Source organism: Rhipicephalus sanguineus, chromosome 4 (genome assembly GCF_013339695.2).
Source record: "Rhipicephalus sanguineus isolate Rsan-2018 chromosome 4, BIME_Rsan_1.4, whole genome shotgun sequence".
Taxonomy (NCBI): Eukaryota; Metazoa; Arthropoda; class Arachnida; order Ixodida; family Ixodidae; genus Rhipicephalus; species Rhipicephalus sanguineus.
Genome location: NC_051179.1, coordinates 63253425 through 63312433, shown reverse-complemented (window position 1 = coordinate 63312433; position 59009 = coordinate 63253425). Strand labels below are relative to the sequence as shown.

General features: G+C 46.6%; 1 protein-coding gene across 1 annotated transcript; it reads right to left on the bottom strand.

The window, feature by feature from the left end:
* Nucleotides 1–15402: 15402 nt before the first annotated feature.
* LOC119390110 (small integral membrane protein 14) lies at nt 15403–30944 on the bottom strand. The gene is made up of 5 exons (XM_037657658.2): nt 30766–30944; nt 23333–23474; nt 22176–22224; nt 18053–18189; nt 15403–16072 (listed from the first exon to the last, which is right to left on the bottom strand). Exons 2-5 carry the CDS (start codon nt 23402–23404, stop codon nt 16034–16036), a joined length of 297 nt encoding a protein of 98 aa, XP_037513586.1. The 5' UTR covers nt 23405–23474; nt 30766–30944; the 3' UTR covers nt 15403–16033.
* Nucleotides 30945–59009: the final 28065 nt, after the last annotated feature.

The window sequence follows — 59009 nt, the reverse complement described above, 5'->3', positions numbered from 1 at the left end:
CGTGTTGATGCGCAAAGGCGCAGCAAGGGCTTGAGGTTTCGTTTTATCCGCTCAGTCGGGTTGGCTGTGGGTGATACGTGGTTGTCTTGCGGTGCTTAATGCCAAAGGCAGCACACGCATCCACAAACACCTTGGCCGTGAAGTAGGACGCATTGTCCGTGATCAACTCCGCCGGAAAGCAAAGCGGGTAAAGACCTCGGTCAACTGTCCCCAGATTGCGCGTGCCGTTAGCTTCCGAAGGGGAAACAGTTCGACCCACTTCGTGAAGTGATCTGTGACAGCCAGGAGAAAAAACATGGCCTCTCCGGCTTCTTGGGAAAGGTCCATAATGTCACAGGCCGCGACTTGCCAGGGTGTTGGCTGTCGATCGGCTGCATGAGCCCGGGGGGCTTGCCACCACGAGGCTTCACGCATTGGCACACGCGGCATGAGCGGGCGTAGTGAAGGGCATCACGCTTCATGCCAGGCCAGGTAGCAGAGCGGCACAACTTTTGAAAAGTCTTAAGGCCACTCGCATGTCCGGCCAACCGCGAGTCGTGGAAATAGCCGAGGGTGGCTTTCCTTAGACTGCGGGGTATCACCACCTTGAAAGACTCCTGGGGAGCTTCTTCAGATGGGACATAGCGCAGGAGAACGCCATCAGCATCAAGCAGATACGAGTCCAACGTGCCCGCAGCAATAGTCTGCGTCCGGCACTCGGCGCCGACAGCAATACCAGCTGCCCTTTGCGCCCGGCGGCTTGACCGCCCCGCTCCCTTGGGAGCTCAGCTCTTTGAGCCCGTCAACAATTTGCTGACAAAACGGATCGTCCTGCTGTGCCTTAAGTAGGTCCTCTCTGCTGAAGACGATACCGGCGGACGTGACAGGGTCTACCAGGTATGCGTCCTCACCCGAGGCGGTCGACTCGAAAGCCACTGCGCCGTCGGGGTTCGCGCCGTTCGACCCATTGGAGCCAGGGGCCCTGAGTCTACTCGGTGCGAGTGCTCTTGGGAGTGGCGGACACAAGTGTCAGACGCCAGAACGGGGGCACGCGACAAGGCGTCGGCCACGACGTTCGAACTCCCTTTCCGGTAGCGCACAACAAAGTTGTACCGCTGCAAGGTCAACGCCCAGCGCGCGAGGCGGCCGAGGGCTCGCGCAAGCGCTTAAGCCAGGTGAGTGCCATGTGGTCCGTCTCCACCACGAATGGCACGCCGTCGACGTAGCAGTCGAACTTCCGGAGAGCAAAGACTATAGCGAGACATTCCCGTTCAGTCACGCTGTAGTTGCGCTCGGCGGCGTTAAGTGACCGGCTCGCAAAGGCGACTGGCCGGAGGACGCCGTCGTGCTCCTGAAGCAGTACCGCTCCGAGACCCAGGTCGCTCGCGTCCGCTTGGACAACGAACTCCCTGTTGAGGTCGGGCAGCTTCAGATCGGCTGTGGCCACTAGAGCTTGAGATAGAGCCTTGAAGGCTCGCTCTTGCTCGGCCCCCAGCTCCATCGTGCCGACTTTTTCAACAGTGCGGTCAAGGGCGCTTGGAGGTCCGCGCAGTTTGGGATGAACTGCGGTAGTAGTTCACCATGCCCAAAAAGCGCCTCAGGCCTGAATGTTCGCCGGCGTCGGGTACTCCACAATGGCGTACCTTCTCCTCGCACGGCAGAACGCGACCGCTCTCGATGGTAAAGCCCAATAGTGAAATGCGAGTCTCAGCTATTTGAGCTTCTTCGGGTTCAAGGTCAACCCGGCGGCACGCAACCTCTCGAGGACATCCTCCAAGTGGCGGAGGTGCTCCTCGAACGTTCGAGAGAAGATGACGATGTCGTCGAGGTACGCCATGGCGTGTTGCCATTTAGCGTCCCCGAGAACGCGGTCTATCAGTCTCTGGACGTAGCTGCAGCTCCAGAACAGCCAAACGGCATGCGGGTAAACTCGTACAAACCTCTGTGGAGGTGAACGCAGTTTTCTCCGCGTCAGCCGGCTCCATCTGAACCTGCAGGTAACCGCGGCTAGCATCCAAGGTGCTGAAGTAGCAGCACCGCCTAGCGCAGCCACGATCGAGTCAACGTTAGGCATAGGATAAGCATCCTTCCTCGTGACCTCGTTCAGCCGGCGGTAGTCCACACAGAGCCGGTGAGAGCCGTCTCTTTTGGGACCATTACCACCGGTGAACGGACTGTTTGAGCGTTGGACAACTCCGGTCTCAATCAACTCATCCAATGCCTGGTCAATTGCTTTCCTCTTTGCCGCACTGACGGGGCGAGGATTGCATTTCCACGGTTGTGCGTCGCCTGTGTCAATCCGGTGCCTCACCAGAGAGGTGCAACCCGGGCGTTCCGTGAACATGTCACTGAAACGTGTCAACAGCGACGACAGGCGTGCCTTCTCATGTGTCGACAAGCTGTCCGGCAAAGGCGGCAGCGAGCGATCCGAGCTGCTGCTTACCGGGGTGGTCACCGGCGCAGCCGAGACCTCGTCAACCACGGTAGCGCTATGCTCGAGAGAAAGCGGTAGGCACGGACCGTTTTCCGCCGCGCCGGCCAAAGGGCCAGTCTTGGCGTCGGAGTGAGAGACACGGGCCGAGGGGCCACGCTTTGTCTCCTCTCCTCCTGCTCTCTCGTGGCGTCGGCGACTTACGGGCAGCCGAGACCACGGGAGGTGTAGCGAATGGCCGTAGGGCGCCGGAAGGGCCGTCCCTGTAGCCTCCGCTCGCGACGTCTATCACGATACCGTGTGCGCGAGAAAGTCGCGACCAAGAATCACGGGCACGGAAAGACCCGGAGATGCACGAAGCGCTGTCGGCGCGCGCGATTCTCCCAGCGCACAACCAACCGCGCAGCGCCGCACGAGGTGGCGGTACCGCTGGCGAGATGGAAGGCAGTGTCGCAAGCTCGAATGCGGACAGAGCGGTCGCGCAAATGAGCCATAACCTCTTCGCCGAACAGCGAGATCGAAGCCCCGCTATCCAGCAACGCCGCAAACTCTCGACCAGCGATCGTAAGGGCGATGAACGGCGCCGGCGTGGCTGGAAAGTCATGCTCCATCGCGACACGCCATCGGTGCCAGAAGGTTGGGTTACACCCCCTGCTCTCGTACTGCTGTAGCCGCCGGCGACGGGGGAGCTCACCGACGGCTCACCCCGTTTTCCCGACGGGCGAGCAGGCCCTTGCGTCGGGTGGGCGCGTTTGCACGATCGCGCGGGTGTGGCCACGCTCATGACAACGGTAGCAGACGACGCCTTTTCCCCCATCAGTGAGGGATTTTGGCGACCCTTGAGAGCTAGGAGGCCTCCGCTGGCCTCCGTTCGCTAGCCGCAGTGTGGGCTCCGCGATCGGATCTCTTCTCGTGCGTTGGGGCACGGGGTTCCGTTCTCGTTCGCCCTGCGAGTGCAAAGGGGCACGCCCGGCGTACGAGTACGGTCCGAGCGCGCGGTCCGAAACGTCCGGCGCGTCTCGTTGCTCTCTCACGGCCGAGGCCACCTCGTGATTAGGGGGATTACGGGGTGACGAGTCACCACCAGCCCACGCACAACGAGGCGAGAAGCGGACGGCGGCGGCGGCGGGCGGTAGCTCTCGCCGCCAGTATGTCGCCCTGAATACGCTTCGCATCGGATGCCAGCTCGTTTAGGTCACGATAACGGGCGCTCCGAAGGTAAGCGGCGAAGGTTGGATGAGCCTGACGTATGACTCGCTCCACCTTCTCGGCGTCTGATGCCGTAGGATCGGCAAGGAGGTAGAGCTCCTGCAAAGCCCGGACGTACTCGAGAAGAGATTCGTCGGGATGCTATGTGCGAAGCTCTAGCTCGCGACGCATGCGGCGCTCGTAGTCGGGAGGAAGGAATTCGCTACGGAAGAGCGCCCTAAACTCCTCCATCGAACGAGCTTGGTGGCCGACAAGTCGGTACCACCGCGCCGCTTGGGCTGTCAGCGATACAGGCAATACGCTACCGAGCATAACGCTGTCGCTCAGCCCCATCGCCCGCTGATAGCGGTGCAGCGCCTCGAGGTACTCTGTGGCACTCATGCGGTCCGAATAACCGCTGTACTCAGGCAGAGGTACCCTTAAGCTACTCGGTACGCTTGGCTGAGGGGACTCGGGGTCTCCCTTTACAGCACAAGGCTGCGAGCGCGCCGCTTCCAACAGGACGTTTAGGAGCTGCGCCGCAGTTGCGTGCAGCGGCGATTGCTCCGAGGCGGGCGCGGCCGTAACAGGTGCGCGCGCCTGTTCCCCAACATGCGCGTCCGACCGAAAAGGGCCAGTACACGGCATGGAGGAGGGTAGGGTTTGCGCTCCGACTGGTGCTTGAGGCCTCACGCGACTGGCAAACGGGTCGACAGCGGAGCACGGTGGCCCACATCCGTCGAAAACGTCGCCTACGCGAGTCTCCGGCCAGCGAGCGTCGGTGAACGCGGCGACGTTGTCGGTTAAGCGAGCAGGCTCGCGAACGACACCGTCAACCCTTTGCGCTCGCGACCACGGCGGGTCAGGAAGCGCGTTCCCGCCAACACCTGAGTGCCCCGGTAGGAAGGATCGGGTGCGGCGATTTGAGCTGTCAACCGTGCTGCTGACGGGGAAAGGCCAGCGAGCGGAGACTGCGCCCGGGACGGGCCCGTAAGCGCGTGAGTCTCGAACAGCTGATACAGCCCGTTACTGGCTTGCCTAGGACTGTGGTCCTCGTTCAAGCGGCTCGCATCACTGTAGGGGGCCCCGAAAAAGGGATCTCTCCCAGTGAACGAAAGCAGAGGGTCGCCGAGAGGGCCGTACCCCGTGCTGTCGCAGCCGTCCGCCTCGAACGAGATCAAGTCCGTCGCCACAGGATCGAACAGGAACGAGCGCCTCGAGGGGGTCTGCTCAAGCCATGCCGAAACCAAGTTGGGCGCCAGTTATGTGGAGATAGGTTTGCACTAGGCTTACCTACGAGCGCGAACCGTGCAGGGACGCGACGTTCTCCACTGCCGCTGCGTGCGACGACGCTGCGGCCGGGTTCGTCGTTTTCTCCGACACGGCGCAGAAACCACGCACGAGGCAGGGTAACAACAACAACGGGTTTATTAACCCAAGATGCAGCACAGTACGACACTCACAGGCTTGCAGGCCGTAAGGGGAACTCCGCAAGACCGATCGAGTACGCTTGCCAGCGGCGCTAAGACTACCACACAAGGGCAGCGGTCGAGCACACGAACGAGAAGCCGCCTGCTAGAGCAGCGCGTCAACCTCTCGTGCTAGCCTGAGAGCATCTGACGCGGGCGGGCAAGCCCACGCCAGATAGAAGCGAGCTCAAGGGGGAAGGGGGTTGTCACTGGCGGCCAATGAGGAACGGCGTTGCACAGTGACGTAAGCTAGCTTGGCGGCGTGAGCATGTGAGCATGTCGAGGCATGCCCGGACGCGTGCCCACGCGCCGGGAGGCTGACGCATGGCTTGCACCAGACAAAGAAGCCTGGCGCTGCCGCCGCGGTTAGAGTGTCGCCCGCCGATAACGGCGGTTCCCGGCGCTCGAGCCGCGCGGGGCCAACACGCGCGCTAGCTGGGGAACGAGGCGCCAAAGGGAAGGGCGCGCTCGATTCCCACAAGCGTGAGGGACTAGGCTCGAATCCCAGTGCTGCGATGTACAGAAATTTCTTTTTTTGTCGGTAGGACGCATTCATGTGGTTCAGATTCATTGGTGCTAAGAAAGCGTTAGTGCTAGTTCAATGGTTAAGGCGCTCGCCTTTGGCGCGTGATGGACTAGATTCGAATCCCAATGCTGTGACGAAAGCTTTTTTTTCTTCGTCAGTAGGACGCATTTATATCGTTCAGATGCATTCGAGCCAAGGAAGCGGTGCTTAGCTCAATGGTTAAGGCGCTCACCTTCGGAGCGATGTTGACTAGGTTCGAATCCCAGTGCTGTGAAAGAAGTCTTCCGTTTTCTTCATCGGTAGGACACATTCACATGATTAGATGCATTGGGGCCAAGAAAGCCTTGATGCTTAGCTCAATGCATGGCCGTACCAGGCATCTTTTAGGGGCGAAGCTCCTTATCCGCCTCGTGCATCGGTGGCGCCACCGCTCGGCTCAGGCGGTTGTACCCTCTCACAAACCCCCATAGGATCCCATGCATTTTCAATGAAGTTACGATTCCGTTGCGCAAAAACAAACTAGCGCCATCTCTCGACAATACACCACACCGACGACGTAACACGTCCTCTTGCTTCCACCGACTGGCCATGCTCCAAGCTAACTCCTCTCTCCACTTTCTTTTATTTCTTTCGGTGGCCGTGAGAGGGTGAGAGCGCGCGCTCTGCCAGGAGGCGTTGGCTCTGCACTGTGCAGTAGCGCACCCGACAAGACACAAGACCGGCTGGGCTCGTCGCTTTCGTCGCGTCTTCCTTGAACGTTGCAACGTTAATATTGTGTTAAGGCGGTGGCCACACGTCGGACGATAAGCCCTGATTTCGTTCAGCTGCCATCTCATCAACAGCAATGTTTCAGACGCCTCAGCTGTGTACTTTTGTCCGTTGGTTGCTGGACAAGATGGCCTCCTGCAAGACCGCGTTTTTCCAAGTCAGCTGTGTGTGTAGTTCTCGGCGTCGTAGCAGTTTGAACGCGAGGACGTCAACTGGTGCTACATCGTGGGAACAGCCGAAGTGACTGCAAACTTGACGACATTGTGCCAGAATATTCTAGCGTACTGTACGCGCACGATTGTGCTACACATAAAATACCGCGCTTGGCCTCGCGCGTCAACCTGGTACGCCTGTGTGCAAAAGTGTGTTGTTATCGTTGTTGCGTCGGTTAATATTGAATTGCAATTGGAATACCGTTTTTGCAAAAGTAAGTGAAGCTGTAAGTAGTTGCCCTTCTATATGCTCGCTACTCCACGAACATTACTTCCAGAATCGCATTTTATGTTGAGCTGCACGTACCAAAGGAGAATCTAGCATACGAGATACATTACACGCGTGCGCATTTCCTGTATAAATCTGAGTAATGCCACGCGTGCGCATTTCCTATATACGTCTGAGTAATGCCATGCTCAATTTAAAGCGCATGTGTTAGAGGATTGTGGCTTCAATGGTGAAAGTGATTAGATATTCCGAAATATGTAATTGCAATTCAGTTAGAACTTTCTCATATGTTAACGTGGTCTGTGAACAAAAAAAAAAACGCTGTGTGAATGTTTGTTGGTCATTTGCTAAAGTACTTTCCCCCATTATTATGCAGCTGTGTGACGGCTGTTAAAACGTCGAGCAAGTTAGATTTTGGTTTTCTTGGCTAGTTGAGTGCTACGAGTGTTGGGCGAAGATAAAAACGCGTGTCTTATGTTAAGCAGGCATACATCCGTAATAGTCATTGTTGTTGTACTGTTTGGGGTGTTCAATAAAACAAGAATGCTGTTTTGTACTGCAACAGTTTTTATTTCATCTGTGTTAACAGATCACGCAAACAACAGGAGAGGAGAGGGCGATACATATCACGTACTGTACGGGAGATCCGTTTACGCCGGACAACGGAGACGTGACAAGGTTAGACTAAGAGGAGCTACGCCCCTAAAACGGAGGGGGCGTGCACACATGAAGGCTCCCTAAAGACAATGTGCTGCGACAGTACGTGATATGTATCGCCCTCTCCTCTCCTACGGTCCCCCCCCCCCCCCCCGTGCAGGTATTTTAGTATCACCCGAAAAGTTAAAGCATGAAAAAATTTCGGGGGGTGTCAGAACCCCCTCAACACCCCCCCCCTCCTAGTTACGGCCCGGGCTCAATTGTTAAGGCGCTCGCCTTCAGAGCGTGAGGGACTGCGTTCGAATCCAAGTGCTGCGATGTACGGTTTTTTTTCTTTGTCGGTAGGACGCATTCATGAGGTTTAGATTCACTGGCGCTAAGAAAGCGTTGGCGCTAGCTCAATGGTTAAGGCGTTCGCCTTTAGAGCGTGAGGGACGGTTCGAATCTCAGTGCTGCGATGCAGTGTTCTTTGTCGGTAGGACGCATTCATGTGGTTCAGATTCACTGAGGCTGCGGAAGCGTTGGTGCTAGCTCAATGGTTAAGGCGCTCGCCTTTGACGCGTGAGGGACTGAGTTCGAATCCCTGTGCTGCGATGCAGTGTTTTTTTTTTCTTAGGACGCATTCATGTGGTTTAGATTCACTGGGGCTACGGAAGCGTTGGTGCTAGCTCAATGGTTAAGGCGTTCGCCTTTAGAGCGTGAGGGACTGGGTTCGAATCCCAGTGGCAGTGTTTTTTTTTTTTCTTTGTCGGTAGGATGCATTCATGGGGTTCAGATTCACTGGGGCTAAGAAAGCGTCGGCGCTAGCTCAGTGGTTAAGGGCTTAAGGCTCTCGCCTTTCACGCGGTAGGGACTAGGCTGGAATCCCAGTGCTGTGATGAAAGCTTTTTTTCTTCTTCAGTAGGATGCATTCATACGGTTCCGATGCATTCGGTCCAAGAAAGCGTTGCTGCTTAGCTCAACGGTTAAGGCGCTCGCCTTCGGAGCTATAGTGACTAGGTTCGAATACCAGTGCTGTGATGAAAGTCTTTCTGTTACTTCGTTGAGACTTATCGTGGGTGATAAGGACCCAGGGTCGTACCCAGAATTTTTTTCCGGGGGGGGGGGGGGTGTACAACGGCTAACTTTTGCAATGATGGGCGCTGTGTAGGCGTGTAAATATTTTAGTATCGCCCGAAAAGTTAAAGCATGAAAAAGTTTCGGGGAGTGGGGTGGGTCAGAACCCCCTCAACTCCCCCGTCCCCTATAGTTATGGCCCGTGAGGGCCTCAACTTTTTCGACTCCTTCAGGGCATCTATTGCGGGGAAGCCAACGCATCAGGGGAACCTTGAGCTCGGAAAGAAAACTTCGTTGGCGATCGCTGCAAAGTGTGACGTCAGACAAAAGTTGAGCGCTTATCGTGGGTGATAAGGGCCTCAACTTTTTCGACTCCTTCAGGGCATCTATTGCGGGGAAGCCAACGCATCAGGGAAACCTTGAGCTCGGAAAGAAAGCTTCGTTGGCCATCGCTGCAAAGTGTGACGTCAGACAAAAGTTGAGCCTTATCGTGGGTGATAAGGGCCTCAACTTCTTCGACTTTTTAGTCACGTAAAACTAAACACACGCACACAAAGAAATAAATGTGGAAAAGAAAAATGCACCGTGGTGCCGGATTTTCAACCTACGGCGTTATGCTCAGAAGCAGGGCATCCTGTCCACTGGACAAATACCGGCGCCTGCCGGAGGTGAGTGTATCTGAACAATATGAATGTGTTGTATTGGCGATGCAAAGAGATTATAAGATCACTTTTAAATGCGCAAGCGTTTTTATGCCGAATCAACGACAAATTTGTGCTTGTCCGTCCGTCTCGATGTCACATAGAGCGAATGATTGTAAATAAAAAAAATTTTTCTTGGCGGTGTCGGGAGTCGAGCCTAGCCCTTCCGTTTTGAAGGCGAGCATCTTAAACGTTAAGCTACACACCAACACTTGTAGAGTGCGCATGCATCTAAGCCATTAACTGCGTTGTACCGGCGATACAAAAAAAAATAATAAAAGGATAACACTTTCTGCATCGTCTCAAGGAGAAAACTGCGAGTCGACACGATCATCAGTATAAAGAAATTTATGAAACAATGAAGAGCTCGTTTAATTCCGGTGTCGGCGTCGTCAGCTGTGAGCGAGAAATCGGGAAAGACGGGGGAAAAAAGATGATAGAAAAAATTTCGGTCTTGAGCGTGATAATTGAACTCAGGCCTTCTGAGAGGAGGCGTTCTACCACAAAGCCACGCCATAATTTGAAACTGATTTGGAAAAACACTATATGAATGCCATGTTGTGGGAGGACTCCTTGACACATGTAACATTGCGTGGTAGAAGCACAGAATCGAATCGCGCCAGACGTCGAAAGATGCGAATTGCGCAACGAGTGGGAGTTTTAAAAGCCCACCCATTACAAAGCGCTCATATGTATAATTAATCATTATCATCAACAGCGTCAACAATTACTCATAGCATCCATCCACAAGTCGCGAAATCCTGGCGATGGTTATTTGCAGGTCGCAGATTCGGTCCCTGCCGGCGGCATGTTGTCTTTTTGTCCAGTTTAATTTCTGCACAGATATATCATAAACTACAAATAACGTCCCCTATACTTTCCAAGGATTGATTGTCTGCTGCTACTCATTAACGCGCTGTGCCTAACTAAGAAAACAAGTCATTAAATTTACCTTCTTTCGTTGTCCTTGAAGAGTTATATATATGTGAACTCAGACTCACAAAAAAAAAACAAAAAAAAAACACTAGGGCTTTTTTTCTTCTTAGTACGATGCCGCGCCACATTAGCATATAGGGATTCTGGCCCGTAAAGCCCCAGAAATTGTTATAATTATGGAAAGATAGTAATAATTGTTGGGGTTTTACGTCCCGAAACCACGATAAGATATAATGGGACGTCATAGTGGAGGGCTCCGGTAATCTAAATTTGACTATCTGGTGTTGTTAGCCCATTTAGATCTCAGTTCACGGGCCTCTTGCATTCCGCCTCCATCAAATTCGACCCGTGACCTTCGATCGGGTCAGCAGTCGAGCACCGTGGCGGGTACCATGGAAAGGCCGAAAGCAGTTAGTGCCTGGAAGGAGATGTAGCATTTGCGACAGGAGATAAACGTGCCAGGCCAAACCGTGGCCAAACCTACGCTTTGTGCGTCTTGTGTTATTGTACGACCGACGCGAGTGCATGGGCCGGCGCTGCACTCTGGTTTCTGGAACTGGCGTTGCCCATAGATAGCTTTATCGCAGCACTTATGGCTCGGGAGAGAGAGGCAGAGGGAGAAAATCTGCGGCCCATTTACTGCGTAAAATTGGTCATACATCGAAGCTGTCTATGCATCATGATCATCTTGCGGCATTCCTTGCAGTGACCCTTGCTGCCCTCGGTAGTACCAGCAATCTTTGATTGCCCTGTTACCTCGGCGTCGCGAGCTCGCATTTCGGAGTCTCCGCTGGCACTTGGCCTCCGCTTCGCGAGCTCGCAACACTGCATCTTCGCGACACGGCGACGTCTATATACAAATGGCTAGCGAGCTCATGTGATGTCGTGAATCCGCGGCAAGATTTGAAATGCGCGCGCTTGCACCCGATTGGTATGAGCGAGATCACGTGACGTATCATAACAGACTTGTTAGGAATTTTCGGCGGACGCCGACTACTACGGCACAGGCTGGCCTAAGACAGCTACGCTATAAAAAGATCCCGCTGTTCCTCCTGGGTAGAGTGTACTAGGACAGGGGAGTGCTCGGAACGGCCGCGCAGTACCAATGTACAGAAAGTGAAGGTTGAAGCCCAAACAGGGTCAATCCGCCTGTGGCGCTGCGATTGGTAGTTTGCAATGTGTCGTCGTTTAAGAGTTGCGCGCGGCTCCGCCAAAGTGGCGCAGGGGCAGAATGCCCGCTTCCCACTCAAAGCGCTCAAAGGCCCGGGTTCGAATCGCAGCTGCAAATGGTGGGTTTTTATTCTTAGTGTCACCTTTTGTAGCTGTATTGGTTTTCCTTTGTTTCTTAAAACTAGCTTCTGTTGCTACGTATTGTAAAAAAAGTAACGTAAAATATGAAATTTCGTTTCAAGTCTCGTATTCGCAAAAATCTCGGAGGCCATACTTTACGCTTTTGTTCAATCCCGGGCGGTGGCGCTGCAAATAACTACGCTGACTTCATCTATATTACGTCACATTATGCGTTACTTTTTGAAGCAACTCGTAGAAACTGAAGCTAGATATAAGAAACAAAGGGAAACCAATATAGCCACAAAAGGTGACAGTAAGAATAAAAATCCACCATCTACAGCTGCGATTAGACCCTGGGCCTTTTGAGTGGGAAGCGGGCATTCTACCCCTGCGCCACTTCGGCGGAGCCGCGCAAAACTCTTAAACGACGACACATTGCAGACTACCGATCGCAGCGCCGCAAGCGGATTGACCCTATTTGGGCTTCACTTTTCGAAGCTTGTTCCGAGCACTCCCCTGTTCTAGTACACTCTATAGTTACTCTGCTAAAATCTTGCTTGCTGGAGAGTTTCTGTGTGCAGACACAGTGCAGTAGTTTATCTGTTCTTGCAACTCCACTTATCTTAGAGCACTAGTCTATGCTCATATATATGCCTGATGTCGACTGGTAATGTCTGCATTATGGGTTTTACAGCAACGAGTTGCTAGGATGTCTTAAAGCCAATGCATTTGTATCGTCAACCAGAAACATTTATAGGACGCAAGTTCTTTGATGCGAAATCTCCAGGTCTGGCATCAAATGTCCTGCATTCTTACGACGGTATGCCAGACATGAAAAAATATTCACTATGGGCCAACTGTCATGAAAAGCAGTAGCTTCACTAATGCTCCTTAGCAGATTCTCACATAGGAGTGCAGACATTGGAAAGTAAAGCATTTCTTGTTTAGCATACTAAGCTACTTGTAAATATTCTCAAAATGAAACCATTGTCAAAAATAAGTGAATCCACTAGATGACAAACTGGCTGCAAGTGCAAGCACCCACTTGCCTACTTTCCAGTTCTTCACTGAAACAATGCCCATATTAACTGTGGCAGCCAAAAAACCCTTCCAGTTCTTTACTGAAACAATGCCCATATTAAGGGGAGACACTGGTCTCGAAACGAAAAGTTTTATTATTGGAGATATTGTAATGAAATTGGGTGTGTATATGTATTTCTTCCTCCTGTTTTCAAAAATATAATTAGTTTTCATGTACTTCAATTAGTTATCAAATTGTGAGAGCATAAGTGAAATCTAATTAGGTAATTTCTTACGGGTCATTAAGACACTTTCCCTCAGTATTTTTAGGTTCTGTTTAAGATGCAGCTGTAGCCAAAGACCTGCCATGTGGAGCTATGCTATTTATATTGTCACTGAGATATATCATCATATAAGAACTTTCAATTGTATTGACATTGTGTAATCTTGAAATGCAATTAGCTCACATTATTGTTCACAAAATTTCATATGTTCATCTTAGCCACAAAAAAATAGCATAGCTCCACAGTCCTATTTCTTACGAATTCAACGGTATAAAATTTATCAAAATTACCTTACAAAAACATAATGAAAAGATCCGTAAGGCTGGTCAAGTTGGCAAAAAATGTGAAGCTGAGAAAATCGCATTTGAAGATTGACACGCACTGTATAAATTTCTAAAAGGAACCTTTAACCATAAATTTTATTCACATGTTCCCCATCTGTTTCCCTTCAAAACAAAACAGAAAGTGTCTTGTTCCACCCAAGGAATCATATCTAAAAAAATTTTCCAATGTGCAAAGCATGATCAAAACCCCACCATGACAAGCGGCTGGGGGGTTCTGGAAAAGCCATGGGGTATGAGGCTCAAGCGACTGGCTGCTCATGTCTTTTCAGTCTTTAGGAAGAACCTTCTAGATGTTAGGCAGCATGTTACCCTGGGTAATAGGTTGCTATGCTTGAGAGAATACCTTCAAAGTAGTCCAGGACTGTAATCTTCAGTTGCACCCGTTTTGTGTCTCCTTGCAAGAGTCTTTTTTGTGTTGGTGCTCTTCAGATGAGTTGCATTTGCCTTGCGTAAACGCAGAGAGTCTTTTTCTAGGCTGTGGTCCCAGGGCACAGCCGAGACAAAAGTTTGAGTAAACAACATGGTCAATTACAAGGCCAGTGTAGAGCTCAATGATGCAGCCCACACCTATGTGTGAGCTCCGACCTCGCGTCATCCATGAGCCGTCGAACACAACATCGATGTTCCCTATGGGGTTCAGGAAGTCTGTATACAGCTCTTTTATTACTGCCACACTAGCAGCTTCACTTTCAGTCGCTGTGTTTTCGCAGGCTTTCACTAAACTTTTTAGGTGTCCCTGAAACGTCTTGTGGTGCAAGCCTCGGTGCGAAAGGTTCATACACGCACAAAAGTCCGAAAGGGCAGTAATACCTTTGCCTATCATCTGTATCCCCTTCATGGCCCTCATGTTGACTTCGAAGGGAGTGATGGTGGCAGTTCCGCTCACTCTCGGAGAAGAAAATTGCTTCTTCTCGAAATCACAACTGCTGCAAGAAAAAATAAGCTTTACCGCAAGGCCGTACTCCTTGTCCGTTGCCTTCCTCACGCTGAGACTTTTTGCGTCGCATTTGTCGCACTTCGCTTGTGCAAAAAAGTTATTCAAAACTTTCATATCGACGAGCAAAAAATCGGTCCCGGCGTCACCGGTCTGGCACTCCGCGCTTACTCCAAGAAGGTCGAACTTGCGCTGGGTAGCCGACTTTCCAGACAGAACGGTCTTCGTTTGCGCCGATCTCTCAACTCGCTGCGCCTGCTCCGCCGTTGAGTAGTACGCGGCATCAACCCGAAGTGTTTCGCTAGTCGAACTTGGTCCCACGGTGTCGTCAGTTGAAGTTCCCGGCAGGTCCAAAGGGTCCGGCCGTGACTCCAACTCCGCTGCCGACGGTGCACTTGTAGCCGGCGCCTTCTTGTTCCAAGCCCGTTTTTTACGGCTTCCAAAAGCTCGTTGCGTCGATGGTTTCAGACGAGAGTCTCCAGGCATCTCGATCGCGTGGAAAAACTACCGGCACAAAGTAGAGACACGGTCCGTCGAGAAACACGCACGATCGCAAAAGCAGGCGCACACAAACGGACAGCCACGGCGGAGAACCAAACACAAAGAAAAAAAAAATGACGTGTCGGTCGCGCCAGCCAATGGGAGACTCGGAAAGGCGCGCTTGAAAAGCGCGCCGCGTGAGAGCCAATCAGTGGCCTGGAAACGACCTTCAGAAAACCCGCGACGGCGGCCGTTCTGCTTGAGCGACGCCATTTTGAGATGGCGCAAAATGTGCACAAAGAAAACAGCTTCAAATCTAGCCCAAGATGGCGGCGCTCGGCCCGCTGCAACGCTCATGGCGCGCGCGGGAAGTTCGAACAAATTTCGTCCTTTTGGGGACATTTTAGTGCTGCCGGGGTGCTTTGAAAGCCGATTTTATCGCGTTTCCCGACCGAATTTAGCGTTAGCAATTTGAGAGTAGGTGCTCAGAAGTACAAACGCCTCGAAAATAAGCTTTGCGAAAAATCGATTTTTTTACCATTTTTGACCGTTCCAAGACCCGCGTCTCCCCTTAACTGTGGCAGTAAATAACATACAGTAGGTGTTTTGTTGGCATGTATACTTGTGTGTGCAGTACTAGAAGATAAAACTGCACTAGGGATCACCTAGACACTCATGATTTGTTTGATAGGATGCTCAAAGATAGCAGTTGCCAATTATTAGCTATTCCAAATTGCCATTCCAGGTATGAAGCAGCACCACATTCAACATGGTGAACTTAAGGCGGGGCATGATAGGATGGTGCTACAGTCGTGGTTCGTTACAATGCAGTCACATTTCACCATAGACAGGCAGTTGCATGCACAGAAAAAAAAAAAAAAAAAACTGGAACAATGTGTCATCCAGCCACAAATTTTATTTTGCAAATGATCCAAAACGAGTCTTTGTCTTCATACATATCTTGGTCGTTTGGGCACAGGGCGAAAGAGCACATTCCACTGTACAGTCGCTTAAAATAAAAAAAAAGTCTAGTGCAAGGTCTGAACAACAAGTGAACAGCTCCCAAATTGAAGAGAGAGAGATAAAGAAAAAAGATGGGGCAACAAAAATGTGCGTATATCATTCCAAGCTAAAGTAACAAAGAAAGGTAAAACACTTCCCAGTTAAATCCCACAAAACAACGCCTGCTGTGCGAAAGACGTGCAGCATAGTATATACACAAGCGCGTGGTTCTGCAACAACAGTTTTGCACGTGCAGTTCCTAATCGTGTGCATACCGTGGTCCATAGCTTTTCTGTGTACATTTTTCACCAGTGTCCCGTAAGTAAGAGCAGTGCATGCGTATTATGTACACGTTATGTACACATACTTGACAGGTATATTGTGAGTGGCGGTGGTGGTGGTGGTTCCCCCAAAATAAACAAGCCCAGGACAGTTATTAGTACAACGGTGTTCCCTTCCCCCGTGCCGCCAACTAAAGCTCTTGGTCATTTTCCATTAGGGGCTGGGCTGGGCTCTGGGGTTGTCCCTCAGAAGACCGAGCCGCTGGGGGGCTCGTTGCTTGGACCCTGCACAGGTTATGTGCAAAGTTAAGTTTCCAGGAGAAGCACATCTATGACGGCCAAAACGTGCGCTCAATTTCGCTTTGTCCCCACACCTGATGTTTATGTTGAAGCAAATTTAAGAGCACCCTTATCTGAATACACGAGATAGCATGCTCAATGTCACAATTTTCTGCAACACCGAGAGGACGCTGAAGAGAAAAACTATTTCGCTGGTATCAGTCAAGTATTCTTCCACTTTAGTAAAACTTTTGTTGGGCCTAGTTGGTACATAGCATTTAAGAAAAGAAGTGTTGCCTTGAGTCTATCCCCCGAGTGCTCGTCTCTTCTATTCTTTGTGGTCAGTCTTGATTTGCGCTGAACTTCTCTTCTTAAATATTCTTCCACAATGCAGAAAACACCACCCTTCCTGTGAGAAGCCACTTGGGGCAAGATTGGAGACCCTTGTTCGGAATAGAACGCAGTAGGCTGTTGCAACGTCACAAAGTGGGCGTTCCGCAAGATATTTGAGAATGGGGGACAGAGAGCAGCCATTCGGCAAGCAGTTAACTTGAAAGAAGTCGACGTGCCTCATTTGTCACCTGCATGGGCCAATATACTACAAAAGGAAGCTTTTTTCACATGCCAGTAACATTTTTATTTAAAAAAAAATGTCTTCTCACGCCTAAACACATTCACAAATAATTGTGCATGCAACTACTGCAATTTATTACCATTAATAAATTATGAATTGAGTGAAATTTAACGCAAGTTCCGAGTGACTAATCTTCGATCGCACCCTGTGAAGCTATGTGTGGTGCAAAGAGGTACGAGGGGTGACGACATTGCCACCTTTAAGTCTCTGCACCAGCTCGCCACAACATTTAAAGGCATATGCTCTGCGCTAGTTGATTTGTATTAATTACCTAAAACAAACTACATTGTACTCTAAATTAGACAGACTGTACAATGCAAGTTTTAAATACTTTCACTGGCCTAAATATAAAAGCTAGCTTGAAATCCACAATGTCTCACTGAAAAACCAGCGGTGAGGTTATGGCCTGAAGTTAGGGTATCTTACTTTTTATCAAAGCAGGAGAAAAAAAAAACAGTGACAATAAAGATGTTCAATCAAAAGAGAAAGGTATTTTACAGAAACTATTTCGGGGATAGACTCGAGGCAACACCATAAGTGAGCTTCAACTCAAGCCACTGACAGCTTCTTGCAAGATTTGTACAGACGGGTGTCGTCTGATGCGAAACAAGGGTGTGCATCGAGTCTCCTGAATTTACCGAAAAAAATGTCTCTCCTCTGGCATTGCTTTCAAAAGAGTCACATGCCAAATCTTTTTATGTCTTGCCTTCTAATCTAACGTGACAATCACTGCCTGTCATTCAATTAGCCAAAGAAACTCGGATCCCCTCTCAAAACAAAACTGAAACTTGTCAAAAAAAGAGAGAAAAGATTAATATTCTTGCACATTGCCTGTAGACAACACCAGTCTGTAAAGGTTTAACCCTTTCCCTCCCAGAGATGAGTATGGTCGTCATGAGATTTTGTACCAAAATGACCGATGACGATTACTTGTCATCAACGAAAACTGGTCCCGCATGGAACCAATCATAACTACACTCGTCACAGTTGTGTTTCTTGACACTAGATGGCCGCACTTTATGTTGTGCCATATGTGTCTCCGCTTTCATTGTATTGCCATGCGATGAAGCCATTTCCGAACAAATTTTTTGCGCAATTACTGAAACAAAGGAACCCCGCAGAAATTGAAATAATGGTACCGTTTTATTAAGAAAAACAAATCTCACCAAATTTAGCCAAAAAATTTTTACCATAAATTTGGAACAATCTTCTTTTTTTCACGGTAGGGAAAGGGTTAAATGAATGACCGGCCAGTGCACTTGTCTTTGCTCTCTACAATGTCCAACCTGCCCCTGCCCCATCAGAGCCTGCCAGACTACCATAAAATGTTCTTCCTAATCATCGGCACCCACCTGTCGGTCGGGCTTGCCATCACCGCGGTTCCTCAGTGAGTTGGGGCGCAAGTAGTACAGCGCCATGGCCAGCAACATCCACCCTACCATGACCAGAAAGAAGCCAGAGCCACCGGCAGCCTGCTGCATCGCTGGCACTGCGGGAATGAAACACACACAATCTTGGATGTGCGAACGATTCCTGCCGGGACAAGCAGAGATACCAAAAATATCCTTAGTGAGGAATTGCAACCACGTTTAATACCCACTGTGAATGCCACTGTATTTAGCCATGAGCTTACAAGTACATGGCTTGAAACTTGTGCTCACCTCAAAGTTTATTATGTGCAAGTTTAGCACATTCCCTGAAGCAACTTTTTTCATGAACACTGTCTGCCCATTTTAAGAAATAAAATAACTCATCATTAATTGTGCCACGCAAGAAATATGTGGTGTAAATATTTCTACTACAATGTTCTTGAAAAAAGACTTCAGAACTTTATCAAAATGAAGTCCTTCACTAATAAAGTTCACAAAACATGGCTTGTCCACTGCACTTGTCATGCTTGCTGACCACGTTGCAAGTGCCACTAGTGTCTTATAGTCCACAGGCTTATTGTTTATAGAATACAAGAACAAAAGAAATGGCTAGCTATTATCAGCACTCAAGCAAAATTTTCCGTGCAATAGGAAAATAACAAGAACTGTTAATCATAACACCTATATTCTTACAATGTCCTTGCTGAATGCATAAAGTGTTTCTCAATGAAGTCAGTGTTCAATTAATATTAATTATTTATTTATTTAAAAGTACCTTGCAGGCCCCTGGAGGCGTTGCGTAAGGGGGGCAATCCAAAAAAAAGAAATATTACGTTTGAACAGTGTACAAAATGAACGCGTATAAATACTCAAGAAATACATAAGAAGAGAAAAAAAATATATTACAGAAACATATGCGGGAACGTAGTGAGCATTGCGTTATACAATAAAGAGATACAAGGAAAAAATACACTTTCAATCACGACAGCGCATATACACAACAAAATGTGGCACATGAAAATACGAGCAATATAAGGAACGAACGCGACATAACTCTGCTACTACAAAAAAACATTTAATGTAAAATTGCTCACAAATAACAATAAGGCTATGAAAAGGACAATGTAATAGGTATGGTATAAAGCATTATTTTAACAAATGTGTGGTAAGTAGATGCTTGAAGTTATCTTGGTTATACCCCTGTCACACTGGAAGTGTTAATGTCATTAGGTTCGAATGTCATTTGGCGCAACGAATGCCATTCGATCCGTGGCGGTGCTACACAGGAAAAAGTAATGTCATTCGTTCATGATATCAATGTCGATAATTCAGAAAAAAATGGCTGGAAACGTTGAGGGAGGTAAATGTAGAGTGGCATGAAAGCGAAGTTCTTTATTTTAAAAGGCATGTGGGAAGTCGCATCGGTAGATAAACGCGGATAAAAATTTCATATCGCAGGATATCTGGCCACCATAAGCCAAGACGACGCTTAGCCAGTAGCCACAGCCGATAGAATGGCTGACATGGCAGTACCGCTATTCTAGGCACTGTAGTACCGCTGAACGACGACGCTAAGCTGCAGCAAGTAAAACATTTAGTTGCTTTGTACTTAGCGTTGCAAGGAACGCGCATAAGCCAGAAGAAGAGATTTGACAGAAACTCAGAGCGCTCTGCGTTTGTTCGCTTTCAAAACGCGGTCTCGCACACGTCCATGCGGGAAAACAGCTTTCAACGAAACTGCGCACAATTGTCTTCTCATAGCCTTATGAGAGCAGACATTTCCACCTCGGTCCAGTGCGCTCGTGGAGTTCATTCCATCGCTGCAGATACACATGCACACAGGCGTCTGTTTGTTTACATTATGGCCGACAGTGGCGGCGGCCAGATGCCACTGAAGTGGAGAGTAAAAACATTTTGCGACAGCCTTCCGTACACCTGTGCTCAATAAAATCACAGACGCCTTTAAAAAAGAAACATTATTGCATGTTCGCGCGAATGCGTGTCGAATTGAGAATACTAAATGACACATTTTAAGTAGTCTCTGGTGTAGAGACTATACATTCGGTTCGACTTCGACAGCGAATGTGTTTTTCGAACTCATTCGATTGCTTAAGTCATTCGTTTCTAATGAGATTAAATATCACTGTGTAGCAGCCGCATAATGTCATTAGGTGCGAATGTCATTCCATTCGAATGACATTAAAACGTCCAGCGTGACAGGGGTATTACTTATGGAAGCTATGTTGTTAGGAAGGTCATTCCACAGGCGAATGGCTCTTGGAAGAGCGGAATAGTTAAATGAATTAGTCTTCCCGTAAATGTGCATGAAATTAAACTGATTGTACAAATGTTGTGACCTATATTGTGGAGTTTCAAGTTGCAAAAATGATGATGCTGTGTTATAGATGTATTTATGAAACAATGATAGAAGGGCGATATCCTGACGATTATGCAAAGGATGAAGTGATAAGTAGAGCTTAATTTGTGTAATGCTTGTGTTATAGTCATAAGAACGTGAAATGAAACGTGCAGCCCTATTTTGTACGGATTCGAGTTTTTCGATTAGATATTTCTGATGGGGAGACCAAATGGATGCTGTGTACTCAAGCTGAGGTTGTACAAATGTTAGGTAAGCTAGTTTACGAATATCGTTAGTAGAATGATGTAACTTACGGCGTATGTAGCCCAATGATCTCGAAGCATTTGCGCAAATGTATTCGATGTGAGTTGACCATGAAAAGGTAGAAGTTAGATAAACACAGAGATATTTATATTGTGTGTCATGCAATTACCGACTTTAATTAAAGGGGTCATGAACCACTTTTCCAAGTAATGATCTAATGGCCTCAGTATCGGAGTGTACTGCCTCCCGAATCGATTGCCGCAAAAATTTCTCGAATCCGTCAAGAATCAGCGGAGTTACGGGGGTTTGGCGCACGCTCCCAGCGCTTTCTCTCTTTTCTCGTGCCGACGAGTGCACTGGAAGCTAGACAGGGAGGGATGGCATGGGGGAAAGAAGTTACGCCAGCGCGCGTCATGAAACGCGATCGCTCTCCCGCTGGGATTCGCTTGCGCGAGTGCGGCTACCGTGTACTGAGGAGTGCGGCGCCGGCAAGTGGCGGCACCCCGCGGCAAGAAGCGCATCTGATCCGAACGCCGCTCTCGATTTACGTCGGCTATCGGCCAATAAGCATGCTATGTCTCTTGCGACGTACAGCGGACAGACGCCCCGCCCACCGGCGAGAGTGAGAACCGGCCTCTGTTTGAAAAGAGGGTGCCTGGGGAAATGGCAACTTCGCGCTCCGCTTGTGGCCATTACGCGGCGCGCACGACTGTAATATTTGGCAGAGCAGTTCATAGCCGTGTCAGCTTTCCGCAGGATGTGTTTTTTCAATCAGCCCAAGGGGTGCTTCATGACCCCTTTAAGGCACTTTCTATAGATTTCATAACAAGTTACGACCAGGCTTTTATGTAGGATATTGATCTGATGGTTTTCAGAAAACTGCACAGGTTCTTTTTGGCATGTACATACTGTCTTAAGCAGTGCACAAACCGAATGCTAGGTGCCACCACAAGTATCTCTGTTTTGAGTCGCATAACAGGCCACAACACAGAGAGATGCGCATGGCAGCCTGCATCCCTACGTGCTACAAAAGGACCAAGGACCTTATACATAGCAATGATACACCACCTTGGATTTGGATGTGCTCAAAAAATCATTACTTTATGCATGGCCACCCTTCTCTGCCACCACATTGCACAATGAAAGACAGTTAAAAGACCTCAACAGAAAGCAACCGAGTCAGGTTCCTGTAGCACACTAGCCATCATGTTATGCTGCTGCAGAAGTTATTGTAACAGATACCGCCAGCACTTTACCAATTTTGTCGGGTAAACTATAATCTGTGGCAGATAATAAATTTTAAATTTCTGCTCTTGCTTCTGGACAAAAGAGTGTTAGAAAGGGGTGTAAGATCTTGACACAATGGCGGGAGACTGTATTTGCTTTTTTTTTGGGAGCAAATGGGAGGACTATGGTATAGAATTGTTTTTAAAGTCTCTTGCAAAAGGCGACAAAAGAAAAAAAAAGATCGAGGCTACTTACTGTCTTGTAGGCATTCAGAGTCCGTGCAGGCGGACTGAGAGCTCCGCAGCTGCAAAACGAAGAAATAACGAGTCAGTCGAAGCAGGTTCCAAACAAATAATACAATAATTAGCATGACATGAGGTATCAAGGTAGAGACAGTTTGTGTTGTCTGCGTATCCGAACAGAAATACTACAGAGGATAAGCGTACACAGATAAATGCCACTTGAAAAAGAGTGCCGACATTGATAGGGTCATCCACAAGGAAGCTTCAAAAACTGACACGTGTTTTGATGGATGAACCTGGCTTTGACAGGCAATGGATCAGGCATGATAGACAAGACAAGCTGTGCGATGTTGACACTACTAAGGTGTTACAGCCATCCCATTTTCTGTAATGAGGCAACTTAGTGAAGAAGATGCGTCTTGTTTACTACATTACTCGTCTGCAAGCACTCTCATCAACTTTGGATGTTTCAACAAAACATGATACTGCTATAAAAAGAAAAGCATCGCACAAAAAGTGATAACGAGGTTTACTTTCGCACTTGGGCTTCTTTGATAATCAACACTCAGAAAATATGAGGGAATGACACCTTGCTCTCAGATAGCATGCAAGGCAACCACTGCACTGCAGCACACGCAGTGCCCTGGCAGTGACTAGGCATCTCACGAAGCTGGCATCAGGAGGACTGCCACCAGCAGTGCCATAAACATTGCATCGTGCTCGAGACCAGGATTGATAGAAAACATAGAAAACCATCCGCATTTGTCAACACCCACTAAAAGGATGCAATGTTTTTAACTAAACGTCGACATTTCCTGCCCATTCCACTTAGACGAATGTATGTAGCATAGTGTGGAATGCGTACAGCCAATTAGCAGGAATGCTAATGTGTGTGTGTTGAATGGTCATTCTGCGGAATGCCAAACACGCCTATAACGAGGTCACTGGGGGATCTGCTTGGCTAGGTTGTTCTGGTGGCCAAATGAACTGCGCGTTGCACGTGTGGAGACCTTCAAAACCCATGAGCACGAGCTATGCATGCAACATTGATGCTGCAGCATTGCTGCAACAGCACACCTTTAGTGCCCGTATAATTGCTATTGCAATAAAATGAAGCCGACGTTACGGCTTTACATCAACGCCTTTGCAACATGAGGTGCGATCGCTCACCAATGAGATGAGTCGCTGCATGGCGGCATCATGGCTGAAGATGCACTCGCATGGATCGAATCCGTCGTCCATGCTTGCAGATACCTTAGCGGCACTTGCGTCTAGGAGGAACTCTGGTTTGGTGCAACCTGCAACCTGCTACCTGAAAAGAGAACAAACGCCGTTTCTGAGAACAGTACCTTATCTTGTGACTTAGGCTGGGAGCAGTATACAACATTTACACATTCAAAGCAAACACGCATACACAAGAAAGATCATCGATGCTAAACTTAGCATTGTGTATCAAGGGCGTAGCCAGAAGTTTTTTCATGGGGGGGGTTCAACCTTAGTTTATATGTATATCGTGCATGCATTTGTATGTATGCGTGTATATACAAAGATTCAAAATTTTAAAATTGTGGGGGGAGGGGATTTGAACCTTCCCTGGCTACACCAGTGTAGTGTATGTTACATATGCATTTACTTATATGTGTAATATGGCGCTAGTACGAACAATTTACAATAAGCGCAATACTAACAATCAACTAAAGTTCAAACTGATGTCTAAGAAATATTTTGCTTACACTACGTTCACATGTGGACTCTTTACAGAACAGGAGTCAATAGCTGCAAAGCTACAAATACCACTACCTCATAATATGAGAAGCGAGTCAATGCACTTATACTTACACTGCCCCAATGAGTGAACAGGGTGAGTTATTCAAATAATATACAGTTAAGAATGCAAACATAATGCCTTGCAATAAGATGTATTCTAGTATTAAAAAAAGGAAAGCAGTTTTTCTGATTTGTCACATCCTTTGCAACAAAACATTCTCAATGAGGCTTAAAATTTACTGATGGGCTAGTTGGTGAGCCATGATTCTCGAATAGGCAGCGCACAAAAGGGCAACGAACACGTACACAAAAAAAGACGCAAACACAGCGCTTGTGTTTGCGTCTTTTTTGTGTACGTGTTCGTTGCCCTTTTGTGCGCTGCCTATTCGAGAATCAATGAGGCTGCCTATCAAGAGAATCTCGCTTCTAAGGGCAACGGCAGCCTTTTACAAGAACATTTAACATACATGGCATATTTTTGCTTACAGAATTCTTTAAAAAATAAATTGCATTTCACACTTGACTTGACATCTGCTGTGCCCAATGCTGTTCCGTATTCTAGTGAATGTTCAGTTGAGTTAACTTTCAGTTAAGTGAACTATTTCTTTGGGTCCCTTAAGTTCCCTCAAGTGAGAGTTCACTGAGCATCACAAGCATTCTCCAAAATGGAAGGGGGGGAGGGGGGGGGGACGTATGCCCTTCACTTGGCAGCATCACTATTTTTTGCATTATGTGCTGTGTACATGTGGTCCTCTCCATGCCTCCATTTTTTTGCACTGTTTTCTATGATGGAATTGAAACTCATCTGCTCAGAGCACCAAAGAGTCCTCTGTTTCAATGCGTACAAACTGCCCACTTTTCAATGTTTTACTGGTGCCATATGTCTGCAAAGGACAACAAAGCAAAATCTGAGCCAGCAGCAAGCACCCAGTTGTGGTTTCATTATCACAAGGCAAGTGACCCAAGCATCTGCACCCTATAATGAGTAACAAGGGGCAGTGAGACGTTCTCTTCCACCTATTTCCATACTCGGTACTTTTCATCTCACTAACTCATAAGCTCTCCTACTTTACAGCTTCGAGCAAATGCAGTTTAGGGCTGTACAACATTGAACATCAAGGGGTTAGTTTGCAATGCGGCATGCCATAAACGTTTAAAACAGCAATATTTATTGCAAAGTGTTACATGTTTCTACAAAATTCAGTGAGTAGAGATCAAAGGGGTTGAACTGAGCTAATCACACACAAACATAAGGTTGCACTGAACTAGCTGTAAACTAAATCCTGAGAGCTAGTTGTTAAAAACATGGTTTAAGCAGGTGCACATTACTAGAAGTTAATTACGAGGGCAAACAAGTTATCTGCATTCTCATTAAGAAATGCATGCAACGCGTTTCCATGAAAAAATAAAGGTCATAAATATGTCCATCTTCAATCCAGGTGCTTTTTAAGTTTACACATCTGTCAAGACGTCAAAATTCTCAACAGAAACGGGCTGTGTGCACTGAATGTTGTCAACTGTCACAGACACCCACACAGAACCTTGGTGACAGGAGTTTGTATTCTCCGACATAAAGTACCGCATAAATTCAAAAGGCACTCATTTTTGACAAGCAACTTGTTTTCCCAGACAGTGCACCGAACCTTCATGAAGGTTATCGGACACGCCTGTCTGACCTGAAAGTAAAAATAATTGCTCCAGACTGCTTCCGTTTCGTGCGAGACAGAACTGGGTTAGAGTTAATCTTTTTCATCACTGCTACAGCAGGATCAACGTAGCACGGTCTAACCTACACAGATATGACAGTGGAAGCAGAGACCTTGTACTCAAAGCGCATAAAAGACCCTTCTTAACAAAAGTTACCAAGACGACTGAAGTACAGATAATTTTTAACTAACCACTGTATCTGAAGCCTTGCAACCTCTGCTCATTATAAATGCCAACTGCCATCAAATTTCAAACAACACAAAAAGCCTGTTTTCAGGCAGTACAGGAAAGAGTGCTTTCTGTGCAAAGTTAGTGTTTCAAATATGAATGGATGCACGTCTCCGCAGAAAATGTGCCCATGGCACATTAAAGGTCTCCAAGGTTGCAGTATTGCGTTTGTGCCACGTCTGCTAACCACGAAGAAATTGCATTGTCTGCCCAGAAGGTCCCTAAAGGCCATTAATCAAGAACTGACAATAACCTGTCCTGCAGCTTCAGTAAGATCGCTCGACGGGATATAGACTATTTTCAGATGCGCTTAGTTGCTGCCAACTTGGGCTTAATGTTAACGTTGCCATTTGTATCGGTGAACAGTAATTGAACAATACTATAGTAGGCTCGTACCCTTGAAACTGCTGTATGGATGTGTCCAATGTTTTACAACCTGTTTAATTTGATGTCACGACACACAACACTGGAAAATCATTTGCGTAATAGACCAAAATGGCGGCACCCATGAATAAATAATGAAATCTAGTTGGCCTTTCATCCTAACCCAAGTGATTTCACAGAAATGTGCAGGAAATCTTGCATTTAAAAAAATTTCCTTATTTACTAAACATAATGTGTGTTTTTATAAAAGCTACGTCCATGATTTAATCCCTGCATTCAATGGAAACATATATAGCGTTGCATAAGCAGCTATAGTTTTCTCAAAACAAATAAAAGTCTAAGACTGTGTTCTCTACGCTCACTGCAGTGAAAAGTACAAAATATCATGCATTAGTGGAGTTCCCAGAGCTAGAAATTTTAAGTGCAATGAGCTGAATCATATGACTCATCATTGCTTGTAAGTAACATTCACCCTAAATAATAATTTCCGGGGTTTTACATGCAAAAACCACCATGATTGTGAGGCACGTCATAGTGGAAAGCGCCGGAAATTTAGACTATGTGGTGTTCTTTAACGTGGACTGACATCGCACAGTACATGCGCTTCTAGCATTTTGCCTCCATCAAAATGCAACCGCCGTAGCTGGGATTGAACCCGTGACAACATTTCGAAGCTGCTCTTTTCAATGAAGCCGGAACCATCAAAGAAGAAAGATCAGTCACACACAATGGCTAGGTAACAGGATTAAAGGGGCATAGACATAACATTTCAAGCTTGAGATGTGCCGTTCATTCGATTGCTGGTTATGCATGTCTTTTTGGCCACTTTTTAATGGTATCTGTCAACTGGAAGTTACTTTATTTTGAGGGCAAACAGTGTACGAAAGTTCAACAGGGCATTCAGCACCTTCCGACATTGACATTACTGTGACATGTTCGGTGTGACCCATACCGTCCTGATGATGCGCTAGTAACGATGTCGATGGTCTGAGAGTTCTTATTGTGGTGGCATCTGGCGCAGACGCCTAGAAACGCTCTCACTCTTAGTGGCTCCTCCTCACTCCTGATCTTCGTTGCGCAGCTTCGAAAGATTTGTCTTGTGCTTGTCAATCAGCATGTTGGGGAACTGCTGTGAGCTGCAGTTGTGTTCTTTACAGCACGGAAATAGTGTGTCATTTCATTACGCGTACGATACACGCCAACATGACCACAAGCTATCAAAGTAGAGCTAGTAAAGAAAAGTAGAGTATAGAGAAATATCATTCCCAATAAGTAATACGCAAAGAGCGTTAATAGAGAATTTTAGTCCGTCCATAGACTTCCTTGTGTTAGCGTAACACTGGATTACCATAGTAAACGTGAAGAGGCCAGATAGATGGGGCCATCTGGTGGTGCAAAGAAGAATCTGGCAAGCACAGAATTGTTATTGTAGAAACCTAACGTGTTCTACCTCCCGGCTGGCGTACATTCGCAGCAGCGGCATAATTCCAAATGTGTTGCCTTGTTAAACTTTTTGTCGTCCCGGACACTCGGCAAAAGAAATGTATGCATCATTGTGGTTGTCGAAAGCATCACAAGGTGTCAATATCATCAACCGATAACCCAACATTTCATAAACCCCTTTGCGTTACTAGAATGCCGTATACGCTAAAATTCTCTAATATAGCTATTTGCAACATACCAGCGAGCATGGCCCAAGCATGCGTCCCAAGGCACTTCTTCGCTGCTGCTTGGAAATCGCCCATTTCTGAATCGCTGCTTAGCAAAGGGTCAATGCAAAAATAAGTCGCGACGATGTGAATTGGGGTGATTCGCAATGCCAGAATATTGTCTTCAATATTTAACACTGTTGACAATGACGACGGCGATGCTGGTGTCAACGACATGACAGCACATGTGTGCCTAGCAGACGAAATGTCAGCTGAACTTCATGTCACTTCCTTCTGTGGCCACGTGATCAGCTGGGGCACGGTCTGCAGGGTGACAACGAGGCAGCGCTGCCAGAGCTACAAACAGGCGGGCTTGCCACTAATTTTGAATTGCAGTCGATACTGGTCATATTAACTAACATAACAGATAGTTATTCATACCACCGTTGCATTTTGAGTTGCGAATCACTACTAGGGGGTCGATAGCTACATGTGGATGCAAAAATATTGACGTGTGTAAACTTGATGTCACTGCTCCTTTAAGGTTTGTACAGTTGCCCTTTGTAAACTATCAGATGAAATTTTCAGACTATCATGTCTTACTGAGAAAAACCTTTTTTTTTTTACAGTTATGCAAAAAAGACAAACTAACAACAGCATGTCTGAAAAAGTAATGAATGCACCAAGTAACCATGACAGCCGTTTCTACTAGACACGAAAATAGGCTTAAAACCTTCACTGTATTGCTCGTCCTTACCAAACTGTCCCCAAACCATTTTGGTTGAGCCTAGCTCGTCTGCTTGACGGAAAGGCTTTTCGTCATTGTTAGAGTGATAAAACCATTCTCAGAATGCTGAAAATTTGACAGCATTCTGATTTTTGCATTGTTTGGAATTATTATTCCAAAATTGTTTGGAAAATTATTAAAAGGTAGGTGGCATTTTTTTATGAGTAATAAACAATGAACTCCATTAAGGTGATATGACTTTGCAGCTATTTCAATTTTTTTTATTAACAGCAAAACCTTGCTTTTTAGAAAAAAAAATTCGATACCAACAGTAAAAAAAATAACCATTTGAAGGAAAAAACTTCTTAAAACATTAAAACAGTTGAGGGGTTATTTAAGGAACACTTATAAATAAACAACTGCCAATTCTGTTTGACATTAAAATGCGAGCAATAAACTGTACGTTAGGAAAGGAAGTGTAGACGTGGCATCCACATATTTTCTATACAGGGTTGAGAAAACAACAGACGTAGACACTGCCGCCTTCACTGACGCAGACTGCTTGATGACTGAGTGCTCACTTATTGGAATGCTGCCCTCTCTCCACAGCACCTTTCAGCCGACACAGATACTCTCACAAGCGCTTGCTGTATAGGATGAATCATGGTCGTACTACTCAAACGAAATGCACTCATACACTCGCATGCTTCAGCTGCATATGAAATCAGCGGTACAAAAAGTGCTGTTGTCAAACTTGTACCAAAGTAGATGCATGCATGCTGCCTGCTAAAAGGTCATGTGCATAAGCACAAGGATTGTTCATGACTGCAGGCACTGGGCACAGCTGAAAATCTGAAGACAGTGCGTTTAGCTTCATCTACGCAGCAGCTGTTCTGTAGAAAGCTGCGACACGGCACACTCGGGAATAATGTTTGTACTTGTGGGCTGAACAAAGGCGCACACGTACATGGTAGCAGCCACTGGTGACGTAGAGCATGTTGCGTCACTGCAACGTCTCTGCAGTGGATATGGACATGTTCTCATGCACAGGGACTGAAATTTTCTATTTTTTAACATGGAAAGACCACGTAATTGATTTAGGCCGATGACTACAAGCCAACACAGTACTGCGAAAAGTTCACAGAACTTGCAACCTATTCTTGACGAACGAGAAAGAGTCGCATTCAGTACTCTTTCATTCTCAAGATTACTGAACTAGGATGGCTCTGGTTAGCTGCTGCCATGAATTTCCTTTGACGAAACAATTCCAGGATGCTTTTTGGCAGTCCATTCAGAGTTGCTGGCTTAAGCACAGTACTTCGTATCGCATCCAAGCTTATGAACGGGACATATATATCGTGTGTGTGTGTGTGCCGGATATAACGAAAATGAGCATAAAATGTTTCCACTGATACTGGTCTGTCATGAATTTGGGGCTTACAATGATTATCACTTCATTTTAACACAAGTTCATTAACTTAAGCCGGCTAGTTGCTAGGCGCAAAGGTTTAACGACTGCAAGGACCTGTCCACTGGCGAAGCGATATCGTAGCGAAACACTCGCCAGACAAGTACCGAAAGACTGTCGGCAACAGCTGATCAGTTAACTAATGAATTAAAGTTTTGCGTCGGACAATAAAGAGGGCGCAGCCAAGCACCCGCTTAAAGCCATAATTGTGTAATTCATTGACCGGTCGCAAGATCCGCATTAACAGTGTGCTTGCTGCGCGCAACTTATTCCAACACGACGCAGCGTACATTTTGTTTTGTTTTTCCCCCGAACCGGAAACGTCTTATAGAACAATTGCTATCAGTTTCGTTTCGTGGTTGAATGAAAAAAAAAAAAAAGCAGTACTAGTAAGTAAATGTCATAGTGACGGAACAATCGAAACAGAAAACGAGGTTTCACTCGGATAACGTGCGCAATAAGCAGTAACGCGTTCCCCTTCAAGACGAGGAGCATATGTTTCCGGGGATGCGAATGCTGTTTTGCTAAGAAAACAAGCGGAAGGTCGCGACATTCCGCACACATCAACAACAAAACCTCGCACAGTCGTTGACGCTGGTGAAGGCAGAACCGGCTTCGCTTCTATCCGGGCGTTTGATTTTACGAACCGAAACGAAATCCTGTCGCCACTTACTTGGAGAGACGTTTTCGTGCGGGTCCTGAGAGCTGTCGAGCCTGCTGCTTCCTGACGAATAAAGCTAGCCCACCTCGGAATGCGCGCGTACACTCTGCAGCTAAGCTGACGTAGCGCTCAGAGCCTCAAACACCTGTCGGCTTGTGCACTCAGCTGCTTTGAGGCGACGGCGCTTATACTTTGCTTGTTTTTTCAAACTCTGCTTTTCTCTCCGCAACCGGGCGTGCTCCTCACTTCTTTTTCGTCGTGCGTTTAACCGCTCCCCATTCGTTCCTGGGGTCGTCTACGTTCCTACGTGCTACGCCTACGGCACTCGATTGAACTAATGCAACTCCCTAGGCTAGCGAAACTTGCCGTACACGCAGGAGAACCTTTCACATACGCCAAAATCGCGCAAAAGAAGTGGTTACGACGCACAACGTGCAGTAAAAGATGCGCTGTCCATGCGCGTTATGTTTCTTATCTCGTCTGCAACATCAGCGCGAAACTTTATCAATGGATTACGTAGAGTGACACGGGAAGCGGTGTCGTGTCACTGAAATTCTGTCACCGCGCAGTCGCGAGACGACAACCAGTTTCCGCGAGAAGCTCTCACGATAACGAGTAAACCACGATCCTAAACCGCACTGCACGGTTGGGTCGTCAAGCTGTCGAAGCTGGTTGCAATCACGCGCTCGCCCAACTGTGACGGTCCTTTTCATTGGTTTCGCAATGGCCTCTCGGGTCGTCCCGACAAGGAACAGCCAGCGGTGGCTACCAACAAGGCTCTTCTAATACAGCCACACACAACCACCACGGGCCGTGCCCTTCATTCCTCGTTATAAACTGACGGCCTTGAGACAAGGCGTTTCAGTGAGCGTAATCGGTAGGACTCGCGCATCCAGTCAGCTCCAGAAAACGAAAATGTCTGCGAACCAGTGGGCCGAGAACTGTCACGGTAGCCGTAGAATACACACGGGAAAAAGGTTTGAAAAGAACACGACGATCGGGGAGGAGGTACGTACCGTAGCAATAGCTTTCGGCGGGGTGGCAATTGGTATCAATGTTTATAAACACATGCTTGGACGGCAGACGGGCGGTATCACCCACTCATTTTACACACGTCAGCGTGGGAACACAGCAACGGAACCACTTCCTGGGACACCACCCCAACAAAACCCAGTTTCCAACACCGCGCTGAAGTATTTTCTTTTAGCGCTTACTTTAGCCCGAAAAGTGTAGATTTCTGCCTTTTTTTGGGGGGGGGGGGTTCGGTAACGAAGTGCTCTTTTAGTGTCGTTATATCGCAAGCAAAATTGACAATTTTCAGGAGAGTTGAGCATCCCCCCCCCCCCTGGCTACCTCCTGGTGCCTATGCCTGTCTACTTGTCATTCGCCGTCCCGTCTTGGATGCGCTATGCCTTTGGAAGCTATAAATTGCAAGCGAGCCCGCCGTGCAACCCATAACAGTTGCGTTTGTTGTTAGTCATGCATGTAAGCGTGTACAAAAATGACCCCTCAATGCTCCAACATATCGTTACTTCGGGGTTTTTCGTCCATGCTGAAGAGTGTATATTGGAAAAATATTTGGTATTTCGAACAGACACTATTCGATTCGAATGCCAAATCGAATATAACACTATTCGATTATTTATTCGAATCTTCGAATATATATTCGCACACGTCTCCTGGAAACAGGCAAGGAGGTTCTTGGGTGGCCCACCCAAGGATGTTAAAAAAAGATGCTGGAGTGGAAAAGCCGAACGATAAAACGTCAGCTAAGAAAAAGTAGTAGTCAGCTGTCACAGCTGCCACGGTGTAAGGTATCTCTACACATAGTCTTTACACCGTGCGCTTAGATCTCGTTTTCTCTCATATGATGAAGCCAGTGGTCCACAAACCGACTTCAGTTATTTAGCCCTGTTTACTGCTTTTATCCACTTAGCGAGTGTTAAGGGCCCAAAAACTATAAAGAAAACAAGAGGTAAAGACAGGTTGGTTTTTGAACGCGGACTTCGATAGCTAATTGTTCCGGACAGATACTTCCCAACGTGCCTCTGTGTTACTGTCTTCCTTATCAAAGCCTTGCGAGCTTTACATACTCATTCGGATATATTACTTTCCTCGTAACCGAACTATGACTAACCTAGCATTTACGTCACCAGAACAAGGGCATTTTCTAATCGGACATCAGACACGAGAAGGTTTTCAGGTAAGTGTATGTCCAAACGCTGGCTTCACATTTGCTCCTACGAAGTTCGATTGCTTCCACTCTAGAATTTTTTTAAACCTCCCTTAGAGCCCGTCCCCTTCTAGAGCCATAAAGGTAGATATGCATAAACAAGGAGAAGGAGAAAATAGACTTTATTACTAAAGACAAGAGGAACGAGCGGTGCGGCGTCCAGCAGGCCCGCGAACTGTCCCGCAACCTTCGCCACATAATCGGCCTGCTCGGCCGGCTTTGGTTTGAAGGTTTGTAGATTTGAGTGCAGCAAGAAACTGGCACTACTCGTGGGATGTGGATGAAGGACCAATAAGTTGTCGGCAACAACGCGGTGTAAATAAGAATAATTGTAGTGACAAGCCATATTCCTCAAGATTTTTCACCACTTTTCACCAGATTTTGTCTGGTGTAGCCGTTCTGGCACCTCAACACCAGCAGCTCCCAATTTTCACCAGATTTTCCCAATCTGGTGCCGAATTTCACCATCTGGCAACGCTGACGGAAACGCCTGGGATTGGAGAGCGAGTGTAGCTGTTTTCCGGCGAAACTTCCTTTACATTTCGCACGCAGATGGCAGCACGCGTACAGTGGCATTGACAGAGGCTTTGGATAGATCTACGATTGTGGCTGTGGCCCGATTCTGCCTTGACTCCGTATGTTTGCTCTACCAGCCACTACAGCCACACACATACCGGGAACTTCAAATATCAGACGCGGCACGAGCACGGTCCCCTTACCCTTTCTTCTTTATCTCTCAAATACTGCCTCAAACCAAGATTAAATGTCTCATTGAAAGTCTGTGTAGCGTGTGTCCTCGTGGTCTCACGTCACATCCGTGAATTTTTTTTTGGTGACGTTGTCGTCCGCAGTCGCCATTGTCCGTCGCAGCTGTTACACCTAATGGGAAAGGATATCTAGCTCGCAAATCAAAGGTAAGGTGGCTAGAATGGGGAGGTGTGCTGAGCGCCGCGCGTTTCCCTTGCCCGAGAGGGTCCCTCTGCGCGCCGATGCCACCAGGGGCGCTGCTGCAGGGGGCGCGGGTTCTTAATCTATAAACTTAATCTATAAACTTAATCTATAAAGGCAGGGGAGAAAAGGATAACATTCGCTCGTATAGACCGCTAACCATTACATCGGTGCTATACAGGTTGGCGATGCAGGCAGTAAAATTAAAAATAGAAGCGTGGGTAGAACAAAATGATATTTTGGGAGAACTTCAGAATGGATTTCGAATCGACAGGCGGTTAGACGATAATCTGTTTGTTCTTACCCAGTGTATAGAAATATCGAAAATAGAAAACAGGCCCTTATACGTAGCTTATCTAGATATTACCGGGGCGTATGACAACGTTAATCAGGAAATTTTGTGGGATATACTGAAAGAAGTGGGCATAGGTGACGACTGTATACAGCTTTTGAGGGAAATATACCGAGAAAATACAGTTTGTATAGAATGGGAAGGAATAAGTAGCAAGGACAGCGTTGAAATCAGCAAGGGGCTGAGACAGGGATGTCCTTTGTCCCCGCTGTTATTCATGCTGTAAACGATTGCTAGATCAACCTCTCCGAAGGATGGGCTTAAGTTTATCCCTTCCGGTGATTCTTTCCTTTGGTGCAACTGAAATGGGCTTTAGCCACAGGAACGTTTGCGCAGCCGTGTGCGAGTTTTTACGGGAAACAAAAAGAATAGAATGTTAAGTTTATGCACCATTTCACTGTTTCAACCTATTCAAATGTTTTTTTTTTTTTTTTTAACATCTGGATTGTACCAGTGAATCTAATTTTTTAAAACATTCATTCCTAAACTTATTCGTATTGTAAAACAATTTAATTTCTAAAATAAGGTACCGCCTGTTTCATGGCCGATCCCCCGTGGTGGGTTGCGCCAAGTAACTGAGGACCAACCAACCAACCAACATGGTGAGGATGGAAAAAGCGCTAGAAGGTAGCAACATTGGATTTAATTTGTCACACAAACAGGTCGGCACGATGGTTGAGCAGAAGCTTCCAGGTCTATTTTATGCTGATGATATTGTCTTATTTGCGGACAGTCAAGATGATATACAGCGACTGGCAGATATATGCGGAAGGGAATGTGAGGCTTTAGGACTAGGATTTAGTGCAACAAAATGTGGATTGATGGTATTCAATGATCACGAAGACCATGCGGTCTTTATACAGGGCTAAAAAATACCGAGGGTAAGCGAGAACAAGTACCTCGGAGTATGGGTAAATGAGGGGGATAGATATATGGAGGTACAAGAGAAAGCATCGGTAGCAAAGGGAAAGAGGAATGCTGCAATTATGAAGCACAGAGCTTTATGGGGGTACAATAGGTACGAGGTGCTTCGAGGGCTGTGGAAGGGTGTGATGGTCCCGGGGCTTACATTTGGGAACTCAGTGGTGTGCATGAAGTCAGAGGTACAATCAGGAATGGATGTAAATCAAAGGACGGTGGGCCGCCTCGCGTTGGGCGCTCACGGGAAGACGACAAATGAGGCTGTAAAGGGTGATATGGGATGGACAGGCTTTGAAGTGCGGGAAGCTCAGAGCAAAATGAGATTCGAAGAGAGGCTGAGGAAAATGAAGAAGAGTAGATGGGCAGAGAAGGTTTTCAGGTATTTGTATAGAAAAAGCGTTGACACGCAGTGGAGAAAAAGAACTAGGAGGCTCACCAGTAAATATACGGCTAGCAGTGCGGGCGATATGGCAACAAGGAGCATTAAGCGGAAGGTCAGAGAGGCGGAGAGGACTTATTGGATGGCAGCGATGGAAAAGAAGCCGGCTCTGAGTAACTACCGAAAGGGAAAAAAACGAAATAAGGAGGGAAAGGTTTTATGATAATTCAAGGGGAAGCGCTTTACTGTTTGAAGCAAGGTCGGGCTGCCTTAGAACGCGTAGTTATAAAGCGAGATTCAGTAACGAAGAAGAACAATGTGCATGCTGCGGGGGAACTAACGAAACGATGGAACATGTACTGATTGAATGTGGCGATATTCACCCAGGTATACGTGTGGGCACGAGTCTACATGAAGCCTTGGGTTTTAGGGACAACAATGGAAAGCCGAACACGTCCGCGATAGAAATAAGTAAGAGACGGTTAGAGTATTGGTGGCAGAAAAGTAGAGATAAAGAACAAAAATAAATAATGGGGGGAAAAATAAGGTCATTCTGCCTTAAGAGGCAGAGAGATAGACCGTGAATTTATATATTTTTTGGTATAATAACATAGATTTAATCAATGTAAATAAGGTATTAGTTTCCCTCATCATGATGATTAGTTTCCCTCATCAGAAGGTGGGCGACGACGCATAGGCGATGGCGACCGGCGACGAGGAGAAGGGAAACGAGCACTTGCTGAGCGGCGATCCGAGTCGGAGTGCCTCTGCTCGGATGCAGATGTGGTGGCATGTTGCGGCGCGTAGGTAGGAGTGCCGAAGGAGGCGTACGCAGGTGTGGGACGGCGGCGGCAGACGCGCGCAATATGGCCAGCGATACCACACGCGAAGCAGATAGGGCGGTTGTCATGAGTGCGCCACGCATCTGATGGACGGAAGAAGTGTGGTGGGGGCCTGTAAACTGGAGGTGAGGCGGGATTGGGTGGTGCCGATAAGGAGCTTGGATGCGGTGGGGGCCGCGCGACCACAGCTGCGTAGCTGAGAGGTTGAGATGGAGCAGGCGGTGCGTAGTCGGAACTCGAGAGGCGGGACGGCATGGAAGTGCGCGGGTAAGGGGCCGGAACTGCAGGGAGGGCGCCACAAATTTCGGTGCGTATGGCCTGCTGCAGTGTCGGAGGCAGGCTTGCGGTGGATGAGTCGCTATGAGGTAGCAGGGAGAGCTGTCGGGCCACTTCCTCTCTGATGAAGTCCTTGATCTGGTTGGTAAGTGTGCCCTGGCAAACGTTGCCGTTTGCGACTGCGACGGCCGAGATCGAATCTGGTGATGGGAGACTTTGCCGGGCGATGGAACGCTGACGACGCAATTCGTCAAAACTCTGGCACAGGCTGACGAGGACTTCCACAGTGGTCGGGCTTTTCGCCAGCAACATCTGGAATGCGCCATCTTCGATACCCTTGAGGATGTGCCTGATCTTCTCGTCTTCCGGCATAGATGGGTTAACCCGCCTGCATAGGTCTAGCACATCCTCAATGTAACTGGGAAATGTCTCTCCAGGCTGCTGCGCTCGGTGGCGTAGACGCTGGTCAGCGCGGAGCTTGCGGACCTCTGGTCGGCCAAATGCTTCAGTTACGAGGGTCTTGAAGGCTGACCAGTTGGTGATGGCGGATTCGCGGTTGGTAAACCAAAGTTTAGCGACGTCAGCCAAGTAAAAGATAACGTAGCCAAGCTTAGAGGCGTCGTCCCACTTGTTGCTGGCACTTACGCGTTCGTATAAGGAGAGCCAGTCTTCGACGTCGTGCTCACCACTTCCGCTGAAGATGGGCGGGTCTCGTTGACGGGTAGAGCCGGGGCAGGGGGACGGGGCAGCCGGTGGTGCTGGCTGGGCAGTGACTGCGTCAGTCATGTTGTCCGGTGGTTTTTCGGCCAACTTGCGAGAGCGGAGCTCCAGGTCTGTTTGGGGATCTCAGCAACCTCCACCAAATGTGATGAGGTTTATTGGAGTAATGAAGTTGCAACGAGGTCGCAACGAAAAAGGACCGTACGGCAACGCAGTGCAAGGCTGACGGAGGCGGTACAGGCTCTCGTGCAATCCGAGCGCGGGTCGTCTTTTCGTCCTCTTTCACAGGCGCATCCTCGTTCGTGCATCTGCTCCACTACAAAATAAATAATGGGGGGAAAAATAAGGTCATTCTGCCTTAAGAGGCAGAGAGATAGACCGTGAATTTATATATTTTTTGGTATAATAACATAGATTTAATCAATGTAAATAAGGTATTAGGCCAACATAAAACAAGGAAGGGGTTTTTTTTTTTTTTTTTCCTCCGAGCCTGGTGGCAGACATGTCACCGCCCCGTTACAAAGGGGACGCTCATAGCATCCATCCATCCATCCGGGTAGAGTCACTGGAAAATTTTCAGAGTATCGCATCTGTTTTCCGCGCGCCGCCGCCGACGCGATTGGCTTACTCGCATCACGTGACCTCTCGCCGCCATATCCCTTCCAAGCGCTTTGGGTGCAGGCGCGTTCAATGCAGAGCGTGGCCGGACATTTAACAGTACCACGGTCCCTAGTTCTTCGTCGCATTTTTAAACGCGCCTTGCAGACAGGGGCGTAATAAATTTTTTTCGGGAGGGGGGGGGGCGCCTCCTTGATCTGAAGTGGGGGCCTGGCAGGTAGATGTGGTCGAGTGGCATTTCGTGCTATGTATGCCACGGGAAAAAAATTTGGGTTGGGGGGGGGGCGGTGTGCCACCCCCTGGCTACGCCACTGCATGCAGATTCCAGAGAGTAGCTCACCAGCAATCGAACGTCACTGGTGAGCTACTCTGTGAATCTTGATAATTTTTGCATGCCGTGTGGGAAAAATTAATGTCAAAAAGCGCCGTTCTACGTGGCTGCATATAGATGGTCGGAATGAATTCGTCCCCTTCGAAGAACAAACCTTCCTACAGTGAACTACACAAACTTTGCTGGAAAAGATCTCATGCGACAGGAGATATGTAGGATGTTTCACCTTTTCGGTTCGTTATGGTCAGCGATATTGAAAGCAATACACCTTTCTAATATCTGGGGTTTAACGTCCCAAAACCACGATATGATTATGAGAGACGCGCAATACACCTTTCTGTTTGCTCGGCTGTTTATATCTCGATCTAATGAACAGATTACGTATGCTGTTCGAGTTATAAGCGTGTCACGCACGAGAGTGAAATTGAAGATTTGTTAAAATAATAACTTTACTGGTATACCTTGAAGGCAATTGTGGCATGATCATTTGCCTTTGCGCAAAACAGAAGCGTGGAACTCTGTTGATAAACTTGGTATAAGGCAATGTTATTAATCGTATTTTTAAATTAGTTGCCAAAAATATGTTGCTAATGCTGCATTGCGCCGAGCGTACGCCTAAAATACTGGTTAGTGGGTAAGAAATGGTCAATGGTCACAGCAAAAAAAAAAAAAAAAAGCAGATTCCACGCATTGCGGGAGTCGATTTTATTATGCGAGCCCTATGTCTATATACGTACTGTGTTGCAGAAGCTTTAAAAATTTCCCGGATGTGCTACTTCTGATGAAAAGAACATAAAGCACCGTGCCGATGAAGTTTTAATAAGAGTGCATTATGAAAAAAAAAAGTGCAGCAGTGCAGAAACCGAACCCCAGCTGTTTACGCTGGCAACGCAAAAAAAAAAAACTGTTTGTCGGAATACAGCAGAATATTTGCAAATGCACTGCAACGTTGGGAATATTAAGGAGAAAAGAAATAGTAAATGAAACAATTAAGTAGTGACGTCAATCATTATCGATGGCCTATTTTCTACGTATCGCAAGATAAGACGCACCTTACCTACCGCACGCCGATTCACCCATGCGTTTGGCTGCTGGCGTTCCGAATCAAGACATAAATACGTCGCGAACAACTTCCAATTACCCTACACACACAACTTTTATTACACATAACAACCAGTTGAACAGCAAGCATGCTGCGCAAGCAAGGTATGCGTCAGCGATCAGTCGAAGGACGCAATGTTGAACGTTCTCGATGTTGTTCGATAACGTTCTCGAGTGCAGTGAACCTGAACACCGACTGCGAAGCTAGCGCAAACAGTCAAGGTTCACCAAATGTCGAAGTAAATGGCATCTCGCACAATGTCACTGCGCTAATGCAACTATGTTTTCAGCTCCGGACCTAGCGAACACAGCCGGGCGTGACACGAAAAAGAGACCGATGAAGCCATGAAGCGAGCTCGCGAGCACATGGCAGCATTCGCCACACGTTTCATTAGTTACACCGCTAACCGCGCAGTCGATCCATAACTGTCGATGACTCGAAATCACTTCTAATATCCTCTTGAATAAACACACACACATAACGCCGTTCCGCCGAGCGTAACACGGCACCGAGGTGAAAAGATCGGTCACTTCTTAACGCACGCTAGCAACGCGCCGGACGGTCTGGAAGGGAAATGGCCGCCTCCGCCCAATGTTGCCCTCGTGCAGCCTACCTTTGCGGTACTCTGATTTTCCAGTGACTCTAGGCGCGGGTACAGCCGCCGCTGTCGCAGATTGCTATTACAAGGAAACGCGGCATGATTTTTTTTTTCTTTTCACCATTTACGTGTTCTTTATTGTACACGAGTCATGCATTAGTGAGCTGTGGTGAAAATGCCCTATAAAACGAAGAGAACTGAACGCTGGTGCTTCGTTCCTGGCTGCTACGAAAACTCTGAAACCAAAGAACTGAATTGCGAAGAAATACAATGATAGTGATTAACAAAATGTATGTTCGCCCTATCCCGGTGTAGGGCGCCGTTTTCTTGTTGTTGTTCTTTTTCTCTGGCAACGAAGCTTAAAAAATTAAACCTCTAATACTATTAGAAAGGAATGATTTGCGCTTGTGCCTTGGACTTATAATGTTCGTTGCAAGCAACGTGTTAGATATGGAAGCGCGATTACGATGGTCTGTAATTAGATCAGAGACACCAACAGTTAAAATGTACATTTTTAAAGATATACAGTTCGCATCAGAGAATCATTATATGTTTTCATTTAAAAACCTAGTTTATTTTTTGAAGCACATTAGTTGTGAGTGAACACCCCTCAAATTATATTCGCATTAGCGCTGCTAGAACTACTCAATGTAAAAATATAACATATTGACTCTTCAAGTAAGCTCAGTTCGATCCTTCGCACACAATGTCGTGATATTTTTTTCTCCTAATGCTAAACAAATGCCATTTCTGTATTTAAATTACCAGTACACAATCACCTTGCTCACATGACAATTAGCAATACAACTCATTATGTCAATAAAAAAACCGCGACTTATGCATCGGTAGAGGTTAAGGTTAGGACAACGTCACTAGACTAGGTTGCTAACCTAGTCTAGTAACGTTGGGTTAGGAATCATCTCTCGCTCTTTTCAGCGGTCTTTTTCAATTCGACTTCCCAATCATACACCTAAGACGCTTAGCCGTGCTCCCTATTGGGTTGCAGAAATTAGCGCTTTTTTTTCTATCTTCCTCTTATCATCGTATATATACACCTATATTAATTCCAGAAATACTGGCTGTTGTTTTAGCAAGCTCCCGTCAAATGAATCAACAGCAGTTATAGTTACAGATTATCTTTCGGTATGTTTAGCACTTCCTATATACGGCAGCCAATTCAACACTCCTGAGCATGTTTCGTTATCTAATACCTGCAAACTTACAAAAAATTTGGTTGCTGAGGGTACTGGGCCACCGCGGATTGTATCTAAATGAAATGGTGGATTCATGAGCCTCAAAATCTCTATGCGGAGCTCTGATTCCTAATTTACCAGATACGGCTTATGCGACAGCTTTAAGGTATAGAAATGCTTGTTTGCAAAGCGACACTGGCAAATTATCACTGGATAAATTTAAAAACTTCGTACATGTAAGGTATTGCTGGAATAAACAGCGGTGTGCATCGTGACAATTAGAAGTTTCTTACAGCAGATTATGCGGTCAAATTCCACGAGTGAATTTTTATTTATATAATGCTGGTCTCATGGCGTCCCCGGCCGTTGTGCAAATTTTGCAATCAATTGAAACAACGGACCACTTCCTTTTATTCTGTCGCCGATATTACAACTAGAAAAAAAAAGGTACCTCGTAGCTCCACTTCAGAAGATATGATTAACAATAAGTTACTGTTTTTATATTCAGAGGGATGTCTGTTATGCTGTATTTGGTTATATAAATATGACGAAAAGATTACCGCAATGATTTATTTTTCTTTCCGTTTTCTTTGTTCCAAATCCGTTTTGTCTAGATCGATCTTTTGCATTACTTCAGATCTATATATTTACTACCGCGAGGGTTATCTCTTTCATAAATTCCATCTGACAGTATGACCGCTTGCTCATTTATCATTTTCATTTACTCGATGTTTACTTTTTAATCTAACTTTCTAGTTACCCTTGGCTTCATATGTGTTTTTTTTTAATTATCCATATTGTGTGTAACGAATTTTTTTTCTTTCAAGGAAGTAACACCAATCGAGATTTGCTGGTTGGTGCGCACCGCATGTCACTCCGATATATTCTTTCTCGCGTGCATTCCTTCACGGAAATCAGTAAAAAAGGAGAGGAAGATGAGAAGCGTACGAACTTGAGCTTGTTGGTACACATTCATAGTAAAAAAACAGCGCGAAAACTACAAGGACGAGACAGCGCTAGTCCTGTTTTATCTGTCTCGTCTTCGTAGTTTTCGCGCTGTTTTTTACTAGCAGAGGAAGATGTTACAGTGTGCCCTTTTTTACTGCACCCGCTGAAAGAGAAAAGGAAAAAGACGATTAACGCAGCAAACTGTTGCAAGCTAATAGCGCGAGGCAGGTTTGCCGTACATGAGCGGCGCTACGCGGCACGTCGTCTGCTCGACTCCCCGGATGGATGGATGGATGCTATATGAGCGTCCCCTTTATAACGAGGCGGTGACATGTCTGCCACCAGGCTCGAAGGAGAAAAAAAAAAGAACTTTCTTGTTTCATGTTGTCCTAATGCCTTATCTACATTGAGAAAATCTATGTTATTATACCAAAAAATATAAATTCACGGTCCATCTCTCTGCCTCTTAAGGCAGAATTACCTTTTTTTTCCCCCAATTATTTATTTTTGTACTTTATCTCTACTTTTCTGCCACCAATACTCTAACCGTCTCTTACTTATTTCTATCGCGGGCGTGTTCAGCTTTCCATTGTTGTCCCTAAAACCCAAGGCTTCATGTAGACTCGTGCCCACACGTATACCTGGGTGAATATCGCCACATTCAATCAGTACATGTTCCATCGTTTCCCTAGTTCCCCCGCAGCATGTACATTGTTCTTCTTCGTTACTGAATCTCGCTTTATAACTACGCGTTCTAAGGCAGCCCGACCTTGCTTCAAACAGTAAAGCGCTTCCCCTTGAATTATCATAAAACCTTTCCCTCCTTATTTCGTTTTTTCCTTTTCGGTAGTTACTCAGAGCCGGCTTCTTTTCCATCGCTGTCATCCAATAAGTCCTCTCCGCCTCTCTGACCTTCCGCTTAATGCTCCTTGTTGCCATATCGTCCGCACTGCCAGCCGTATATTTACTGGTGAGCCTCCTAGTTCTTTTTCTCCACTGCGTGTCAACGCTTTTTCTATACAAATACCTGAAAACCTTCTCTGCCCATCTACTCTTCTTCATTTTCCTCAGCCTCTCTTCGAATCTGATTTTGCTCTGCGCTTCCCTCACTTCAAAGCCTGTCCATCCCATATCACCCTTTACCGCCTCATTTGTCGTCTTCCCGTGAGCGCCCAACGCGAGGCGGCCCACCGTCCTTTGATTTACATCCATTCCTGATTGCACCTCTGACTTCATGCACACCACTGAGTTCCCAAATGTAAGCCCCGGAATCATCACACCCTTCCACAGCCCTCGAAGCACCTCGTACCTATTGTATCCCCATAAAGCTCTGTGCTTCATAATTGCAGCATTCCTCTTTCCCTTTGCTACCGATGCTTTCTCCTGTACTTTCATATATCTATCCCCCTCATTTACCCATACTCCGAGGTTCTTGTACTCGCTTACCCTCGGTATTTTTTGGCCCTGTATTAAGACCGTATGGTCTCCGTGATCATTAAATACCATCAATCCACATTTTGTTGCACTAAATCCTAGTCCTAGAGCCTCACACTCCCTTCCGCATATATCTGCCAGTCGCTGTATATCATCTTGACTGTCCGCAAATAAGACAATATCATCAGCATAAAATAGGCCTGGAAGCTTCTGCTCAACCATCGCTCCGACCTGTTTGTGTGACAAATTAAATCCAATGTTGCTACCTTCTAGCGCTTTTTCCATCCTCGCCATGTACAGCATGAATAACATCGGGGACAAAGGGCATCCCTGTCTCAGCCCCTTGCTAATTTCAACGCTGTCCTTGCTACTTATTCCTTCCCATTCTATACAAACTGTATTTTCTCGGTATATTTCCCTTAAAAGCTGTACACAGTCGTCACCTATGCCCACTTCCTTCAATATATCCCACAAAATTTCCTGATTAACGTTGTCATACGCCCCGGTGATATCTAGATAGGCTACGTATAAGGGCCTGTTTTCTATTTTAGATATTTCTATACACTGGGTAAGAACAAACAGATTATCGTCTAACCGCCTGTCGATTCGAAATCCATTCTGAAGTTCTCCCAAAATATCATTTTGTTCTACCCACGCTTCTATTTTTAATTTTACTGCCTGCATCGCCAACCTGTATAGCACCGATGTAATTGTTAGTGGTCTATACGAGCGAATGTTATCCTTTTCTCCCTTGCCTTTATAGATTAAGTTCATTCTACTTTTTCGCCAACTGTCTGGTATTTCCCTCTCCTGTAAGCACTTTTCTACGGCTTTCAGCAGTGCTTCTTTAGTGTTATGTCCGAGTTCGTTAATGAGGCTGACGGGAACACCATCTAAGTCCGGAGTAGTGCGCTTAGGAATTTTTCCTTCGGCCTTCTTCCAATTGAAATTCTCTAGTACTACATCTTCGTCGGTTGCACTCCTTTGCGTACTTTTACTCACCGGGGGAATCCCCTGGGGGACCTTTTTAAACGAATCGGCTGTTATCTTTCGGATGTAACCTAGCGCTTCATATCCTTCCAATTTATTTCCTCCTTCATCTACAGTATGCTGTTGCATTGTGACAGACTTCCTACCCAGCGCTTTTAGGTGGCTCCAAAATATCCTAGGCGCGGCCTTCTTCTTTTCGCGAATCTCTGTCATCCAGCGTTCACTTTCACCTTTAATTTTTGCCTCGACTAATTTCTGCACAATGGATTTTTGCTCTAAATATATTTCCCATATTTGGTTGACTTCGTCCTGTGGCCGCTTCTCCTTTTTTGCCTGTCTGTGCTCCCGTGATGCCTGACGTCGCATCTCGATCGCTTCCCGGATTTCTTTGTTCCACCAACTTTTTGGCTTTTTCTTTCCTTTCCAACAAATAGTTTTCTTCTCTATTTCCATTTCTTTCGTGATTACATGTAGCAGCTCACTATACTTCCAGTCTTTGCCTGGTGGTTCGTCTACTTTTTCCTCGACTCTTGCGACTATATTTGTTATTTGTTTGTCATTTAGATACGAGCTGCCAAACTTTGATTCTAAGTTCTTATTTTCAGTTTTATATCCCATTTGTAGTATTATGCGTTTATGATCACTACCCAAGCTGTTAATGCCTTCTTCGTCTATTCTCATCTCTCTAAGTTTGTCATATATTCCTTCTGTCATGAGACAGTAATCAATGCTCGATTGCCTGTTTCCGACTTCCCACGTGATCTGCCCCTCACACTTAGGCCCCACGTTAACTATCTCAAGACTATGTTGCTCGCAGAGATCTAGCAATAACTTGCCATTGGTGTCTGAATATCCGTCAAGGTCATGAATGTGAGCGTTCATGTCCCCTAGAAGGATTATTTCGGCATCATGACCAAATTCTTTAATATCGGTGCTTAAGCATTTCACTATCTCCCGATTCTTTTCTCTGCAGTTATTCCCCGTCCACAAGTAAGCTACACCTAGCCACGTTTTCTTTCCACCTACTGTGCCCGAAACCCATATGTGCTCTGAACACGTTTGTTTCACTCTCTCCCATTTTGTTCTGCTATGAATTAGCATTCCAACCCCCCCACCTCTCCTTTCTGATGTGATCCTGTTACATCCTTCCCAAACATAATTTTCAATATGTGGTGGCTCTTCCAAGTCTCTAAGGTGTGTTTCTGTACCCGCATAAACACCTATCTGTTCCTTGTTTAACTGTCCCTCAATCTCTAACCATTTTGCCTTTTTTCTGCCACCCTGCATGTTAATGTAACTAATTGCAACACGCGCCTTCTCCCTTCTTTTACCTTTTCTCTGTTTTTTCGCTATACTACCTGTCAAAGAGTCCCCCTGGTTGTTTTCCTCATTACAAGCTACCTTGGGCACCGAAGGGCCCGCGTGCCCCCCAAAAAAGCTACTGCGCGTCCTGCAAGACGCCAACCCACCTCATGGCCAAGCCTCCTATCGAAGTGTATTCCGTCTCTTCGAAAACCACCCCACCTGTGCACCTCTCTGTTTATTTCCACTACCTCGATGCCTTTCTCTCTACTCATCTGCCATATCTCTTTGTTTGCGTCGACAACCGCTCTTTGCAGGTTGCCGTCACGCACCGGTACCTCCGGTATTGTACATACCACTATCTGCACCTGAGGGGAAATGGCGCGCATGTCATCGACCCCTTTCGCCAATGTGGTCGCTAGTTCGGCTGATTCTTTACTCAAGACGTCGTTTAGACCTCCCGCGATTATCACGAGGTTACGTCCATTAGACTTAGTTGCGAGTTCTGCGCTAGCTTGTCTCATCACTGATCCCAGCCTATGTCCCGGGAACTTCCCTATTAAAACTCGTTTGTCGCCTCTCACCCTTTCCTTGACTGCTTCTGCGCATGTAGCTAAATTCGAGTCCCCAGCGATTATCACGTGATCCGACTTTTCTGCTGGACTCTCCCGCACCTGGCCACTGCCCCGGTTACTAGCGCGTGCTACTGCTATTGTTTTGTCCCCTCCCGTTCCCAAGACTACTTCGCGGAAGGTGGGTCCTGTGACCCTTGCACCTGTCTTTTCCAAACCTGTTTCCCCCTTCGCGCCTACCACTGTGGGGGTCGATGCCCCATTGTTCCCGCTGTCGCTTGCTTCCTTGTTCACCATGGCTACCTTTGCTGGCATGGCTACCTTTGCTAATCCCTCCTCGGCTGACTTAAGCCTTTCCGCCATAGCCATCGTTTTTTCCCGCTCTGTCTCTACCGCTTTCTCCAGCTCGGAGATTCTCACGATGAGCTTATTCTGGGCGGCCATCATTATTTCCATTTTCGCCTCTAACTCACATTGCTTACACTTGGCGTCAGCTCTCTCTGTCGTCTCATCCTCACAAACCTCTATTTTCCGCCCCATTCCGCGCCTCTGCGTACAGCGCCCCTTGCGGCATCGGCGCGATTTGGGGAGCGGTTTTCGCGGCCGCTTTTCACACCTCCCCATTCTAGCCACCCAATCAAAGGCGCAAATTGAACGATACGACGGGAAAGAAAGACAACTTATAGTTGAAGTATTGCAGCACTCGTTATCCGGCGCACCACGTGTAGAACTGCCGAACAAGGCTTGATAAGCTGTTGTGCGGCGCAGCGCACACTCCCAGTAACATTAGATAATTTGTAGCTAAAATATTGCAGCGCTGCTTATCCGGCGCACCACGTGTGGAGTTGCCGAACAAGGCTTGATAAGCAATTTCGCTGCTTACACAGTTCGAGTTGGGTGTCCGCAAAGCTGCTGCCGGCGCCCAACTAAAACTGTCTATTAATAACTTGAAAATAAGTTAAACATTCCCTACAGACCAGTAACTGGAACTTGCGCAGGGGAGCCGATGCGGTGTCGCTGGAGTTTCTCGACGACTTTGACGGGGATGGTCTCGCGATGGCTGCTGTGCTTACTAGTGGGTCACTGTCCTCGAGTACCGATACACGCGACACCATCGATAGTGCTGTTTACTGGTGTTTGCGAACTTAACTTTTTGCAGTCCCCCTCCCTCCTTCACCCTCCTCGTTTCTTGGAGTTGCCGCCGGTCTTCCATTCAGCCCACCCCTCGCAGCACGTTCTTTTGTCCCCATCTTTCCTGCTGAGCCGTGCTCCTGCTGCAGAAGATAATGCCATTCTCTCCTTTTCACCTCTCTCTCCAATGACTCTTGGGTCCGTGACCTCCTCCTCCTTTCTCGCTCGTTGTGCTTAGCCGCTCTCAGTTCGTGACAGTGCGTCTTCCGAATGACAGGTTCCTCTTTCGCCATGCGTGGGCTGATAGGCAACAATGAGGCATTAAAAAAAAAAAAAGGACCGGCAAAGGCACAACGAGCGAGAAAGGAGGAGCTGTACGGTATTACCGTAACTTGCTAAAACGTTCCAATGAGTTGGAAGAAATTTGGGAAAGCAGCGCTATAAAAGCAGATGGACAGAGACACGACGGGCTCTGACTTAAAATCTTTCATGCTATCACCCGTGCAAATAATATATGCGCCACAATCGCTCAAACGGAAACACAGTCTGTTTTGACGAAGCAAGTTCAACGAAGTATGACAAAAAGCGTGATAAAAAAAAAAAAATCTAAGCCAGTTTCACCTCAAGTGAATGGTGTACGAACTGCGGAACAGTGATTCTCTTGTGTTTATCTTCTCTTTTCTGTTCTTTTCGTGTGATTATGTGATATTTTATATTCTTTTCTGTCCTTTTCTCGTGATATCTGTTTTGTTTTGTGATTATCTGTTTTCTGTTCTATGGTCTCATTTCTATATTGTTTGCTGCTCCCAGCGCGCTGCGTCTAACTCCCAGCGCTGGCGTTTCGCCTCCGCTTCTCTCTTCCGTAGATCTATGTCTAACTCCCGACGTGGGACAAGGCGTTATTTCCAGGAAAAAAAGAAAAGAAACCAGTTTATAGCCAGCGTCTTGTCCTGTGTACTACATATCAGTGTTGTACACGTTCCTCTAAAACTGGAACGAAGGCTCGTTCCTCGTTCCTTCCCTATCTTAGAACGAGTTCCCGTTACAAGTTCCGTCAATGCAAAAGGAACGCGTTCCAGTTACTTTTCGAAAATTGGAACGTCGTTACTTTTACGTTACATTTGAATTTTTAATCAAAATATAGTGCCGGATAACCCCATGCGAAATAAGGGGAGCAATATAAAGCTAACGTCGAGCTACATATTTTACGACTTTGACATCGCCGGCAGTATGTAAAATGTAGATCAAATGAATCTAAAGAAACGCTCCTAGAAGAATTTTTTTGTAGACCACCGGCCATACTACAGACATGTCTAACTGCAACTTTCGTGCTCGTCTATTACAAGTTCAACACATGGGGCACTATTCAAGTCAGTCTTCAAATACGCCGTCATAATACTGCGCTTCAGATATTCAAACAGAAATTCCCACACATGCACCAATATAAGTAAGTTTCTTTCACAGGAAACGACATCGAAAAGAACAACACATAGACTTTTAATGAGTGCTGATTCAATACCGCAGTGTGAGTAGAAAATAATAAATAAATTCGCAACTTAGTAAATCCCTTGTTCGCACTCAGCAAGAGTCGCATCTCGATGTTGGTACCCGACAGAGGAACCTGTTTTCTCGTCAGCACTTCGTTGGAAATGTTGAAGAGCCGTTCATCAAGTGCTTGAGGGTACTGCCGTGTTGTACACAAATAGGGACAAGGCAACCGTGGTCGTAGGGGCGAGAGCAGGCTCAGCGGGAGCAACAACAACGTAGCGTGGATGTACGCGTGTCGTTTATAGCATGACAGACGTTATCGGTGCGGCGGCTATCGAACTGAACCATACACGTCGTTGCTTCACCCATTTTCTGCGGCCTCTGGCGTTGTGATTGCCTCCTCTGTCCCATGCAAGTCAAACACCAGATTCGCGACGATGATTCGCGTCGTTCGAAAACTCCGCGGAACCACGCGTAGGCGCCTCGACTACGGTAAGTCGACCCCCCCCCCCCCACTTTTCCCTATGCCGACAAGGCCATGTGGACGCGCAGCATAACCGTTGAATACGCAGCCCCCCCCCCCCCCCCCCCCCCTCCACACACACACACACACACACACACACACAAAAAAAAAATTGCGGGCCCTTTTCTGGCGGCAGCCTTGCAATGGGGTTCGATGATTCTCGAATGTCAAATAAAAGTTCTCCAAGGTGTGTCTACACTGAAGAACGGCCCGTGATTGCTGCCAGAGTGGATCAGACAAACAGAAAAAAAATATTCGGCACATCCCACGCGTTGTGGGAATCGGTTTCATGCGAAGCAGTCAGCGAGTACTTCTATGCTGTAATTTCCGGCTTTGAGCCAAGCGTTACGAGGTGAATCGACGTGTTTTTGTAGTTGTGGTAGCAGTGTGCACATCGTGGGCTTACCAGGCAAGTCGAGAACACTGGCGTTTAAACGGTAACTTATGGCGCGACGTAACGTACGTCAGCCCTCACGTTAGAGTACATACGTCAGTATTATCGAAACTAAGTGCACTTTATGATGCAATCATGGGAATATCATGCGTAACTTTCGTTAATGTATTCCTCCGGGGTCGAGCAATGCTTCAATATAGCTTCCTAAATCAAAGGAATGGAACTGCCATCTGTATTAGACTGCTATAAAAGCGGAGAAAACACTGGAACCAGCGACGTTAATCTGATATGACGCCTGTATTGTAGGAGTACATATGTAGTGTTTATTTCTTTCTTGTAAAATTAGATAGCCAGCACCACAACCACAATTGACGTTGCACCGCCATTACGCCTGTACAGGCTGTTTTTCAAAACAAGTTTAGAGACCTGGCGTGGCTCCGTGATAGAATACCTGATTACCACGCAGAATGCTTGGGTTCGATTCCTGCTGGGACCCTGATTTCTATTCTTCCCATTCGTCGGGTCAACGATGCCGATGTCAGTTTTTCTTAACGCTCTAGCATTTAAATTACCAATGTCTGTTTTCGCCATTCCTAGGTAGATATAAACTGTCAATCACCTGTGGCGCACACCCGTATACGTCGGCCCGTGGTAAACGGGTATGTGCCACACCTGTCTGGAGGAAAGGGTTTGTCGACGTACGCGACAGGATTTTCACGTTATTCATGTCAGGAGCCGACAGTCATATTCGTCAAATCCTCTTACCCTCCCATGCCAATTTTGGTCTACACCAAGTTGAGGGGGGGATCGTGAGATCGTCCAGACGTAGGCGGATAGATAGATAGATAGATAGATAGATAGATAGATAGATAGATAGATAGATAGATAGATAGATAGATAGATATAAACGCTCAAAGTGCCAAAGGTTCGCTAAGAAATGCTTCGCATTTAAAATACGCTGTTCCTCCCGCGCGTGGTTGGTCTTGACATCGAGTGCTTCGGTGCGCCCCCGCGGGGGCCTTAAAATGAAAACCAAGATGCAGCTTAGTCAAGTGACAGGCGAGCGATAGATTATTGTGCCTCATGCGGTCGCCAATCCCCCCTGTTCTGCATGATGTGTTGTGTGCGGGCACCTGTTCAATGCCGAGGAACGTTTACAGAAGGAACGCCGTTCCCTGTGCCGTTCCTACGTAAACGTAATGAGTTACCGTTACAGTTCCACCGATCCTCAATGGAACGGTGGCGTTCCTCCGTTCCTCCAAAAAGGAACTAGTTACTGGAACGCCGTTCCTTGGAACGCCGTTCCGTACAACACTGCTACATATTCCGCTGTCCCGTCGTTCGCTTCGTCTTACCAGAATGGCCTCTCAAGCTCTGATGATGATTAGGATGACGATGACGGCTTTCGTCTTCGAGTCGTCCTAGACACAGCACAACTTCGTTGGGACAGGGGAAGTGAAAGAAGAGAGCGGAAAACGGAAAAGAGGCCAGTGGTGGCCAAGAAGTTACAGCGTCCACTTTCAGTGCGGGAGGCATTCATGGGTTCGATTCCCAGTGCCGTCAAGCAATTCTTCTGATGGAGATTAGAGATATGCCCTGGCCTGGTGGTCAATGTTATGGGTGGCCACATCTCGAGAAAAAAAAAAAAAATACGACTTTGCCAAATAGTTGCTGCGCATGCGCGATAAAGTATATTTTCCAAACAATCAGCCTCGACCAGAATAAACTTTTTTTCCCCATTCAACACACGTCCCTGCCTTTCCTTCGTTTCTCCCTTCCTCTCTGTGCACGACATTCATCATCACCATCATCATCAGCCTGTCTACGCCCACTGCAGGGCAAAGGCCTCTCCCATGTTCCGCCAATCAACCCGGTCCTGTGCTTTCTGCTGCCACGTTATACCTACAAACTTCTTAATCTCATCTACCCACCTAATTTTCTGTCTCCCCCTCACGCGTTTGCCATCTCTTGGAATCCAGTCAGTTACCCTTAATGACCACCGGTTATCCTGCCGACGTGCTACGTGGCCGGCCCATATCCATTTCTTCTTCTTAATTTCAACTATGATATCCTTAACCCCCGTTTGTTCCCTGACCCACTCTGCTCTCTTCCTGTCTCTTAAGGTTACACCTATCACGACATTCACGCACGACATTCACGCAGTAATTTTTGTGGTGCTCGTGCACCTTCGCTGGAATGTGGAGAGGTGAACGCGCTTAGAGCTAGAAAAGCAGAGCTGGACATTGACCAAGCGAAGAAAAGGCAGGGGTGAATATCGAGATAAGCTGGCGTGCAGAATTGGGTGAGGAAAGCGGAAACACATCAATAAAAGAAAAACAGCAAAGGGAAGAAGGGTGAGGGGGGCAGCACATGCCTTGTGCCGTTTCTTTCTGCATCCCGAGGGTAGGAAAATGGAAGAGATTCCGATGAGTCATGCATGTCACAAGTGAGCAGCAGATATTCTCTCTCTCTTTATTCCGGCAGTCGTTTGTACCATTTGTTGCCTAAGATAATATCGCCAACTGCTCCTAGAAATGTGTTTTTTGAAAGGAATCAGACATATACCTGGCGCAACGTCCTCGCTTGTCGGTGCTTCCAACATACCAAAGGCGCACCTTAGGAGCCCTTGAGATTCTTTCGTAGGAAGGAGATACGTTTATTGGATAGAAGACATTGTGGGAGGCGTTCGCAAGGATGAGCCATCCTTGTGCAACATTATTTTGTATAAAAATATGTTTAGTATGTCGTGAATCGGACAGCGAAGGGCGGAACCATCATTGCATACAATAAACGAAAATATGACTACATGCACGCTTCATCACGCACGTCTCCACATCACATTTTGTGCTTTGCTCGGGATGCGCAGGTGCTTCACTCGGACTCTCCAAGTTTCCTCCCACTGGAGGCCTGTATTAAAAAAAAAAAAAAGAGGAAGAAAGGATGCATACATTCAGCAGCGTTTAACGTTAGTACCTTTTTATTGTTCTGCAATATATGCGAAATTTTGTGAATTCACTGTACCATTGCTAAGATTTCAAGACATACCGGACGACCTGCGAGTGCGTTATATGTGCTCTCGCACACAAGGCCCTTGGAGACGTTGCCTCCGAGATCGCACGAACGAGCAAAATCTCGGAGGACACGTTACGGGCCGCAGAGCGAACCATAAGTGCGGTAAGGTTCGGCGACAACGGAGTTGGTGTGTCGTATACATGAATGTACTTCAACTTCGTTCCGGATCTCACATTTGGAAGAAAAAGCGTGAAAGCATGGCGCCATAAAGCACCACCAAGCAGGTTTTCTAAACTCCATACCTTCGTTGTATTCGAGCTTTCAATGTACAGTAAAATACCACTTGAACGAACGTCAGTTAAACAAACTGTTCAGTTGTACGAATTTTTTTAAAAATCCCGCACGGAAGGGACTTAGCATTGAGCCAATGCTAAGTCCCTTCAGTTTAACGAAACTCAGTGCATAGCGCATTTCAGTTCCATGAACGTATTCTGTGACACCATCCAATGCCTCCGAGGCAGGGCTGGGCAAAGATACTGTGAAATTGTATCGCGATACGATACATTCTCAAATTTGTTTACACACATATATATATATATATATATATATATATATATATATATATATATATATATATATATATATATATATATATATATATATATATATATATATATATATATATATATATATATATATATATATATATAATGCAGCATTAAACACCTATGCACATAAATGTTCGCTTGAAAATTTATTAACTGCGACCAGTTGTGTTTCATTTGAATGAAAACTCTGTTAGTATCTTAAAAGCTTCGTACTTCTTTTTCAAGGTAAATCTGTTTCATTCCGAGACAACTTATTGGCATTGTTTTAGCTGCTTAACATGACAGCTCTTTATACATTTCGCTGATAGCGGTTCTTGCTTTCAGCTATTGTAATTGATGGGAGCCATAGGTCGGCAAAAAATGTGAAGCTCAGTTAGACTCACTCATGAAATATCTTTTGCCTTTCGGGCTCACTCGGACTCATACTCACGAATATATTACTCACTCGGACTCACTCAGTCTCAGCCTCACGGCTCGAGTCCGTAAGCGTATGATTAGCTTTTTTATACCATGGTGCCACTGCGCTTTAACGCCCATATCTCCTCGCATATTCGCTGCTCTACTTGGCACCTTTTCATCTCGTACTTTAAAATGCGACTTATTAGTGGTTGCTTTCCAGTAAGGACTTTTTATTGTAAGAGACGAGTCACACGATATATTTTCATCAAGTAATTCCCGTAGTTTTCGCCATCCGTAACTCACGCCTCTGATCAATAAATATTGAGCTCGCATATGAATGCTAGTGTCTTGAATCATGTGTGATTACGTCGTGAGTATAAACGTGAGTCGACGTTAAGCTGATATTAATGCCGAAGTTAAGTAGATAGGAGTCCCATAGGTCGGCAAAATATGTGGAGCTCACTCAGACTCACTCACGAAATATATTTTGCGCTTAGGGCTCACTCGGACTAAGACTCGCCAAACTTTTACTTAACCGGACTCACTCAGACTCAGACTCACTAAAATTTTTCACAACAGGACTCACTCGGACTCGCCAAATTATTACTCACCCGGATTCACTCAGACTCAGACTCACGGTTCGATCTGAGTCCGAGTGAGTCTAAGTGAGTGGATTCATGAGTGAACTTGCCGACCTATGATGGGAGCTAGTCGCTGCTCTGCTTGCTGACCAACAAGCGCGTCGTCAGCTAACCATATGAACTTCAATAAGAAGCCTCCGCGCGATGGTGCAAATACCGCTGTGGAGTTATACCTTGCCGGTAAACATATTACTGTATTAGCAATGACGGATCACCGGACAGGTGTACGTCGCCAAGAACATGTGCAGCCCAGTAACGTTTCAGACGTATTGTAGAGTTGCGTAAGGCGCTGCAGGACACCACCGCTATTCACGTTATTGACACTTATAGATCCAATTACCTGGTGATTAGCAACAGTGAAAAGATTCAGGGAAGCCTAAACAACGAAAACAAATATATCTAAGTAAAATCGAAAAGCGGTTCCGTATCAAACACAGCGAATAAGTATAGAAACACGATACCGGGTGGCACCCCCAAGAGCTAATAATAATGGTTGCGTTTACGTTGAAAAACCACGATATAATTATGAAAGACGCTGTATGGAGGGCTTCGGAAATTTTGACCACCTGGGGTTCTAAAACCTACATATAAGCACACGGGCCTCTACCATTTTCCCTCCGTCGAAATACGGCTGCCGCGACCTTCGGGCCAGCAGTCAAGCGCCATGAGCACTGGATCAGCGCCGCGGGTAACCGCTGATAGCGACGACAATTTAATTCAGTGCCTATGGAAAATGGGCGCTCAGCCGTGCTCCCAATTATAGGGTTGCAGAAGTTGCGCCTTTTCCTTTCTTCAACCTCTCCTCCTCCTCCTATGGAAAATGGCGTAAAACGAATCTTTGGGACGCTCATGAGAAAAACGGAGCATTTGGCATAACAGTGTTTCTCGAATACCTTTGCGAACGTATTTAAGATGGCGCCTAATAATTTACGTTATTTTAATGCAAACTCAATTTTGCTAATTTAATTACCAGTAAGCAGAATTATCGTTACTGTATACTCCAGGCGCGCCCGGATTACTATATATTTGTTCTCAACATCGCCTTTACATAACAGTAAATTCAAGTGGAATATAAGTATAAAAACTTATGTTCCACCTGAAGAAGAACAGCAGCAGAAATGATGCAGACAGTTAAAACTAGGAATAAAGCAGAGAGCTTGCATTGACAGCACGTTAAAGGCATATTGCAGCAAGCAGACCGGCAGAAAAAAAGAACAATATAGAGACATAAGTAACGTATGGGATGGAAAAGAAGGACAGCTAAGAAATAACTTCTAACACTCAAATTATGATTTTAAAGACTCTTTGAATAAAAGAAAAACAGGCGTATGCCAAGATAGCGTCTGTTAGGTGAATGCTTGTTCTGTTAAATCTAGCATCGGTACCGTTGGTGCTATAGCTGTTAGAATCTTATTTGCATATCAGTATATCTCATTGCATGTAATGCAAACTTACATTCACGAGATCTTTCAAATCGCCGAAGTGTGAAAGCCACGAGCGGCAAAGCAACCCGCCATTCTTGCATTCTTCAGACTTCGTAACGAAGCACCACACAAGAGGAACTTCGATAATGCCTTTACAGCGGCGTCAACATGTGTGCGAAAGACGCCGCACGCATTGTAGTACGCGGCCCAGGCGAGTGGCTAAGTGTCATGGCACTGACAAAACTAAAAAAAAAATAACAAAAATTCGCTGGGCGCAGACGTTCGCGCGCTTGTCTTTCTAGACGACGCGAGCGCCACCTCGTAACTCTGCTCAACAAATATATAGGGACGCTCAGAGCTTATCACCTATCCTCGCTGGAAAACTCTTGGGGAAAGATAAAATAATGGCACTGCCTTTAGTTTTATTCCAGTGACTTAGTGGCAGCAGTATAAGCTTGAGAGGCTCGAGCTCAGCCAACGTTTATTGCTTCGCATCGCGGTGTCGCGATCGCAGTATGTTGTATCTTAAGATACACGATACATTCTTCAATGTATCGGAAATACAGATACAGATACTTGTTTTGCGAGACATATCTCGATACAGATACAAGATACTCAAAAAGTATCTAAGATAGTATCGAAGATACATGTATCTTCGATACTGCCCAGCACTGCTCCGAGGTAATGTTGATCACTTCATCAAGTATATAGAACCGCTCTTTTTGTAGCATAGTTTTACCGTGGCCTTCGCGATCAGCTCCGCCAACGGCGCGCCACCGGAGCTAATCACGGAGAAGACGATAGCTGCAACGACAGCAGGCTACAACCCCGTGACGGTTATCATGAGTGTCAAACGGGAGCGCATGTCTCTGGACGAAAGAGTGGATATTTTGCGTTGAAGCACTAGTACGCTTGGTACGCAAATACGCTACCGTATGACGGTACCGCTCCTCCTTTCCAGGTCGTCGACCTTTTGCCGGTGAAGGCACCCCAACACCACAAAAGCTTTTTCAAAAATTACTGTGGGGTTCGTTCGTGCCTCATTCATAGCGGTCTCATTCTTGCCCGTCAGCCTACGCATTGTTAACGAAACACCTGTCGTTTGGGGTACGCATTGTCACTGGAACGGGGAGCGGCAAAAGCACAACCAGCGGGAAAAGAGGAACACTACCGTACTGCCTTGCCGTATTTGCGTACCGCATGTCTGTAAACTCTCTAATGAAGTCATTTCTGTCCAGCAGAGAGTCGTGCCGGAGAAGGTTCATGAGAACTTGGACAACTCAACTGCATTGAATTACTGCATTGTTCACAAGATCTTCAGTAGGCATAAATATGCAAATGAGCAGCATTACAAATAAATAGGTTGAAATTTATTTGAACACCTGATGCTTCCTTCGCATTATGAATAACACATAGCTGTTTCTTTTTCCCGAAGTCCCTTCAAGTTCGTTCAAGTAAAGTTTCAGTGTATGCATCAGGATTCGTTATAAGGAGGTCCGGCTCTCACCCTCGATAGGTAGGTCATCTCGTCGTACGGGAACCCGGCGGCTGCGGCGCGCTGTTCGTTCTCATCACCGTGTCTCTGCTCGCGCAGCACCCAGTCCACTTCCTCGGGCAGCGTGTACTGCTGGTTCGCGATTATCACCATCACGGGACACGGCCGGTTATAGACCTCGCCCTGAAGGTGAGAACAGACCCGTACAGAGACACCAAATAGAGAAACAATTTCTCTCGTATTAGTGAAATACTCTTTCATAATAACAATATTACCACGCTCGCCGCGAGAAAAGACACTTGGTAAGCGAGAAAACGCGCGAAAAGAAAATGCGGGCGGCGACGCCACGTTGAAGTTTCCGCACCAATCACCGTGACGTCAATTACTTTTACTGCGTCTACTAGGACCCTACGAAGTCCCTAATCGGCAAAAGTCAAGTTCATTGTTCTCCGAGTGGGGCCAGAGACTTAACATACCAAGTTTCAGGAAATTTAGTTGGGTCAGTGTCGCCGAAATACGAAAAAAAAGAGAGAAGCCTTTTAGAAATCCGTGATGTCACCTGTGGTGATTTCGGCGCGAAATTAAAAAAAAAAGAAAGCTTTGACCTTGATTTTCTCTTCTATTAATAAACATATGATGTCGATGTTAACAATAGTATATATAGAGTTTTCGGAGTACAATTTCTCAGTCTACAAACTAATTCATTGTTTCACTTTAGTGTCCCTTTAAGGACAGCTTGAGGATAAACAGCCAAGAATACAGTGTGGCTGATTGAGACAAAAGTGTCTTAACCCCGTAAGGTAGCAGAATTGGACTACTCAACATCGATTTTAAACGAATTGTGGCCATTGGAAAGCAAATTTGGACGAACGCACCGTCATTTACGCAGTTAACGTGCATAATGGCAGTGATTTGTTTTGTTTTTGTCTTGAGCACGAACAAAATAGGCCGAACTTTTCAGGCACCTATACATAACTGCGCAAAGATTAAAGGATAATAAAATCAGTATTATTTTACGAGTATTAATAAACTAACACTGTGCAATACCAAAAACAACTGTTGCTGCGTGAAGATGTTCGGCAGGTCTGAAAAAAAAAAAAAAGATGGGCGGCGACGTCATATATATATACAGATCGCCGGATTCTCTTAGATTTTTGCGGCGTCCGATATGGGGCTTATGTAATTACTGATATGTAACAATTAATTGAATATTGTTCTAACGGTGTCGCAGACTTAACAGCGTTAGTTTCGGGAACTTTCATAAAGCCAGCGTGGCCAAAATGCGAAAAAAATTATGTCTTGAAATCGGTGACATCTGGCTGACATGGTGCCAAGCCTGAAGGAAGTGCGGAGCTGGGAAGCCTTCTTTGTTTCTCTTTCTT

What these genes read in the sequence shown, in the direction of transcription:
- LOC119390110 (XM_037657658.2), bottom strand. Translation starts at nt 23,404, where the DNA reads ATGGACGACGGATTCGATCCATGCGAGTGCATCTTCAGCCATGATGCC. An exon ending in CTCTGAATGCCTACAAGACA is followed by an intron (nt 18,190 to 22,175) that starts GTAAGTAGCCTC and finishes TCATTCCCGCAG; the next exon opens with TGCCAGCGATGCAGCAGGCT. An exon ending in ATGGCAAGCCCGACCGACAG is followed by an intron (nt 16,073 to 18,052) that starts GTGGGTGCCGAT and finishes TAACCTGTGCAG; the next exon opens with GGTCCAAGCAACGAGCCCCC.